A 72089-nucleotide genomic window follows, 5' to 3' on the forward strand; every position below is an offset into this window, starting at 1 on the left:
TGTGTTTTCCCCCAGGGATTATACACTGTTAATATGCATATTATAATATTAACAGTTATGCTAATCACAGTGGACTTCATGACCAGTTGTCACAAAAACTAAAGATTAATAAGCAACGTCACCAGCTTCTGGTTTTTAGTCTGTTCCCCCCTTTCAATCATATACTGTGAATATTTATATTATAATTTTCACAGTCATGATGTCAGAGGAGTTTATGACCCGTCGCCACGAAGATCAAACTTTTTGACCTCCCGGAGAAAGGAGCTCAGAAAATAGTTACCGCTCGAAAGTATTTCGTTATGGATGTTCTGTTAAATAGATCACTTTATTTTCCTTTTCTTTTTACTGTAACAATGATATCAATCGTTATATTGTAATTGATTGTCCTATTGTTACAGAAGAGGAATAGGAGATTTTTTGGCGCCATCTGTAATACAGCTTAGAAAACATTACAACGTACTTGATCAGATATTTTTTTCAGGGAGCATATTTTACGAAATTGCAGAATAAAAAATATAGCTTGCACACATTCTTTGTTACTTGAAATATTCGATAAACCCTACATTTCTGAATGTTATTTTCTAATTTCTATTCTTCTCATTTGCTGTTCCTATTCACCTTCTCCCTAAAGAATATATAGGACCAGTTCTGTATATTATAATAGTACCATCCTATATATTCTTAGGTGAGTATGTGATTTGTTAGCATAACAGTGTGCGACCTCTAAGCACTACGACAGAACCTTCCTGAACTCTATAGAATACAAATTCGAAAAATAATAATGCATACATTTTTTATGTAATCTGCAGTCACTTGTATTTAACTGTTTTTTACTTGTTCTCCTCATCTCAAATAATGTAGCGCGGGAGTGTTTGTTGTAGCACTTCTATTCTACTTTATCTGAAAGTAACTGATGCCCTCTTATATTATCAAGAATATGAGGCAACACTTTTACAAACTATAGCAGAAAAAATGAGGGTATGGCTATGCTTAACTGATATTTTATGAAATTGCATTTTTAATTGTAATCCCTTTCATATATACAGCGTCAGTTTCCGAAGAGAGTTTATTTGTATTTGCTAAATAAAAACTGTTTCAAACCTGCGCCACCACACCTCCCCATCAGAAAAGTAAACACCACATTATAAGTAAATAGTGCTCCTGGGAAGTATCCCACCAGCAAACTTGATTAAAGAAACACCTCAAGACACTGTCATTTTTCCGCCGTGATTTGTACACCGCACAGCAATTATATAAATGGCCCTTAAACCATATAAAAACTATTTTTACCTTCATAATCCCTGTCCAAGACCTTGTGACCACTGTACAGAGTTAATAGTGTCTATCACCTCCCCTCTACTACTTTCTCATCCCATACTCCTTTGCAAGTGCATCACAAAATCACTAACAACAGTGAACCCTTTCCACCCAATAAGGAGCAAACTTGTGCTTGAAACACTTTAGCCAATAAAATATCCATGTTATTCCGCAGAGGAGGAAGGAATGACTGTCAAAACTTCTACTTTTAATGCTTCATAGCCAATGAACATTAAGCTTCGTAAGGTCCCGCTTAGAACATGTTACCCAATGAAATGTCCCTAATACTCCGCGAAGAGGGAAGGAATCGCTGACAACACTTCTACTTTCAACAATTTACAGCCATTAAGCTTGGGAAAGTCCTCCTTGGAGCACGTCAGCTAATCAGATGTCCCTCCCTCTCCGCAGAGAGGAAGTGAATGGCTGGCAACACTTCTACTTTCAATAGGTTGCAACCAATCAACATAAAGCTCAGGAAAGTCCTCCTTACAACATGTAAGCAAATTAGATGTCCTTGCTATTCTCCTGAGCAGAAGTCAATTGCAGAAAACACTTCTACTTTCAATAGTTCGCAACCAATGAAAATTAAGCTTGTTGCACACATACAGAAAACGCCGCCCTACATATTAATACATTTCCTGTAAAAAAAAGTGACTCTATCAGTAACAAAAGTGAACACTGGCTAATAAATAAACCTTATTCCACATTATATTAAAGAAAAGCCACAATAACCCGCATTGTTATTTTCCCGATATCATTTACACAGCCTACTGCACCCCCCTCCAACATGACTGAAGCCCCGGTACTGTGGGGGCCCCAGCAAACCCCCGCTAATATTTTTATTCTAGTTTCCACTGACTTTTTCTACGACTAACGGTTCCTATGGAAAACATTTAAAACTCCACCACAGTAACTGTTTCGATTAGTAACATAGTGTGGTGAACTTCTAACATCTGTGCTCACTTAAGTGTTCCATGAACTGTTACTATGGTAACAGGCAGTAAGCCGTTTGGGGGTAGGGTTAAAAGGTACTAGCTGTACAGAAATCGTTATATTTACCCAGAATCCTCTACATGACAGAAAGGAAAGCAAAGTAAGACAGAACACTGTGTACCAGATTTAGAACCCCCTTGCGTCACTTAAGCGTCACTTTTCCCATCTTAAATAGGATGCAATAGTAATGCAAATGCAATGAACATGTAAGTCTACCCCTATGAACATTATGAGCAAAACAAGTACACAACTCATGCAATTCTTTATCGATCACAATTAGACAGTGTTGCTTCACGATTCACAATGCACTTCCATAAATACTTTGTGCCTATTTTAATGGGAGACGAGATTGTCGACATTACAAAACTTAGTGGCATATTTACAAAGATGGACTTAAAATTGTTGCTGCTTTAACGGCTGCAACCTACAACAAAAACGCTGAAAATGGACTTCAAAATCCTTTGTTATCTTGCCAAAATATTTTCTCAATATTGCTGTTTGCTATGCAACAGTGAGAGTCACCCCCCAGAGCTATAAAATAAATTGTTGGAGTGGGCTCCAAGGACCCCCAAATCAAAAATTGGAAGTGGAAGGGCCTCAAAGACCCCCCTCAAGCCCTGGGAACCACCCCCCCCCCAGGGCTTTGTTTATTGTGGGAGGGAGGCTGTGTGGCCCTCCGCCTGGAGCCCTCAAGGGCCGTGGGGACTGCCATGCACCTGGGCCGGCTCCTGTTGTGTCCCGGGTCGCCTACCCCCGGGAAACTGCTGTTTGCTATCGGAGGGTGGGAGTCTCGCGGCTCCCACGATCCCATAGCAAACTTGGTTTTCATTTTGAAAGACAGAGCAGTGAAATCTGTTCTCACTTTCAAAATGCAAACCAGATTGCTTTTCCACATGCATGTTGGCAGCTCCCCATATGGAAAAGCAATTCCGGCTCCCAAAGGACGCGTGGAGCCGGCAGGACCGTGGGGGTATTGTGGCTTCCCGCATGGTCCCCAACAATTTATATAAGTCCAAGGGGATGGGGTCCCTGGGGATATTAGAAATTACTCATGGGAGCTTTTTTTTACGGTACAATTAGAAGTCGCGCACCCAGCGCGGTGCTCAGTGCGACCCCCTGGTGTGCACATGCTGGATGCACAACTCATAATCTGGTGGGTGCACAACTCCTGTGCCTTTGGTGCACAACTTCTACGTGTTTGGGAGCCGGCACTGCTTTTCCACATGGGGAACTACTAACGTACAGCTCCCCATGTGGAAAAGCAATCTGATTTAGATTTTGAAAGAGAGAACACATTTCCTTGCTTTAGGAGGGTGGGGTGGACACCCCCGGACACAACAGGAGCCGGCCCTCCTGTGGTGGTCCCCCGGGCTTTGGAGACCTTGCAGCCCCCCCAATCATTTTCTTTGTAGCCCCGAGGGGTAATGGGGCTCTCGAGTGCTCCGTAAAGAGGGCAACGCAGTCCCACTCCCACAATACATAAAGCCCCGGGGTGTGGTGGTCCCCGCAGATTTGGGGACCTTGGACCCTTCCCCACACCATCTTTATCTTTTTAGCCCCAGTGGTTGATGATCCCCAGGACTGGGGGACCCCTCTGGGCTCCCCATAAAATGTAATAATTTTGCCTCCTTTATTTAACCCCCCGGGGGCTAATTATAAAAAAAGCTCAATTTTATTTTATTTATTTTATGGCACAGTCCGCGCACCCTACACGCACCTGCGGGGTTTTAAATTAAAAAAATTGTAGGCGCTGGGGGTCCTCTGGGACCCCCTAAGCAGGTCTAGAGGGTAAAATTATTTCTACCCTGCCCCCTTTCTCCGTTTTGCACACATATTCCACTAACTTCCTCAGCCTTGCTTCTACCGAGGCACAAAATGTCTGCCAACAGTTCCTAGATTTGAATGTTGACAACCACTTGACAGCCAATTAGCATTCAGCACATGATTGGAAGGGTGCGCTTATGTTATTATGACGATCCTCGCACACTCCGCGGACCCACCGTGCCCATAGATATATAAATGACTTTAACTGTAATTTTCTCAGGAACTACTGAACATAATGTCACCATTTAAGGAAAAGGTACAAGTCGGAACTGAGGACTACCTCTTTGCCAAATTTGGTGTCATTCCGTTCAGCCGTTCGGGCTCTAGCTGTGGCTGAAGGTCCTAAAGGAAATTGCATGGGGAAAAAATGTTTGGGAACCCCCTTTTTTCTCAGCCCCCACTTGATGATTCACCCTGAAACTTTAAGGATAGTAGCGGACCAGAGCTGCCCAAACGTTTGTAAAATTTTGCAAAGATTCAAAGTTATTGGAAATAGAATGTTGCAGATTTGTAATCCATAACAGTTCCTAACTATAACTACCTACTGGCAACCGCCAGTAGGTTTTATAAATTCACAGAAAAAACCATAGGTTTCAGACATGTTATAGTTAGGAATTAGTATTTAAAAAACCTTGGAAATTCACTGAAAAAAACATAGGTTTTAGGGTCTTTATAGTTAGTTGGATATTTCACTCATACAAAACCATTGAAATTCCCCCATTATAGTTAGTTGCACTAACTATAACTCATTCGCCCGCAATCCACTGCTGATCGATGTCACATATTACATCATTCATGACATGGTCAGTGACATAACAGATGTCATCACAGATGACATCACTGATGACATCTCAAATGACATCACTTATGACATCACTAATGACATCATCCAGTGAATGTGGTTTGGTTCGATATTTAAATAAGTATAATATATATATATATATATAGCAATCTGCCTTGAAGACTGAGTGCATGTATAAGTGTCTGAATGGAGGATTTAGTAGCAATGTGATTGACTGTCTAAGTGACGCATTTAAAGTGTCTCACTAAATATATATGGGTTAGTGATTAAACTTTTTGTATACCTGTATCACTTTATCTCTTGTTGTGTAAACTACTACATAAGTTGGTTACTAGCTATGTGCAAGTCTATATTAGTTATTAATTTATTAAGTGAGTATTTGTATGGGATAGTGAATGAATGTGTGTGTGGTTGGGTGGGAGGTGCGTGACTGTCCAAAGATGTATAAATAGTTGATTTAGTAGGTATATAAGGTTAAGACTGTATGTGGAAACAATTGTTTGGGTGAATTAATCTTTTTATGGGTGTGGTGATGAGTAAATATATTTCTCAATGATACATGTCTGAGAAACTAGAAATATAAAAAGCAGTGTATGTGACAGTGGTTGTATATAAATAACTATACATAAGACTCAGTGATTGTATGAGTGACTATATGGATAACTTTATACTTGTAATAGTGATTTTCTAACAATAAATAAAGTGGTGTTTGTGTAAGTATGTTGCTTAGTAAATATAAGTATGACCAACTGTTTGCATAAGTGAGTAGAATGACTGCATAAGTGAATAGGATGTGTGCTGGTGTGTAATGTTGATGTAGGTGTATAAGTATTTTTAATAGTGTTCTATTGATCTTTGTTAGCAAGTATGAGTGAATCTATAGGTAAGTATTTAGATGTGTGTGTAGATGTAGGAATCACTGAGTGGGTTTTAAGAAACTTGTATTGGTGTGTCAATGGTTTCAAATATGGTACTCCATATTTTATAATGAGTGTTGAAAGGTTATACTAGTGTATGATAAGATGTATCAGATGGTCACGTGGATGATGTCAATGTAAATGTAAATGTATAGGCATTTATATAGCGCACTACTTACCCGGAGGGTCCCAAGGCGCTTCGACCGCTGCGAAACCCTTCCTGGCTTCCCTGAGAGATGGTCCCTTAATGGGTATCTCCAGGGTGAGACCAGGCATCCCCGGCGGTCTGGTGGGGCCGTTAGTGAAGATGAGGCAAGCTAATGCCCAGAGTTGCCGAGTGTGATCGCTGATCAGAGTGGGCACCGAGGCGAGAGAATTATCGAGTCCGCTGACCCTGGTCCAGAAACCTGCCGCGCCGGGAATCGAACCCTGGTCCCGGGCCGTCCTCTGCTCTCGGGTCTGCCGCCTCTAATCAGTGATGTCATCAGTGATGTCACTGACCATGTCATGAAAGATGTAATATGTGACATCATCAGCAGTGGATTGTGGGCCAGCGAGTTATAGTTAGTACAATGAACTATAACAGGGGAATTTAATCCCCCAACTTAAAACGCGCCACCAGGTACCTCCAGTATGCGCCAGGGAGCTGCATTGCAGAGAGGTGTTCAGAGGCCACGGCCCTTTTTACAACACTCTGCAACACAGCTCCTTGGCGCTTAGTAGAGGTACCTGGTGGGCTAGTTGGCCTCCAGGCGACCTCTGGATTGAAGAGGAATTAATTTCCCAACTTAAAACATGCCACAGTCCTATGGGACAAGCCAATCAAAATCCTCATGATGTTGTTTTTTTTCTGCTGCACTCCATTGGTAGCCAGTCAGAAGTACTACATCAAAAGATAGCTACAAATTTGACGGTTAAGTTCACTAAGACATCTGAACAGAGTTTCACTAAAAACATGCTCCCCATATAAAGATCTAGCTTCCTGCAAAATGTGTAATTCCATTCAGCCATTTTTACTGTAATGTTGTCTAAAGTTCCTTTTGGAAACTGCAAAGGAAAAACACATTTTAGGGTCTCTCCTTCTTTTCAGACCCATCTGAGAGATCACCCCAAAACTTTCCAGGAAGAATTTGAGGTAGATCAACTTTTTATTTTGGGGGGAATTTTCTGAATGGTGGCAAAGTTATTAGCAAAACAAAAAATAATTGTTATATGAAAATAAAGCACTAACTATAACTAGCTAATAGTGACCGATTTGGTTTGGCATTTGCCTAATCCAGGCTTGTTTAGTTACTATCTGAAATGCCAACACAAAGCACCTTCTAAGATAACATGACCATATTACAATCCTGTTCAGTGCCTGTAGACAACACAAATAGTGCATGCACCAATATTTTGATGACATTGTGTCATTTACAATGCAAGCACAAACTCTATATTTCATAGGGCATGAACTCAAAACACCACAGCTCAAAAAACAGACAGCTGAGGAACTGCGAAAAAATGGGGTGGTCATCCATCTTCTGTATATCTCTTATATTTATCTGTCTACCCAATGGTTCACTCACATTCATCCATCAAGCATTCCATCCATCCTTATACAAGCCCAAGTATCCACTCATCCATCTGCCCATCCATCCATTCATTTGCCATTTACTGCCCACACTTGCAAGAACCATTGAGCCATCCTTTTGCTAAGCTTTCTATATATAGCAAGTCATACTTACATCAATGTATTCATCCATCTTATCAATCTATACATTTATCTCTGGCCACTTGTATGAATGACTTGATTCATTGACTATCTCTGTATTAAGTATGGGCGAAATTTGCGAATTCGTGGTCTGCGAATTCATGCGAAAGCGAATTCGCGGTTTGCATAATCCACAAATTAGCGGAGATTCTTTTTAAGTGTTCGCTGGGCTTTTTGCACGTTCCCGGGCCTCTTGCAGCGCACTGACTGCGAAGTTACCCATGCAGTCGTACATGGGCGCGGCCATCTTGTCCCCGTTGTGTATTTCCGTTTCCGGGTGCTATTTGCAAGCTTGCGTTGTGCGAGGGGCGCGATTACGTGTTCGCGTGCGTTTTTGCGTGCTCGAGGGGGATATATCACGCAAACTTACCTATGCGGTCCTCAATGGGCGCGGCCAACTTGCTTTTCATTCATTGCTATGGTTCTGGGCATGGTTTTTGAATCCTTCCCTAATCTTTGTAATCCTTTGTTTCTTTAACCTTTTTTTAATAGTTTTTTCTTATTATCTATCTCTCTATCCTACCTCCCTAGGACCGTGACAGCAGGGTGCAGGCCCGGTCAAGGGTATGGCCTCCGGGAGCGTAGCCAGAGATGGGATAAGTTGTGCCGGGCCATGCGTAGGAGTCGGGGGTCCGGCACACCTATGACCAAGTGATGCACCAGTGGGCCAACATCCTCGACCGGGAGCAGGACCTGCTCCACCTGCTAGGCGTGGAGATCCCTGGCCTTAGTGAGCAGCTATTTAATAACTACTTTGTTTTCTTCTGCTCTGTGTTATATTGCTAATATATGTTTTTCCCAAAGATCAAGAATGCTGCCGATTTGATTACATTGCAGGTAAATTAATGTTTAAATAGCTTCTGTGGGTGCTCGCCTGCTCAGTGGCGTTGCTACTATGCTTACTTGTTTGAAACTTTGTGCTCATTTTGCCTGAATATGTATGAGTGTAGTACTTTACAGAACTGCATAATGCTAGAGAGACTAGAGACTCAAGTCTAGTCCTTTCTTTGTACTCCTGCTGCCACTAAGAAGAAGAGATAGTGGTGGATTGATAGGTTGAGTATAGTATGACTTGCTATTAGTAGTAGGACATTTTTTAGTGGTCTGCAATCATGATGACCGACTGTGTCTGTCAGGTCACGTGATGCTGAGTGCTGGCAGTCGTAGTAGAACCTTTTTGTTGTTGATTTAGTTAGTTATTTACATAATTTTTCAAGTAGACAGTCTGTGAATCCAGCAATACTGTACTAGTATCCTCCTAGTTGACCACATCATATAAGTCAATACATGTAGTGTAATTGTTGCTAATTTGTTTCCCCGAGATAATTTTAGATTGTGGTCAAAGAAATCAAATACTTAAAAAAAACAATCATCCATGTTTGTGTTTATTTCATGATCATCAGCACCTCCCAGGGGCAAGAAGACAGCAACAACCCAGACTCTGGCGGAACAGAGTGGACAGGAACGGTCCTCTGCAGGCTCTTCTGCTGGCCCCAGTAAGATGTTCTGTTGTTAATATAATTATACTTCCCCAACTTTTACATCTCCTACTCATTCCAAACTGTTTCCTAATTATATTTTTTACAAAATAGTCTTTGATCTTCTTGTAGACTGTTTCTACATTCTTATCCTGCCTCTCTAACATCACTCTCTGTGCTACTACTATTTACTATTATTAGGAGTCGGTCTGTATAGGTAGCTAAGCTTGCCCAGTCGGCAAACGGTGTTAAATAAAACTCTGATCCAGCAATAGCTCTAGAGGCAATGAGTGCAGCCCTCTGGGTTGCCCTTGCTGTCTATTCCAGTCTTCTTAATATTAGTGCTATGACAATTTCCAACAACAAAATGTCAATGTCCACCAAGAATAAGCTAGTAGTTGGCTTTTTGATTTGATAGTAGCACATACCATACCGCTAGTGTTTCAGGGACTATTCTGCACATACAGAAGTATGGACAAGAGAAATAGGACATTGTTGATGATAGGTGCAGTTTGACTTTCCACATGCCTCAGTCAGAAGTAACTGTGCGGGACTCGGGACCCCTCACCTTGTTGGAACTTCAAGTCCCCCTGGTGGTGATGAGGAGTAGTTGGTTCTGTCTGTAATTATAAAAATGTTGCACGTTAAAGAGCAAGCATTCATCAGTTGGGCCAAAAAGAGTTGCATGTTAAGGCTAAGCATATAAGTTACCACCCTCTCTAAAACCGTGACGTCTTTTCAGTCCCAATTATTAAAAATTGTTTAACATTTTCTCTTCCTTTACAAGACGAAATAGGGGTTGGTGTATGGCATCTAAAAATATGACTTGTATTTTCTAGGTGTCACAATATCGGATGCATGGCCCTGCCGCAAGCATGGGGAAAAAACAAAAATCTGTTCCGCTCGCGAAATTTAATGTTTTTCAGTGGCAAATTCACAATCCGAGAATCTTGCGAAATTGCTGAAAATTTGCAAACTCTTGAGCATACCAGATTATTGGCCCATGCTTGCGCCAGGGCCATGCAGACGGTCAAGGCAGGTACCACTGAGTGAAGCAACCTGATGTAGCATACCTAGGCTCTTTGACACAGACAGACAAAGCATATCTAATTGTATGCAGCAAGCCACATAGCGCCAATTTTACATGAACTGCTGTACTCTGTAATCTGCATGGCATAACAACACTACACTGCCTCGACCACTCCATACCACGACTAGACAGACAAGTAGTTCTGCTGTAGTAGTTGTTGTAGACTGGTTTACCTGTTTGACACTCACAAATTGGCCATAGTTCTTCCCTAAACCGACGCTGATGATCCATCCATCCCAGTGAGTGATTGTAAAGAAAAAATAAATAATATTTAATCAATCATCATGGTATATTGGCAAACAGTAAGCCCAAGGACATTTTGCATATTGGAAAATGCAACGTAGTGGCCCCTGCAGTTGAAGTAAAATTTGAATTAAACAAGGTAAAAAAGCACAGTAGACTTGAATTACATTTTGTTTGTAAACGATTAAATAATAACAGAAGACATATGATTCATTTCATGCACAACAAACAAACAACAATTGCTTTCATCAGAGCCAGACAGCCATTGATGTCCACTGCATGCCTTCTTCTTCTCATTATTCATGACCTGTTCTACTTTTTGTCCGCATCTTCTTCTGAAAGTGCGGGACCACAGGGCAGCCTATACTGTCAATCAATTTCAGAAGTAACTGTCAGCAATTAGCAAGCATGTAGTCAGTAATTCCAGTCCCACTTTTGTAATCTGGTGGTTTGAAGTGCTGATTCATCTTGATCAGTGTTAACCTCTCTACATTTTTGGGTGATAGGTGGGTCCTTTTTGAAGTTACAATGGCACCAGCAGCACTGAAAACAGGTTCAGAAGACACGCTTGCGAGAGGGCAAGATAAATAATTTAGAGCAGGTTGGTGATCAGTCGCCAATGAGGCCTTTTCCGATACCAATACACAAATGGGTTCTGATTAACAAAGACCTCTGTTGGGTCATCCAGATAGGCCTGCACCATCGACTCAAGGTTCTCCAGGGTTGCTCCACTTTGCGTACCATCTGTGGCCTTTGCATCACTGGAACAAGCAAACCCTTTATGAGTAAGCCAATCAGCTTCTGACAATATTATGGCTGGGCCTGGTGCAGGTGAGAATGATGATACGGTTGCTGGTGTCATTAACGGCTGTGAGGGAAAGTGACTCCCTTCGGCCACAGATTCAGAAGTGGAACTTGACGCCCGATGGCCTGCTGATTCAGTTGTACTTCTGCCGGCTCCTTCAATTTTCTGCCGCTCTTTTTTGAACCGAGTGGCTGACACAGCTAGCCAATGTTTGGACTTTGAAAACATCTGCTTCATCAAAAGGAATGAATGCTTTGCTGGCCACTGCCTTTTTGTACCGTGGATCCAGAATAGTGGCACAAATGTCATGTTGTTCTGTATGTATGTTTTGAAGCATTTCATTGGCAACTAGGCAGCTTAATAACTCTGCCAACTGATATGCGTCTTGCTTTTCAGCATCATCTCGGAACGTTGAAGACACCGCCTTCAGTGGGTGCTCTAGCATGGGCAACAATGGGATAGCTTTGCCCAAAGAACAGTCCTCCCTTCTGACTTCAACCGTGAAGACCTCAAAAGGATGAAGCATGTCTGTCAGGCTTGCAACTAGCTTCCATTCCTCCAACTCTAGCCTCATGTCTTTCATAGTAGAACCCAGTTTAAAGACATACTCATTTATTACTCCCCACTGCTCAGACAGACTCTCAAGCAGGTAAAAGTTTGAGTTTCAACGTGTTGCCACCTCTTGGATGAGTCCTTTGACTGGCATTCTACGTTCATGTTGAATGTCCTCAGCTGCTTCCGGGCCTTAATTTCGCTTAAATGGGTGCAGATTCTTCGGCAGGTGGTCAGTAACTTGCTGACTGTGTTTTCTTTTTTCAAGAAATCTTGCACTACGATGTTAATACTGTGCACCAAACACGGCACTCTGAAGTAGTTACCATCTTGCATGGCCTTAACTATATTACTGCCATTATCCATGGAAACATAACCAACTATGCGATTTCTTGGATGCAGCCATTCATTGACATTCCTATCAAACTTCTCCAAAAGGTTAGGTGCAGTATGAGTTTCCTCCATGGCAAACATGGCTATTGTTGCATGTTTCCGAGTAGCTTGAAAAACTGTGTCTGTGTCAACACCTACTTTTAACTTGTCTTTAACCCCTTCAAAAGACACCCAGTGTGCAGTAATGCACATGTAATCAAGGTCTTGGCAACTGGTCCACATGTCTGTTGTCAGGTGGATAGTGTGAACAGCACTCTTCTGAATAGCTGCGCCAATCACCTCCAGCACATCTGGCTGTAGTGCTGGAACAGCAACCCTGGCAAAATAGGCCCGGCTAGGAACCTTCCATTTAGGACAGACTGTTGCCTCAAATTCTAGAACACCCACCCCTTCCACGAAAGAAAAAGGGAGACAGTCCAACGCTAGCATTTTAGCCAGCTTTGCGTTATATAGACGTACCGGTGGGTGGTTGCGTTCAAATGGCGCATCCGACCAAAACATTCTGCTAATGGTGGTCTGGACCGTTTTACGTGATGATGATGATGCAGACTTCTTCAAACCAGTTAGGCTCATTGATGTACTTTTTCGCATTGGTGTCTCTCCCAGACTCTTAGTGTGCCTCATACATAATGCAGGGGTAGAGTGTGTGGGCGCTGCCACTGCAGTGCTGCTGCCAGGGGTAGTGGGTGTACCAGAAAAGATGTCTGTCGCTTCTTCACTTACCTCCTGCATGATCAGGCCCTCGTCATCATCAGATGCAATATGAATGGATACATTTGGATTTGTTGTACTTTTGACTCCCTGGATCTTCCTTAGGTGCGCCTCCCAAATGAGAGTGTGGTGTTTTTGGAGATGACCTCTCTGGCCTCCGGTACTATAGTTGGTACCAAGCTTACCCTGACTAACTACAGTTCTACAAATCAAACAAACAACCATGTTTTTTTCCTTTTGGCTAACACTAAAGAAGTCCAAAACTGGGTTCTGGAAATGTCTGCTGGTGGTGGAGGTGCTACTTTCAGTTTCAATGCCAGATGAAGTGGAGGATGGGCGTGGCTGAATTTGACTCGGTTGTGCACTTACAGCAGCACTACTTGAGGTAATGGAGGTCAGGCTGGATGGAGGTCCCTGCCGGCCCTTCTGAAGAGAAAATATGGAAGCTGTTGGTCGTGTTGGTGTAGTAGTTAAATGCGTTGGTGGTGGTACCAGTGCCAGGTCACCCACATCCCGCTCAGCAGAAATTCGGGATAGGGTAAAAATGTCTGTCTGCTGCATGCCCGTTGGGGCTGGAGTGACGTCTGTGACGACTGTTCATCAGCAGCATACACCACTTCTTGCTCGTCCTCATCATCAGCCATAAGGGAAAGCCTTGCGGGAACCTTCCTTTTTGGCTTGGCTACCTTTGTCGGCTCATGGCATGCCTCCCTCTCAGACTGCATTGCTGGGTTCCAATCAAGATCAAGGTCAAAAGAAGGAAGGGGGCTTGAAGACTAACTTGTAGTGGACCTCCTTGACCTTTTTCTTGCTGGGGATCTGGAAGACAATGGATCATCCTCAGGAGGAGTGGCTTCCTCGGATGATACCTCCGCTTGAATCTCGATTTCCTGATGTGCCCCTACTTCTGGAGGAACAAGCATTGTGGGCAGTTGTGCCGCTCCATGCGCCTCTAGTTCCCCCTCTACTTGCGTCTCTCCTTGCGCCTCTCCTTGCGCATGTACCTGCGCCTCTCCTTGCACATGTACTTGCGCCTCTCCTTGTGCATGTACTTGCGCCTCTTCTTGCCCAGGTACTTGCGCTTGTACTAGTTGCACCTGTGGTTGTCGTTGCGGCTGTGGCTGTTGAACACTCGTCAGCTGAGTTACACCCTGCGTTGATTGGGTGCTACTTTCTTGAGATGAGCCAACATCACTGGTCGATAGTGATTGATCAACCAAAGTGGCTGCCTCTGCATCACTCATGGACTTGGACCTAACTTGGTGTGGTGGCACTGAGCCCAATGACGCGAAGGTGCTGCTCCCAGCTTGGTCCCCGACGGACCCCGCTGCTGCAGGCGTTTTTTTTTTCAGAAAAAAGTGTCTGTGGGCACACCAATCTCCTTGGTTAGTGGCACCACTTGCATCTTCTGCTCCTTCTTACTGTCAGTGGCAACTTTCTTTGTAGAGGAGCTAAGGCCACCTTTCTTTGGACCCATCTTCTTCAGATGTCAGAACAGCAGGCCGCAGTTATATTGTACAAAAATGAGGGGGGACATTCGGAAAAATACTAAAAATGTCAGACTTGGTGCAGCAGAATACTTCACGAAGTCTTAAATCCGGGCACTCTGTTTTTCGTTTTTGATGCAATATTCCACCTTTCTCACGTTTTCTTCCATTTTTTTCCAATAATATATTTGTAAGAAAAGTGTTTATATATGCTTAGTTCCGTATTTCCCCCAAATTTTCATGGTGATAAAATGGATAATTTGTAGCGCCCGGGTACATTAACTGAGCCTTAGCGAAATATTCATTACGTAGGTGAAATGTTGTGAAATGTGTCTAATGTGCAATTGTTTAATTTTCTTTCACAAGAATACAACATTTCATGACAATTTGCGGTCATATAGTTTTACTGAATTATTGCTATTCGTTACTGCTTCAAAAAGAAAATGTCTTAAAGGGAAAGCAAAATTGTGGCTAAGACACATGTACTTCTCAAACCTACTGTATCTCGTGTGACCATTTTATGCGCCTTATGCTTTTGCGTTCAGTTCTCACATGACAATTTCATTTCTCAAAGTGCAACTAATAGCCCGTAATTTTCATGAAAAGTGTGGATATTTTATGAAAGAAATCACCTTTTCGCGCTTCTCCAACCTTAACCTATATCAGGGATACGGAATAGAATAGAGATTTGTAAAGGTCGATGTTTTCATCACATACCCCTGTCCTGGTTCCTACATTATTAAGTCCCTTTTTATAGAAGCACGCATCTATCCGTGAAATATCAGTAAGTTGGGCAGAGGCAGACAGTCCTAACAAGGCTATTCACCACAAATACATGCTTCTCCTCGGTACTTGCCTGCCTTTTAATTAGTGTAGACAAAAGAAAGCCTAGTTAAGCCCAAGGGCATGATGTTGTCATTTTCTCAGTCCAAGTACACTTTAACACGAATTCAGCTATAAAACTCTGAACGGTATACTTCACGTTTCGTGTTCCTTTTAGTTTTTCCAGAGGAAAGGCTCAGTACAATATGCAATCGTCTTGCAGCTTGCAGTGAGGGGGCGGGATAGGAAAGTCGAGATACTCTTCTAGTATTCAGGACAATGCCTGTTTCACTTGAGAACTTTCATCACGTATAATAACTTTCTCATTATTCCTCTTTCTCAGCTTTGCTTATTTATCAACCTCCGGGCCCTGAGGTCAATTATTCTTTAGGTCTCTGAGTAGGCAGTGCCTTTTGCCAGTCATTAAATTCTCTAACTTTAACGTCCAGGAGAACATAGGGGCATATTATCACGACAGGCAATAAAATTATCGCTGCTTTAGCGGCAGAAAACTGCTGCTAAAACGGCGATAATGGGCTTGATAATATGCCCTATGGTATTCCAATTGAAGCTCAGGTTAGATGTCCTTCACATCTAACATGGGCTTCAATTGGAATTCCATAGAGCATATTATCAAGCCCATTATCGCCGTTTAAAGCGGCGATAATTTTATCGCCTGTCTTGATAATATGCCCCATAATTCTCACTTTAGCGATGAAGTTTGTGCATAAGTGTCCCGTTTGATCATAGACCTGGAAGCCACCCAACTCATGCAACTTGGCAAGGCACCTACCCTCCATGCAAGACACACGTTGAGTACTTTATTCTCCAATCATAGAAAATTGGTTGTTGATTTACTTTGTACTCTTGTGTGAAGTGACTGATAGTACGCTTTTGAGTTTGACAAGAGGCTGCTCTAAACTCGGGGGCATATTATCAAGACAGGCGATAAAATTATCAATAATGGGCTTGACAATATGCTCTATGGAACTCCAATTGAAGCCCATGTTAGATGTCCTTCTCATCTAACATGGGCTTAAATTTGAATTCCATAGAGCATATCATCACCCCATTATTGCCGTTTTAGCTGCAGTTTTCTGTCGCTACAGCAGGGATAATTTTATCGCCTGTCTTGATAATATGCCCCTCAGTCCTTCTGCTTTCTGCGACCTCTAAGTACTTCCAGACCTATTCTAAAGTCAAATATAAAAGAAGTGGAGAAGGCAGTTAAGGGATGGAACTCTTACAATCTATTTTGATCAATCCTTCTGACTGATTTAGATCAGCTCAGTGGTAAACCAAGTGAGCAAAGAGATATTTGAGAAGCTACTGCATACTTGGGATCTGATTTATGAACTGTACTTTGTAGTATGTTTTGTAGTACCACAAAGATTACTACAACGTGCTATTCACAAATTGCACTTTTATAATAACTCATACTTTGCAGAAAGTTTACTACTTTTTGGTGTTCACCCAGCGATTTTGTAGAAGCATACACTTTTGTAGAAATGTACATATATACGTATGTACATATGTACCTATTTTCCATTGGAAATCCGCAGCATTCTATTTGAAATAACTTTGGCGCTGGTTGATGAATGTTCGCAAAATTTTCAAAGCTGGTGGGGCGCTCCGGTCTGCTCCTATCCTGAAAGTTTCGGGGTGATTCATCAAGCGGGGGCGGAGAAAAAAGGGGGGTCTGAAAACGTGTTGTCCCCATGCAATTTTCCATAGGAACCTTTCAAAGCGGCTACAGCTCGAACTGCTGAACGGAATTACTCTAAACTTGGCAAAGAGGTAGTCCTTGGTTCAGACTTGTGCCTTTTGCTTAAATGGTGTAAATCCGTTCAGTAGTTGCTGAGAAAATGACACTTAAATGTACATATATATCTTTGGCCGCGCAGGATCCGCGCACCCTAAGGGCACCCTGTCGTGCACGAGCTGTATTTTAATTTCCTGTCAACACTCCAAATAAGGAAGTATTGGCAGCCATCTTGTTCCTCGGTAGAACCAAGGCACAAGAAACCTATAATACAAATGCGCAAAATGCGAAAAGGGGGAAGGGTAGAAACACCCTGATCCCCTAAGCCTGTTTAGGGGGTCCCACAATGACCCCCAAGGTCCCAAAAAATGAAAAAATAAACAAAATTGGCAAAATCCTCGCAGGATGCGCAGATCTTGCTGGTAAACAAAACAACAAACCACAGACTCAGCGCTTCTATGATAATTAGCCCCAGAGGGGGCCAAATCCCGGGGACATGTTCATGAAAATAAAGTATGGGGGCCCAATCCCCCCACACTGCTCCGGGGACTGCCCCAGGGCAAAATCATGTGTAATTGCAGGGGGCACGTGAACCCCGCAGCCCTGGGGACCGCCACCCGGGGGCTTAAAAGTATAATTTTGTGGTGCCTCTAAGGCCCAACCGGGCCCCGGGAACCGCCACCCCAGGGCACAACTTGATTGTTATTGCGGGGGTCACACACTTCCCCTCAGCCCCAGTTTCTGCCACACCCTAGGGCCTAAAAGTTTAATTATAGGGGGCCTCTAATGCCCCCCCGAACCCCGGGTACGACTACATTGAAATTGCGGGGGCGGTGTGCCCCCCACAGCCCCGGGGACTACCACCCCCCGGGGCTTATTTTTCATTTAAATAAAAAAAATCTGTGTGGGGGAGCTTGAACCCCCACATGCTCCGGTGACCGCCACCTTCCCGGGGCTCTAAATATGTAAATTGGGGGGTCTGTGATGGAACCCCCAGTTTGGGGACCACCACCCCGGGGCTTTAAAAAAGGTGGAAAGGGGGTAGAGCGCCCCCCTCCTGGAGCCCTTGATGGCCCTGGGGACCGCCACCCCCCAGGGCCAGCTCCTGCAATGTGCCAGGGTGCCCATCCCATGGACACTGCTCTTTGCATCCTGTCATGCTAGGTACCTCCAGTAAGTGCCACAGAGCTGCATTACAGAGTGTTGGAAAAAGGCGCGAGGCCTTTAAAAACATCTCTGCAATGCAGCCCCCTGCCGCATACTGGAGGTACCTGGTGGGCTAGTTGGCTTCCAGGGACCCACAGGATTGAGGAGGAATTAAGTCTCTAACTTAAAACGCGCCACAGGGCGTGTTTGCAGACATTTCACCTCAGGCTACGCTCCCTTCCTTCACCCCTGTGCAAACGCGCCCCGTTTGAGTGCGGATTAAACCCAGATCTTTTGACTGGGTGTGAGTGTTTGATTGATTCAGATGCTCCGTCCATCACCACCCCCTTTTGTACTGATTGAGATTTAAATGTGTCGTCCATGACCTGGAGCGGGCAGTTAGCAGGGAGTTGTGGTGGGGGGCATGTAATACGTACAAAACAGATTTGAACCAGTTTATGGTGTATCCCGATGCCCTTCCAAAAATCTCACAGATATTGAGGAGAACCAGTATAGAGCAGCTGGGGGAGGTTAAGTATAACAATACATCATCCACGTACAGGAAGATGGGGTCTTCCCATTCATCTGACCACCTGAGTCCCCTTATCATTGGCTCCATCTGATCCACGCCGCCAGTGGCTCAAGCACCAGGGCAAAGAGCAGCGGAGAGAGGGGACAGCCATGTCATGTCCCCCTTGCAAGTGGAAAATTATCAGAAATGTGCCCGTTGGCCATAACGTGTGCTATTGGTTTAGTGTACAGGAGGTGGATCCACACGCTAAACCTGGGGCCAATGCCCAGATGGTGAAGCTCTGCGAACAAGAAGGGCCACTCAACCATATCGAAAGCTATCCGTGCATCCAAGGATAGCACAACAGCTGGTCCCATGTAAGCGCCTCAGCTTCAGTGCCGTATTTCTGCCCTGCATAAACCCAGACTGGTCCGGATGTATCAGGGTCTTTAGATGCAGTGTTAGCCTAATCGCCAGTAATTTCGCGAGGATTTTAGCTTCCTCTTTTATCAGTGATATCGGGCGGTATGAGGTACATTCTACAGTAGGCTTCCCTGGTTTAGAAATTGCCACTATAGTAACTAATCGCTGATCGAGCAGTAATTCACCCATCTCCAGGCTATCGGAGCACATGCGAAGTAGGTGTGGGGCAATAGTGCTCGCTGTCTTCTTGTAAAGCTCAATAGGTGTACCATTGGGTCCCAACGCTGTGCCAGATTGTAATGAGCGGATTGCGACTTGTAGTTCATCCTTCGTGAGGTCCGCCTCCAGCTCGAGGGCCACCTCCGGGGTGAGTCTAAGCATTGCTATGTCTTCAATATAGGTCAATGCTTCCTTCATTGTCATCGTGGAAGTTGAGGTGTACACTTTGTAGAAGTGTTATGCTAGTGTGCAGACTATCACTCGTGGGTCCGTTGTTGCCTGCCCTTCCTCCATCTGAATCATTGCTATCTATTTATTACCCCTCTCCCTCTTATCGAGCCATGCCAGAAGCTTTCCGGCTTTGTCTCCAGTTTCATATATTTTATGTTTAGTGCCCGCGAGCCTCGATCTGGTCTCCTCTTTAAGGTATTCTCTATACTGTTGCTGTCTGATGTTCAGTGTCTGGGATGTAGCTAGTGTGGGGTTAGTAGAGTGGTGTGTCTCAGCCTCCTGCAACTCTAGTTCAATGTCATGCAGTTCTTGCTGTTTCTCCCGCTTGTGCCCTGCAATAGAAACTATGGCTTGCCCTCTAATGATGGCTTTGTAGGCCTCCCACAAGATAGTCGGTGAGTTAACTGACATTACATTTGAAGTAGTTTTTTGTCGCCTTAGTAACCGCTTTTTAAACTTTGAAACCTGTAAATAGCCGAGGTAGATGGGATAGATGCGCTTCTGAATTTTGTAGTGATATGAGAAAGTCAGTAGTACCGGGGAGTGGTCCGAAATGCCTCTAGGTCTTATTTTTATACCTTCTACGGTCTTAAGATTTTCTGCTGAGGCCAGACTGTTATGTGCCCCAGAATGGATGTTGTAGTGTTGTGTCATAGGGAGGTGCCGTGTCGTAGGGTGGTGCCATCTCCACACATTAGAAAGTCCAAGTGCCATCTGTTATCAGGAATGACCACAGTGCTGATTCTTTGAGCCCAGTACTGATCCTGAAAAGTAATTCTAAACATACTTACCAGTATTTTATATTTCCTTCCATTGGAATCCATTGTGTGGTTTTCACCAGAAAAGCTTCTAAGTGTCTATTTTCCCAAATAAAAATATTCCTTAAAAATTGCCTGTATCACTTGAACGCATTCTTTCGACTGTTTACAGGAGATGCACTCGTGCTGGAACCAGAATCCACCACTGAGTAAGAAAAAGTAACTTTAACACTACTTACCTGATAAGTGAATTTCCTCACGGAGGATAACATTGGTGATTCTATGTAAAAAAGTTTCTGTCATCTTTTAAAATACAATAAAATTCCTTAAAAATCACGACTGTAACCAAAATGCTTGTACTCAACTGTTTACGGGTGATGTCTCAGGACTGAATTTAGGATCCAGTCCTGTGGTTAGAAAAGTAATCCAAAAAGTAATTAATTAAATTTAACCAGAAATTCACATTGACCTCAATGTTGCATTGTGTATGAAATTGAGTTGCCCATTGCAACAAATGTAACTACTTGTACTTAAAAGTCTATTGCCTATTTGCGAAGTATTTAAACTAAAGTAATTCATTCTGAATAAGTATATTTTGTAATGTAATGTATAATGTAATTATAATATAATTTAAAAAATAAAATATCAAACAATAAATAGTATTTAAAAAAATGAGAAAATCAGTATAAAATAAAATAAAAATAACAATAAATACATTTAAACATTGTCATTTACAAAGCCTTTGAAATTCACTAAAAATAATAGGTTTCAGGCAGGTTATAATTAGGAATTAGCATTTAAAAAACCTTTTAAATTCACTGAAAAAAACATAGGTTTGAGGCCTGTTATAGTTAGGAATTAGCATTTAAAAAACTTTAGACATTCACTGAAAAAACCATAGGTTTCAGACATGTTATAATTGGTTGGACATTTCACTCATACAAAACCATTGAAATTCTCACGTTATAGTTAGTTGTACTAACTATAACTTGCGTGCCCGCAATGCACTGCTTATGATGTCACACATTACATTATTCATGACATGGTCAGTGACTTTACTGATGACATCACTGATGACATTTCAAATGACAACACTGATGACATCATCCATGTGACAATCAGATACACCTCATCATACACTAGTATAACCTTTTATCACTCACTGTAAAATACAGAGTACTATATTTGAATACATTGACACACCAATACAAGTTTCTAAAATCCCACTCAGTGATTACTAAATCTACACACACATCTAATCACTTACCTATAGATTCGGATCTATGACAAAATACCAAAACCAAAAAAATCGACCTACTAAATAATCGAGTCCTAAATATCGATGACAAATAAATCGACCTCCTATATTTAAATAACAAACAATATAAATATTGAGTTAACAATATCGTTAAACACTAATATCGATTAAAAAAAAATCATAAGCACACATTTCGAAATCAATCATATCGACAGTGTTATATAAATATTTCACATCTAAAAAATATCGTTAACATTAATATAGACATCAATATTATCGACAATACATAAATATCAACATCTATAAAATACAATTAAATCCGTCCTTTACAGACTATATTTGTAAATAATTAAATATACACTCATAAAAAATGTAACTAAACATAAGAAACAAAAATAAAATAAAACATTCACAATAAAAATAAATAACCATACTAAATAAACTAAAACATTTTAAATAAACACAATTAATTTATAAAACAATTATAAACAATATAATACCTTTTCAAAAATCACATACCTTAAATAAACAAAAACACAGCTAAATTTGTTGTTACAAATTCACACACAATTAACATAATTAACAAACTTAAAAAAATTCAAACTAACCAATAGGAACACATTTAAATATAACTAACCAATAAAAATCAACAACTAATTAAATACTCACTATATAAAGAACCAAACTGAAAACTCTCACACCTTCAAGGAAAGAAACAAGGAGAAACTCTGCCACATCTGCTACAACTTTAAGGACTAATGTGAAAACGAGACAACTACAAATATCAAAAAGTAAGTAAATAAAACTTTATAAATAAACTAACAATTTAATTGTAACCTGCCTTTTCATCATCAAAACATAAACATAACATAAATAAAAATGTATATTTCTATCTCTCTATATAGCCACAACAAACCCAACTGCAAAAAACAGATGAACATTTTCTACCTACAAAAATAACAAACTTAAAAAGTAAGTATACTATTCTAATGCCTTAAACACTAAGGGGCCAATTCCGATCCGGAAAAAAAATCCACCGTACGATTCGTATTCGTAGCCGAATCCTTACGAATAGGAAAATACCGTCCGACCTGCGTAGTTCGATTCATTTCCGTCGATTACCGTACAAAAATCATCGAGCCGTACGAATTAAAGTCGAAGACCTGTACGAATTAGCATCGGAAATCCTTCCATACCATTTGTAAACATGCCGTATAACCACACTAGTATGACCCGGTTTGGAAAGCCTGTACGCGAGTCGTACGGGCCAAGTAGTCGCGCATGCAAATTGATTCGTACGGAAATCATCTCATCACAACAAGCGGAATCGACACATACCAACCATGTACCCCTCGATGAAGCGTACACAACCCCCCCACAACGGTCCGTACAAGTCACCCGCACGCACAAATACCACACGCACACCCCCTCAAACGAACGCGAACCCACCACACCCCCAACGGTCTGTACAAGTCACCCGCACGCACAAGTCTGACATGCACACACCTCGATCAAGCGACTGCGAACCCCCCCACAACCCCAACGGCCCGTACAAGTCACCCGCATGCACAAATACCACACGCACACCCCCCTCAAGCGACCGCGAACTCCCTAACGGCCGGTACAAGTCACCCGCATGCACAAATACCCCCCGCACACCCCCCTCAAGCGAACACAAATCCCCCCATCCCCAACGGCCCGTACAAGTCACCCGCACGCACAAGTCCGACACGCACACACCCCGATCAAGCGACCGCGAACCCCCCCACAACCCCAACGGCCCATGCAAGTCTCCTGCACGCACAAATACCACACGCACACCCCCCTCAAGCGACCGCGAACCCCCCAACGGCCCGTACAAGTCATCCGCATGTACAAATACCACACGCACACCCCCCCTAGAGCGAACGCGAACCCCCCACACCTCCAATGGCCTGTATAAGTCACCCGCACGCACAAGTCCGACATGCACACACCCCAATCAAGCAAGCACGAACCCCCCACAACCCCAACGCCCGTATAAGTCACCCGCACGCACAAATACCACACGCACACCCCCCTCAAGCGACCGCGAACCCCCCACACCTCCAACGGCCCGTACAAGTCACCTGCACACACAAATACCACATGCACACCCCCCTCAAGCGACCGCAAACCCCCCACACCCCCAACGGCCCGTACAAGTCACCCGCACGCACAAATACCACACGCACACCCCCCTCAAGCGACCGCAAACCCCCCACACCCCCAGCGGCCCGTACAAGTCACCTGCACGCACAAATACCACAAGCACACCACCCCTCAAGCGAACGCGAACCCCACACACCCCCAATGGCCCGTACAAGTCACCCGCATGCACAAGTCCGACACGCACACACCCCGATCAACTGACCACGAACCCCCCACAACCACAACGGCCCGTACAAGTCACCCGCACGCACAAACACCACATGCACACCCCCTCAAGCAACCGCGAACCCCCCACACCCCCAACGTCCCGTACAAGTCACCCACATGCACAAATACCACACGCACACCCCCCCTCAAGCGAACGCGAACCCCCCACACTCCCAACGGCCCGTACAAGTCACCCGCACGCACAAGTCTGACACGCACACACCCCGATCAAGTAACCGCGAACCCCCCACAACCCCAACGGCCCATACAAGTCACCCGCATGCACAAATACCACACGCACACCCCCTCAAGTGACTGTGAAACCCCCACACCCCCAACGGCCCATACAAGTCACCCGCACGCACAAATACCACACGCACACCCCCCTCAAGCGAACGAGAACCCCCCACACCCCCAACGCCCTGTACAAGTCACCCGCACGCACAAGTCTGACACGCACACACCCCGATCAAGCGACCGCGAACACCCCCACAACCCCAACGGCCTGTACAAGTCACCCGCACGCACAAGTCCAACATGCACATGCCCCTCAAGCGACCGCGAACCCCCCACACCCCCAATGGCCTGTACAAGTCACCCACACACACAAGTCCGACACGCGCACACCCCCTCAAGCGACCGTGAACCCCCAACAGACCCAACTGCCCATAAAAGTAACCCGCTAGCACAAGTCTGACACGCACACCATGAGTTCCAGCAGTGCCCAACAATATGGGTGTGGGTGGCCATGAGTCCCAGCAGTGCCAAACTGTATGGGGGTAGTTGCAAGGGGGAGGCTGAAAGGGTGGAAGGTGTAGGGTAGGAGGCTGCTCTCATCCCATATGTCCCAGGTACACACACAAGCACCATGCTGAATGCACAGGGAGTGTGAAAGTACAGACAAGATAGTAGACCACAGCTATCAAATCTTTTCATGTTGTTGACACACGTTTTGGAGATGCATCATTTGGTGACACAGTAAGGCAGTGTAGCAAGCGAGCGAGGCCAAACTACCTGTCTCCATCCCTCTGTTGCCCTCCTCCCTCTGTCTGTCTCCCTCCCTCTGACAGTCTTCCTGTGTCTGTCAACCTCTGTCTCCGTCCCTCTGTCTCTGCCCCCCTATATCTCCATCCCCCTCACTCTCCCTCTGTCTGTCTCCCTACCTAGGTCTGGCTTCCACACCCTGTCACCCTCCTCCCTCTGTATTCCACCTTCAGCTTTCCTCTCACGGTCAACTCACCCCAGCTTCCTGGGCACACACACAGCCACACCCGAGCACTTCAAAGGTCTATTAAAGACCATAGACCAGAGTGTCTAGGGATGTTATTTAATTACCAGTAGCAATGTGCTAACTGCCTGCGACACACCCAGCATTTGCAGGTGACACAGTACTGTCTCAGGACACACAGTTTGTAAAGCTCTGTAGTAGACAATGGGCCCTGATGTAGGCAGAACAAGGCCCTCCTGTGAGCATTGCAAACACAAACACCAGGACAAGGTCAGAAATCCTGTGCAGGAACCCACAACCACGATCAAGGCAGCATGTCTCATGAGGGCACAGCCAAACCACAAAGGATGGAAGCTTGCAAATCACATTCTAACTACTAGCATGGCCTGTCACACACACCCCTTACAGAAACAAATCCCATGGGGACAGGCAATGGAGTGCTACACTGTCACAATGGTCATGTACCATAACTAAACACTCTCCCATATAAATACACATACAACTATAACATGCACAGTGCAGATGCTCAAGTCCATTGTGCCTCTCACAAAATGCACTTGCCCCATCATATGAATGTTGTGGATGCACTTAAGTACCAACATGGACATGGGTATTGCCAAGGTGATGCGTCTAGGACAAGTGCCACGTCCTAAAGCCATGATCTAGAAGTGGGTGTACAGGTCCAGGGCAGTTGGCATGGCTTGCCCATCACGGAACAGCAAACACTATCCAAAGTACAGGAATTTATCCTTAAAAATTCCACTCAGTCTCTTACATGAACATGCTGCATCTAAACTCTGTGCATGCTTGACGCAGGTATAAGGATTGACACTATATCCTGAATGTTGCGTGAAACAGAGCATTGCTGTATATGTGTTGTGCTGGCAAGACAAGACACAGCAATGGCTGTGTCACTCATTGTCAAGAGAATGCAAGAAGGAAAAAATTCATGAGTACATGTCAATTTGCTACCACTACATAGACAACTGAACAATGACAACAATGTCAAGCTTGTGGAACTGTGATGCTGATAATGGATAAAAAATCAATATGTTTCTTGATAGTGCATTAACTGTGTCTGTCTCACACACACAGGGCAACGTGTGGAAACCACCCCCAACCAGGTGGGAGAAGGATCCCAGTCCCAGGCTCAGCAGGACCCTGACCCCACCGACAGCGATGCCACTCAACGCACTGTGGATGACCCCAACCAACCTTGCCCCTCTGGATCCCAAACCCCTGCAGCAACTGTACCAGCTACATCTGTGCCAACCACCGGACCCATTCCCGCCACATCCCAGCAGACAGGTCAGAGCCCTGCCCATGATCCACCAGAGAGCCAGTCTGAAAATGAGGGACAGCCTTTGACGGGCACCCTTGAGGTGGCAGACAACATCCACCCTGCCAGCACTTGGGGGTCCCATTGATCGGATGTGCCCACAAGCTGAGGCCGTGCTCTTGTGGGTCAGGGTGGTGGGAGTGGCACAAGGCGGAGGCGAGATTCTGGCCAGTCAGCTGCAGGGCCCAGTGTGACTGAACTGAGTACCATCCTGGAGGCATACCGGTGGGACACCAGGGAGGTTAGCCAGGTAGTGGAGGCCTTCACCGAGCACAAACAACAGCAGGCTGAGCAACATGCCAGGCAACAATGACATTATGGATGGGTGGAGGCAACACTGGCTGAGATCTTGACGGTGCATCGGGACATGAGCCAATCACTATGTCAGATTGCTGGCAACATGCAGAACACTCCCTGTGTCACCAGGCCACAAACATCAAGGCAAAGTGCAACACCAGCCACAGGAAGGGAGGGAGGAAGAGGAACTGTCTTACGTAGCGTCCCATGCATCGTCCATGCCTGCACGAGAGGGTCCCCCAAGGAAGAAGGGTCGTCCACGGCTAAGACGTTGAGAGGCAGTGGGTCATGCACAACTCCCAAGACACCTGACCTGGCATATTGCCCTTGGGTCCAACAGCATCACCCATATGACTCTCCCACATGGACTTGCTGGTCACATTCTGCCCAATGATGCCAAGCACTGTGGGCTGGACTCTGTTGACTCAAACTGTAAGGCATCTCATCTCCAGCAGTGAACTTTGGATTCCCCCCTTCCTGTACAGCACCTACTCACGTTTCCTGCACAAGATCACCTAATAAATATAAATTACATCACACGCATTTGTGTAGTCATCCTGTACCCACTGTATAAAAAATATGTGTGTGCAAATGTATGAAATGCAAGAGTACGTAACAAACTGCAGCCATCCACACACTTGGATCTGAGTCTGGAATATCTTCTCTTCGTTCCACCACGGGCTTGCTCGTTGCATGGAGAGAGTTAGGTCTGACGGATTGTGATCAGGGGCAGCTCCGGGCAGGAAATACACTTCTGGTTTCACCGGAAACTAGGTTGGCGCTCTAGTTGGCCGAGCAGACGGGGCTACTTAAAATGGATCTTGCCACGAGGCGCAGCGGACGGGCGCAGCGGGGGCGCCGACGGCGCGCCGATGGTGCGCCAAAGGTAAGCCCGTCTGCGCCCATCAGCACCAGTCCATCGCCTCTCACCAGGGACGCTGCTCCCACCAACCTGTATGGACATATCTATGCTAGAGATGCCCTACTGAATGTGCACCAGCAAGTCCATCAGTGTAACTGTCTCCCCCTTCATCCGCTGTGCGACCCGTTTCTATACCCGTGTGGGGACTTTTCACTTGCTTAACCCTCCCCTATCAATGCTCTTCTCGAGCTTTCAGCCGTACAACATCTCAAGATCTTACAACTTAACGTCAGATCGCTCGTCAAACATCATGCCGAGGTTCATGACCTCATCTCAGAGGAAAATCCTGACATCTTCCTCATGACAGAAACCTGGCTACATGATGAGGCGACGGCTGAGCTCAACTTAGCTCTCCCACCAGAATACTCCATCTACACGAGTAACCGTAACACCAGGGGTGGCGGGATTGCGGCAGTTGTTAAATCCTGCTATCCGTGCAGGTGGAAGAATATAGTAATAGATGGCTGTGAAAGCGCGGACTTTCGCATCTCGATCAATCATCACTTCACCCTCTCCGGTCTCCTGATTTACAGGCCCCCTGGGAACGAGGCATCATTTCAGAAAGCCCTTCCAGAGACCATTAGCTCTCTTGCTTTGGGAGTGGCTAATTTTAATATTTTTGGTGATCTTAATTTGCATTTTGATTTAGTCCAGACTCCCACCATTGGCGGCTTGCTCGCCGACCTTGCAGCATTCCAGCTCCATCAGTTGTTTTCTAATCCTACTCACGTGGGCAGGCATATTTTAGATCCTATTTTCATAAACTTAACAATGGCAAGCGTCCAGCTGCCTACTCCGGTGGCATGGTCTGACCATTTTCCTGTGGAGCTATCCTTTCCAGTCTCGGACCCTCCATTCTCTAATACCGACAGAATCATCTTTAAACGCCCCTGGAGTAAGCTGAAACTGGCAGACTTCCATTGTCTCCTCACGGAATACCCTCTCAGCCCCTTCCGCGAAGTAGAGTCTGGCTATGACCTCTTCTGTGACTGGATTACTAGGGCCCTTGACGCCTTGATTCCAGTCACTCTGAGCAAATGCCGCACCTTAGAGCCTAGTCCTTGGTACGACGACGCCTTGTTATTTTTGAAAAAATCCTGTAAAAAGGCGGTAAGAAACTGGCGAAAAAATTATGACCCTGAGAAAAAAACATTATATCTAGCTTCAGTAAAAAACTTACCACAGAGCCATCTGCAGGGCCTGTGCGGCTTATTACTCCAGTGAGATCAAACGCAGTTCCAATCCGACTAAGCTGGTTTTTAAAATTCTTAAAGATCTAACCGCCAAAAGAGCCCAAGTGTCTGAGGTCTCGTCAGAGTCACATTGCGAAGACCTCGCCACCTTCTTTTTAGAAAAGGTCCGTACCATCTACCGTTCATTCCCGAACACTGGTCCATCAAATGTATGGCCGATGCCCAGCCCCCTTACCAACCCCGAACTTACCATTCTCCCCGAGGTGTCAGGAACTGAATTTGATAAACTAGCGGCTCAGGTAAAATCCGGCTCTCCTGCTGATCCGCTTAGGCCGGCACAGTTTAGAGACTCTGCCGCGCTGTGCTTGCCTCCTCTGCGGCAGCTTATTAATGCCAGATGGAAGCAAGCCTCCATCACCCGATTCTTAAGAAACCCACACTAGATCCTAGTAAGCCAGAGAACTACCGCCCAATCTCCCCTTTCCCCTGGGCGGCTAAAGTGGCCGAAGCCCATGCTAATAACATACTCACCAAATATCTTCAGACTAATAACATCCTGGATATTTCCCAGAATGGGTTTCGGGCAGGCCATAGTACAGAGACTGCCCTCCTTGCGATGACTGAACATCTGCGTGCCGTGCTCGACTCCGGTCAAACGGCGGCACTGGTTCTTCTTGATCTCAGTGCTGCGTTTGACACGGTTTCGCACACGGTTCTGCTTCGTCGCTTGGAAGAGGCAGGGATCACTGGTCTGGCCCTAGAGTGGTTTAGATCATTTCTAACTGGTCGATCATTTCGGGTAGCCACCCCTCCGTTTCAATCCCAAGTCCATCCTATTGAGCAGGGAGTGCCTCAGGGGTCCTCACTGAGCCCCACGCTATTCAATCTGTACGTGCAGCCGCTAGCTGCCGTCGCTAAGCAGTGGGGTATGGTTATGGTATCCTATGCCGACGACACGCAGCTGGCGGTGGCACTCTCCAGGGACTCAGTCTCTGAGGCCTCCAGGTTCAGGGAGGGGCTGGCCGCAGTGGCTGGATGGATGACAGCTAACTGCCTCCAGTTGAATGCCAGTACAACTGAGGTCTTGATCGTCGGTAAGAATGACGAGCTGTGGGGCGATCAATGGTGGCCTACGGTTCTGGGCAAGACTCCCATCCCGGTAACAGAGGTAAAAAATCTAGGAGTCTGGCTAGATCCCACCCTCAGCTTCTCAAGCCATACCAAAAAAGTGGCAGCCATATGCTTTGGCATTTTACGTGCAATCCGACCTATTCTGAAATTCTTCGATTCACCCACCAGGCAACTCATAATCCAGGCTTCCATTGGGTCTCGTCTGGATTACGCCAGCTCCCTCTTATTAGGGGCAAATCAGGCAGAAATCACCCGGATGCAGCGCATAAAGAATGCTGCTGCCAGAGCCTTGGTTGGCCTACCTAGGTTTTGCTCAGTGAAGGAAACCATCTGGAAGCTCCACTGGCTTCCAATGGCCCAAAGGATACAGTTCAAGACATTATGTCTATCCTTTAAAATTCTAAAACAGTCCACTCCCAAAATTCTGGAGAATCTGCTGACCCCCTATGTTCCTCTTCGGTCCCTGAGGTCCAAAGGTCAAGGTCTGGTCATGGTCCCACGCTTTAAACGCTTCAGAGCCGGAGGTCGCTCCTTCCGCTACTTGGCAGCGTAGCTCTGGAACTCTTTACCTGTCCACATCCGGGCTATTGATGACCTCCTTTTGTTCAGAAGGGTGCTTAAGACACACCTTCCTTTTTCCACCTAGGATCTAATATCTGCCTAATCTCTGCTCTGTACCTGCCACTGCTACCCTCCACTCTACCTGGTAGCCGGCTCATTGGCTGTCTTGGTGCCGGAACGCTCCTTTGCTGGGGCAGCTGCGCGCGGTATAAATTATTTTAACATAACATAACATGAGGACACACATAGGTAACAATATTCTAACAACTAGATACATGGATAGATATACACACCTGTGATGGTTAGTAAATGCTGGAGGGGGGTTTGGATCACAAAACTGCAATTACTGACAGGCACAGGAGAGTCACTTGGAGGTGTATAGATCAGGGTTATAAAGCTAGGTGGCCACGTTGGGAGTACCTACAACTGTGTCCTCAGGTATGTGAACTATCATCAGCATGCTGCTGTACTGTGGATGTGATAAATGGTGCACAGTCAACGGGTGGCAGGTCAGACTGTGGGCAATGGGCTGTAGCACTCTACACAAGCTCACCAGATTACGTGACCTCCCCCTTATGGAGCTACAAGTACACAACTGATGTGATGTGTGCAACGCCTACAGAACACCTAGCCACGTGTGACAATTATCTTTACCGGAACCGCCACATCACACCACACCCAAGAGACATGGTTATGGTGTGTGTACCCGGTGGCCACTTCACTGGCTGTGACTGAAATGTTGAATAGGTGTGCCAAGGTAGTGTACTGCCACGTTACTGTAAGGAAGGCGAGGTGTGCTGCTGTGGTGCTGACAAGGTAACACTGTCCACATTTTTGTGTAAGGAAGGTGTGTGTGTGCTGTACGAGGCACATGACCTGGTTGTACGTAGAGACACTGTCATGTGCCTCTGCATAGTCTTGCCAGTATGTGTTGCACACACAGGCAGAGAAGCTGTTATGGTGAATTTGAGGTATTGAGATACCAGGTGGATGATTGTCTGGTGTTCTCTCTGTGTAGGGTGGCTGGAGAATGCTCTACTAATGGCTGGAAGGAGGGGTAATCTGTAGGCGTGTGTGGTCCTGGATCAGGGTAGTATGCGCAGCATTGTGGCTGTGTATGCAGCAGCAGAAATGAGTGAAGACATTACGGCAGAAGGGGTGCGACAACTTGCAAAACAAGCACATACCACAAGGGCATTGTCAAGCCACAAACTTACATGTGTATGTGAATGCAAGAGTGTCTGCTTCACTCAGGGTCACTTCAAATTAAATGACACAGTAATCAGCAAAGATCACAGTCACAGGATCAGTCCCCTTAGGGACAAGTGGGGCACAGGACACACAGCATCAGCAAGTGTAGTCTACATGTACTGTGTCCAAAACAAAACAGCAGCTACACAGCCATCTACCTCACACACAATACAGCACTTAAGCCTCAACCAACACCATCCATGTTGTCACAGTACACGTAAACACCTATCATCAATGATCCTACAATAAGCCATATATCATACATGCACATTAGAAGGACATGTGCGTTGACATCAAGGAGATACAATATTCTTTTGGAATGACACGTCATGCACAACATGATGATTTACCTTGGGAGGCCATGGAGCATAATCAAACATACATGGTCAGTGCCATTGACCAGTAGACAACATAAGTCATTGAATGATGTCACCTGTAATGCAGCTGAAACATTCGCCACTAGACTGCCAGGGATTGCCCGTACCTTACTCCATCGGAGTGGTGTGATGCTCAAAGGGTTCCACCTCCAAATAGCCCCTTGGTCTGAGTACAAATGACCGACACAAAAGGGTGATCCGGCGAGGAAAGGAGGGGATGGGAACTGCAGAGAGGGAAACCTGAAACAGAGGCAAACAAGCATTAGGAGTACTATCTCATGTCACAGACACTACAAATACCTCATGTTATTCACTGTACCAGTCACACCTGTGAAGTGTAACAACTGTAGCCAATTAGAGATCACTGATCATGCTATCAGATAAGAGCAGATGCTGTAACACGGACACATGAAACCTAGGACAGTCTGTCACCTTTTTGAGTCTTGTGTAAAGGTCACAAGTCTGCTACTATACAATGAGATCTATGTAGACAAAAACTAATTCCCAGTGTATAATGATGTGTCCCCTACAAACACATGTAAACATATGGAAGTGCAACTTACGCAAAGTGTAATATCTGTATATGTTCATGTGAACCCGTAAGGGCCATGAAGGCAAACTTAACATCACCCACAACAGCTGTCAGCATCACATATGATGAGGAAGATAATTACCTAATTGCAATAAAGCCACTCTGTAGGCAGTATTTTGCTCTAGCAACTGTGCCTCACCATGCTAAACGTGACAAGCAGGTGGAATAATAGTCAACAGCAATCAATGAACCGTAACCTCTCAGCATACGCCATCAGTAGTCCTTTCTGGTATATAGCACCGTGATATCCCTAGGGATGAGTGTCGCGCTCTATAAATACCGCATATAAAAAATTTAAAAAAATGAGGAGCCAAGCCACATAAAGAACCCGACCGTCGCACAGAAATGCTGCATGGGAAAAGAGAATCATGTGAATGACCGCACTCCACTGGTGCCACAGAATATTTAACGAATATTTAACATGTGCATCAGCATACCATTGTGATGTCATCAGCCCAACATACATGGCATCATGTCAATGTAAACAGAACTTCTACTCACTGTGAAGGCTGGTGTAGCAGTATTCTCAACCTGCACTGAGGTAACGACACAACAGCGACATGACATACTGCAACAAGGGGCAATGCATCCATGCGAACAGAATCACAGGACTGTTGTCTTAACATGTGGAACAGACACTGGGCCACACCTACACAACATGGTTGCTATGAACCAAACTGGACTGGCCCACAAGATAGAGGTGATGATCTAGATACATTGTAATGCACACAGTGAGGCTGCAATCCCCCACAGAGTCTGTGGTTGTGACCTCCCACACAATGTCAACCATGGTATATGTAATGTTTCAGTGTCAATGTCAACTCACATTGATGCTTCCATTAGAGTCTAAAACTACAGATGACTGCCAGGTGGGGTGACTATCCTGTCATGGGAGTGGGCCTACATGTAATAGGAAACATGATGTTGTTACATGTATGCATGGTCAAAGAACATGCACAAGAACATGTACCACACAATTGAAAACATACCAATGCTAAACAGCCTCATATGAGTCCTTACCCAAATCGACTTTTCCACATGTCCATGCATGCTCCGTTGATTCGGCTGACGTTTCAATCATAATGAGCAATAGCAGGCTGACCAAGATGGCACCAGCGGACAACAGGCAGGGCGAGCTGGGGATGCGAGGCACACAAGTGGTCAAGTCCTGTTGAATGTCATTCTGACATAGTCATGTTGAATAGCCTGATGTTGTGTTACATTTGTACATTCCAAGTACACACATAGCACTTATGTGTGTTGCATTACATCTGCACCTGTGTGACACTGCACAACAAACATCAAAGTAACATTGCATACAGTCAGCTGCATACACAGCATGCTACCCATGCAACTCTATAGTTGAGATTTGGACAAAATTCACCTATGACTTACCATCATGAAAAGAAGTTGCGGATGAGGTGACTCCGGATATCATCTTCAACCTCCTCGTCAAGGCCTTCATCCTCAACGGGCGGATGTTCCAGCTCATCAGGATCTAGGATGAGTGACACAGCCTTCTCCACTGCCATGTTGTGTAGCATGCAGCACACCATGAAGATGTTACACACCTTGATTGGGGTGTATTGGAGTGTGCCGCCTGTCTTGTCCAGGCACCTGAACCTACTCTTCAGGAGTCAAAATGTTCGCTCGATCACCCGCCTGGTCTTCCCATGAGCATTGTTGTACCGCTGGTCTGCAGCTGTCCTGGGATTGCGTAGGGGAGTCATTAGCCACGGCATGTTTGGATGTCCTGCGTCCCTGCAAATTGACATCATGGAAATGAGTGTGTAATATAATGCAGTTCATGAAGTAATGACATACTGACATACATGGCTAACAGAGTATACCCACCACCTAGACATGCCCAATGGTTGTGCAGCTGCAGCATCATCTGTGGTACCCTGCTACGCCTCATGATGAATGCATTGTGGCACGATCCTGGAAAACGAGCACAAACATGTGAGATAAGCATGTTGGCAAAACCCACCACCAGGGCATTTATTGAGTGGTAATGTTTCCTGTTGCGGTACGCTTGCTCCAGAGCCTGTGGTGGCACCAGAGTGACATGTGTACCATCAATAGCACCAATTATATGTGGCATGCGTCCCAGGGCATTGAATTCCCCCTTGACATCTGTCAACTGTTCTGGAGTAGGGAATGTGATGAATTCATCAATGTGCAGCAACATTGCATCCAATACATCACTTAATACCCGGCTAAACATTGTTTGCGACATCCCTCCCACATCAGCTATGGTAAATTGGAATGTACCTGTGGCAAAGAAATGTAGTGCCGCCATCACCTTTACCTTGGGTGTCAGCGCAGTTGGATACCTGTGTCGTGGTTGCAGATGTGGTTCCAGTCTGTCCGTCAGGTCCTGAATCAACTGTCCCTGGTAACGCCGTATGCAATCACGTTCCCTCATGGCATCCAAGTCTGGCAATGGCCTTGGCAGAGGGGGTGCCCTGCAAAACATATTCAGGACAAAAATTGTGTACAACTGTCAGACAAAGAAAATTACAATGTACATGGCACAAGCAACGCTGCTCAACACATCAATACGTTCGTGATAACTTTATTTCGGTCAACGACCATAAAAGCACAAGCAAAGTATGTACATACAATAAAATACATAAATAATAAGAACCAGCAGTTAAAACATTATTCAACAATCAGTTATCCACGAAAAATGGGCATCAATAAAAATTAGTCACAATTAATCAAAGTGGACCTTCTGCGCCACATACCGTACAAAAAGCGGGAGACCGAGAACACAATTAGGGGGGATGTATCATATTTTAAAATTCTAACGGCTTGAGAACAATGTTTTAGTCCCAGATTTCTACATAGTGGTACCAGCCAGGCTCTCCGGATTACGCTATAAGCAGGGCAAAAAAAAAAAACATGGGCAATGTCTTCTTTGCCATTGTTGCAGACAGGGCAGATTCCCTCCTCTTGACCTGCCCATTTGCAGGTCAGTGTCCCAAGTGGGAGGCAGCCGTGCCTTAATTGTGTGTATAATTTTCTTGCAGGGTGAGGTTCTATTTGATCCAGAAATTCCTCCCTGCTGGGCACGAGTTTTACCTGCAAAAAGTCCAAAGACAACCTGCCCATACTTGGCGAACGGTGCAGCAGACTTAGGTTGTAGTGCCTCAGAGAGGCCAGCAGCACAGTTCTCCTCAGCACTGGACAACTCTCCGCCGGGGTCTCCCATATTTGGGGCATTCCTATTCGATAGGCAATAGTTTTAATATGGAGCAGCCAGGGTATTTTCTTGCTCTTCAACGCCCCCCAGACAGCAGCGAACTCAGCTCTATAATCCGCAAGCTCCAGTACTGTCCAGAGCCTTCTCCAATACAGGAGGGGTCGGGCAGCTAGTAGTTCAGAGATGGGCTCCACACCTAGGTCAAATCTCAAGGGTATGAACGGGGTGCTTTGGGGTAGTCCAATCAAATTCCTCATTAAGGCCCGTTCAACCCTGAGAAGGCTTGCTGTACTCGAATGTCCCCAAAGTTCTGCACCATAAGTTACAGCAGGTCTAACTTGAACACTGTAGATTTCAAGCGCTGGGGAGACTGGCCTAAATTGCTTTCTCTGCTGAAACTTACCTATGCCCCCTAAAATCTGTGAGAGATTTAGGGTAGATTTGGATACCTGAGGGCCCCAACCAAAGTCCTCAGTCAAAGTGACCCCCAGGTATACAAAAGTTCTCACCCTTTCGAGCGGGATGCCGTTTAATGTGGGGTTAGGGCGAATGCATTTCGGGGGACCGAAGATCATAAACTTTGTTTTCTCTAAATTGATCTTGAGTCCCCGCGAGGCGCAGAATGAAACAAAACCATCCAGAACCCGCTGGATGCCTATTGATGTTCGCGACAACAATAGGGTGTCGTCTGCGAACATCAGAGCAGGCACCCGACCTGACGCCAACCAAGGGACGTCGCTATCCCTGACTCTCTCAAGTTCCCCCACCAGGCCATTTATATAGAGACTAAAGAGCGTGGGAGCCAGAGCGCAGCCCTTGCGTACGCCTCTAGTTACAGGGAAACGTGCAGATAGTTCCCCGTTCTTTCTGCACCTCACCCGGGCATAGTTCCCTGCATGAAACAGCTTCAAGACCTCCAATAGATAGGGAGGAATGCCAAGATCTTTTAAGACCCTCCATAAACTCTCCCTCGGCACAAGGTCGAAAGAGGCCCGCAGGTCTACAAAGACAAGGTGGAGGCTGCCACCCTCGACACTTACGGTCTTCCAGAAAAGGACCTGCAGCCTAAAGAGTTGGTCCTTGGTCGAGATCCCTGATCTAAAGCCGGCCTGGAGGGTAGTCATTACTTCATACTCCTCCGCCCATCCCAGTATTCTATCCAGGAGTATCCGGCCCATCAGTTTCTGGGTAGTGTCCAAGAGACTGATTGGTCTATAATTTGACGTCTCCAAAGGGCACCCCTTCTTGAAAATGGGGACGATCTCGGCCCCGCCCAGGTGTCAGGTATCTTTGCCCCCAATAAGACCGCATTAAACAATACGGTTAGGTACGGAACCCAAATCTTTGGCTGAGAACGAAAAAGGTCACCCGGTACCCTATCCAGGCCTGGTGCTTTGTTAGGGCGTTGTCTTGTAATTGCAGTCTCCACCTCCTTTGCTGAAATACTCTAGCCACTTCTCGGGGCCATCCTCACCTCGATGTCCCCATGGTCTATCTAGTGTTCCATGCCCGAGGCCCCCCGCAGTCGACACTCGTGCGGGGGGTCTCGGGCAGGAAAACCCAGGAGGGACCTTCTAACTCCGGCATCCCAGACCCATCTAAATGGTCACTGTAGCTGGACACAGGGCTAGTATAGAGTGCAGAGAAATGCGCCTCCCACACTGAGGGGGGGATATTTGGTAGAAGGGTCCCCCCACCATCATTTGGACTGGAATTTACTAATGCCCAGAATAGTTTGGCATCTTTTGTAACAAGGGCACCTCTAAGTTCCTCCCACCTGGCTTCTTCCCACTCTCCTCCCCTCTCTAAGCGCCTTGAGACCCTCTGGGTATGTAGTGCGCTATATAAATTCTCTGACTTGACTTGACTTGACTTGACTCTTTTGCCCCTGGTCAGCTCCTTTTTATAAATCAGTCTAGCTGCCCTAATTTTCTCTCTATCTTTTGCCTTGATTGCCGCAAGGAGCTCCTTTTTTGAGTTCCTGCATGCATCATTAAACCAGGGGTGAGTTCTTGGAACATGCTTCTTAATTCTACTTCTGGGGTAGAACACATCCCCTAGTACCTCAACTAGCTGTTTATGCGTATCTATTGCCTGCTGCCAGCCAGGCGAGTTACCCATCTGCGCTATAAAGGGGATAGCGAGTTGGTAGATTTGACCAAGCTTCGAGGTTGAATCTACAAGGTGGGGCCACTTAACCCTCCTTCTGTTATTAGTCAGCGTGAGGGGAAGTGTCATCATGGCAGGTATGTGGTCAGGAGTGGTTAGTCCAAATGACCCTGGTTTGAAAGTTACTACCAGGGCATTGTGATCACTGTCCTGTCTTTGAATGACCCTAAATTCTTTCAGTTTATCCCAGTTTTTAGCATCCACCATTAGGTAGTCAATTATGGTTGTTTTGTTTGCCCCATTAAAGGTTGCCATTGCTGGGCGGTCAGGGTCCAATCTCCCATTGCACGCCCGCAAGGATGTCGCAAGGGAGAAACATTTTATTTGGAGCACAAGAGGTGTCCATGCCCTGACGGGGGCAATATTCGGGTCCGGGATATGCCATAGTGCATCTACCTTGTCTTGGTCACCCAGTTCTAGACTACCCAGAGGTTCAAATTGGCAGTTAAAATCCCCTCCGAGGAGTATTGAGATAGAGGGGTCTAGATCTTGAATGAACGAATTCAGGGCTCTAATTGTAGCGGATTCCTGGCCATTCCTAGATGGCCTCGAGTAGGTGTTTATTATTGCTACTAGCGGTTGGCTTGGGGGTTCTATTAAGACACACTGGATGTCCGGGGAATTTGTTTGAATCTTGGTTGCTTGGATTCCCAGGTGAGATCCTATCCAAATTGATACCCCGCCCGACGGGCGCCCTCTACCTGTGGATACTGCCAAGATATCAAACGTTGCAAAAGTCGCACTCGAGGTCTCTTCTAGTGCCCAGGTCTCTTGCATCAGGCAGATATCAAATGCTGCCATAAAGGTGGCCCACTCGGGAGTAAGCAGTTTGTTTTTTAGCCCGGCTATATTCCAGGAAACCAATTTTAGGCATCCTTCTTCTGAGCTTTCTGATCCTTCGACTTCCCTAATCCCCCTATTGCTAAACCTTTCCCTTACTATATTGACAGCTTTTGGAGCCTCCCTCAACGTTGGTGTCAGGATATTTTCCTCTAGTGCCCCTGAACTTCTATGTACTACATTTGTGGCTTCTGAGGGTGACATTCCTCCTTGACTAAGTCAATCTACATTTTCCAAAACACTGAACCTATTCCAATGTGGCTGTAATGGACCGTAGGAAGACATGCCCTCCCTAAATACCCCCCCATTTAAAGTTCTATGTGATGTAGGAAACCCCCCCTGTTATTGTGTGTGAATCTAGGGCGACATGGTTCCAAGCTAGGAGTGGGGTAGGAGTGGGGTAAAAATACGAGAGGTGCAGAGGACATATTTGCGTGTCTGAACTATAGTGCGGGGCATTACAAATGTACCCTACAGCAGAAGCATCCCTAAAATTCAGAATTATCACGTCACCAGCCACTGTTTTTGGGCTCCTCCCAATCCAACCCACTCTTCTGGCTGACAGGATTTCCCCTGAGACATTCCCCGGGAGGGGTCTATTTACACTAAGCCACTGGATGCACTTGTTTTTCAGCTCAGTCTCCCTTTCTCTTTTCCCCTCAGTTAACGGAGGAACTCCTGCAAGTGCCACCACATAGGATTGGGCTTTAGGGGGAAAGTTAATTGTTGGTGGCTGTCGAGAAAAGGTTCTTGATGTTTGGCTTTGTTTCGGTGGCGGACTAGTATTGTTAATTCCCTTATCTCCCTCTTTTGTCTTTGGCATATCCTTCGCTATGGCATTTGCCAAGTTTCCTGCTGCTTGGCAGACCTGTTTCTGAGTGTTGATCCTTGGCAGGTGTTGTGGTGGATCGTGCGTAGATTTTTGGGGAGTTGGTATAGCTACGACATTAGCGGTCTATACTAGGGTGTTTTTGCTTTCCACTACTCTAGTTCTTGGAACACTTTGGGATGGAGTATCAATAACATGGGGTGCAGATTTCTCACTTGTTTGGCTGGCCTAATTTTCCCTCCCCCTTTGTATTAGTGCAGCAATTAGTTTATCAAGTTTTGAAACCAGAGGCTTGAGTTGGGCAACAATAGTCCACTCCAAGGATGCTTGTAGATCGGCAACCATGTTTGTGACCCAGCATGGTATTCCTAGCGTTGGGCCAGTGGTACTGGTAGTTGGTGTCACAAGGTCATGGTTTGCCAATTTATTATTACCCAATTTATTTAGGATATTTCCTTTCTTTTTCCTCATGCATGGTTTACGTACTGCTGTCCTTTTCTCCGGGGAAGGGGAAGACAGGGTAATTGGATGCTCCTGCACGTCTATAGAAGTCTCAACGGGCTTCTGGCTGCAGGGCAAGTCTACATATGATGGCGCCAAAAATGAGCTAGTGTCCAAGACATCAGTCGTCGTAGCTGAGATGTCTCTTCCCGGATTTTGCATACCTAGTGTTGGGGTTATCGATAGCCTCCTCTCGGTGTTCTCAATAGCATTAACCACAACACCGATAGTCTGTTGCAGCATCTTATCGATAGCCGTCAAAGTTGGTAGGGGTTGTGGTTCGGCTGCCCTGCCAAGAGCTTGGTGTGAGATCGTGTTGCGGGGGTTATGGTTTTATTTCCCCGTTTGTTCATTTTGGATGAGGGATGTTTCGAGGTCAATAGCTGGTAGAATATATCTAACAGTCAGATGCCCCACCTCAGGGACTCTCACTAAGTTGCTAGTGCGCTATATACAGCTAAGAACTTTAATCCAAATGGAAACAGTACCTTTGTAACTTCAATAGATGAAAGGGGGAGGCCCAGCCCAGCCACCTTCAGCCTCTGACGGCCACAGACGGCCCGCCCTCTGCCCGGGCTCAGCCCGGCGCCGCCCGCGCGCGTCCCGCGGGGCGGTAGTCTTTTCTCCCTTTTCTGCGCCTCCGGGCGCGCTTGCCGGTGGGCGTGTCACCGCCGAGCCTCCTGGGGGCTGTAGTCTCCTGCCGCGTGGTGGACAAAGCGGCGCTCAGGGAGACAAAAGCGGGAAACCAGCGAGAGCCCCCAAATGTCCGCCTTTTCGCAAGAAGCCGCCGCTTGTCAGGAGTCTTCTCTCCCTTTTCTGTGCCTCCGGGCACGCTTGCCGGTGGGCGTGTCACCGCCAAGCCTCCTGGGGGCTGTAGTCTCCTGCCGCGTGGTGGACAAAGCGGCGCTCAGGGAGACAACAGCGGGAAACCAGTGAGAGCCCCCAAATGTCTGCCTTTTCGCAAGAAGCCCCCGCTTGTCTGGAGGCTTCTCTCCCTTTTCTGTGCCTCCGGGAGCGCTTGCCGGTGGGCATGTCACCGCCGAGCCTCCTGGGGGCTGTAGTCTCCTGCCGCGTGGTGGACAAAGCGGCGCTCAGGGAGACAACAGCGGGAAACCAGCGAGAGCCCCCAAATGTCCGCCTTTTCGCAAGAAGCCCCCGCTTGTCAGGAGGCTTCTCTCCCTTTTCTGCGCCTCTGGGCGCGCTTGCCAGTGGGCGTGTCACCGCCGAGCCTCCTAGGGGCTGTAGTCTCCTGCCGCGTGGTGGACAAAGCGGCGCTCAGGGAGACAACAGCGGGAAACCAGCGAGAGCCCCCAAATGTCTGCCTTTTCGCAAGCAATGAATTCATCAATGTGCAGCAACATTGCATCCAATACATCACTTAATACCCGGCTGAACATTGTTTGTGACATCCCTCCCACATCAGCTATGGTAAATTGGAATGTACCTGTGGCAAAGAAATGTACTGCCGCCATCACCTTTACCTTGGGTGTCAGCGCAGTTGGATACCTGTGTCGTGGTTGCAGATGTGGTTCCAGTCTGTCCGTCAGGTCCTGAATCAACTGTCCCGGGAAGCGGTAACGCTGTATGCAATCACGTTCCCTCATGGCATCCAAGTCTGGCAACGGCCTTGGCAGAGGGGTTGCCCTGCAAAACATATTCAGGAGAAAAATTGTGTACAACTGTCAGACAAAGAAAATTACAATGTACATGGCACAAGCAACACTGCTCAACACATCAATACAATTTTGAGTGTGGCGTGGGCTACACACACAAGGAACATGTGCCAGCTGACAGCCACTCCTCCATAAAATGTACAAGACCTGTGGTTTGTGGAATGGTTATGACATGCATACAAATGATCCGATGGGAAGGTCTGAGTGAGCAGGACAATGTATCACATCAGTCACACACGTCACGTGAATTGCAATCGGAGGTTGTCTGCACATCCAGACAGCTGACAGCAATGCACACACCCACATCACATGTGCCATCATTTGCACTGATCAGACCTATTCTCATTACAGTGTGACATTTCCAAAAGTAAAACATGGACATCATCAGACAGCAGAAATGTTTGATTCGTGACAAATTGTCTATGATGCCATCACACATATGAGCGGATCATTAGCACAAGTGGCATGGTGTGCGTACATGTGAAACCCTCTCATCACATCAAGGACACATCATCTATGCTCCTACAGCAGATATACTTAACAGTATGAACAAGTTACTTACCTTTTGTAACAAAATATCTGAAAGAAACAGTAGTCAGTATCAGATTCCTACCTTGGAATACATACCCCAGCAAGACCAATGCCTGTGGTGGGTCTCAAAACCAATAATCACACAAGAAAATCCAGGAGGACGGAACGGCCAAAGAAGACATCCCTCCGGACTTGGCTGCCCAGGCAGTAGTGTTTTCCAAACGTGTGCATCGAGGCCCACATAGCTGCCTGACAAATGTCCTGCAAGGGGACTCCCTGACCCAGGGCAGTAGTAGCCACCGTGGCCCGAGTGTTATGGGCCCCCGGCCCAACAGGAGGCTACGTCTTTGGCAAGGGGTACCATCCCTTCATACACCAGACAACCCACAGAGAGATGATCTGCTTGTGTACCAGCCTTTACTTTTCAGCACCCACGTGACAGACTAAAAGTTGTTCATCCAGCAGGAACTGGTGTGTGCGATCCAGATAGTATTAGAGCACACATTTTGGGTCCAGACGGTGTAGCTGCTCTATCTCCTTTGGGGGATGCATAGGCAGAAATAAGGTGGACAAGGTGAAAGAGTGCCCGATGTGGAAGTCCGTGTCAAACTAGTGCCGGAAATAGGGTGTTTTCCGCAACGCAAACTGAAAGGTTAGGAGGTTATGTAGAAAGAGCCTGGAGCTCACTCACTCTCCTGGCAGAGGGGATGGCAAAGAGAAAAGCAGTCTTCTGAGTAAGAAGGCGGATATGAAAATTGTGAAGTTGCTCAAAGGGAGCACACATCAGATATGTAAGAACCAGGTTGAAGTCCCACTGAGTCATCACATACGGAACATGATGAAACCTGTGTCTGATGCCTTTCAGAAAACGAGTCACAATAGGGGACTAGTACAAAGAAGGTTGATCAGGCAGCCTTAGTAAGGGTGAAAGGGCAGGAACGTAGCCCTTGATAGTGCCCAGAGCAGAGCCCTGCTGGGCATGAGGAAGAAGGAATAGATGAAATTCATGAAGAGGTGCAGAAAGAGGGTCCACAGCCTTTGGTGTGCACCATGCCACAAATCTGGTCCACCTGCAGGTGTATACCGACTTTGTGGAGGGACGCCTGGCAGCATGGATGATATTACAGACTTGAGGATGAAAGGCAAATGGCCTCTACTGTCGCTGCTCAATCTCCAAGCATGGAGGTGGAGAGTGTACAGGTACGGGTGGTGGACCGTCCTCTGCTGCTGCGACATAAGGTCCTCCAGAAGAGGCAGACGAACCGGGTGATCAACTGACATAATGAGGAACTCGGGATACCAGTGCCCACATGTACATCCGTGGTGCGCTGGTAAGGCCAAAGTGGAGCTGGGAAACTGTAAGTGCTTGTGGCCTAATGTGAACCGCAGGTAGGGCCGGCAGGAGAGGGATGCAAGTCCAACGCTACCATCCAGTCTCCTTGGTCCAGGGCAGGTAGGACCTGAGCCACTGTCAGCATTTTGAGCTTCTCCTTCCGGAGGAAGCCATTGACGTTCCATGTGTCAAAGATAGGGGGTAGGCCCCCATTGGCATTCTTGGGTAGCAGTAAGTAGTCGGAGTAGCAACCACACCCTATTTTGGGCCCAGGAACGGGCATGATGGCCCCCTTGGCCAAGAGGGCTGTAACTTCTGCATGCTGCAGTTGCAAATGATCCCCCGATACGTGTTTGATTTGCGGTGGCATGGCTTCAGTGGTTGCATCAAGGGTGAGGAAACAGCCGCTTGGGATGATTTTCAGCACCCACCTGTCAAATGTGACAGTGCGCCAGTGGTGGAGGTGTTGGCGAACCATGCCCCCCACTGGTGTCACATGGCCCTGAAAGTACAGAGTAGGAGGGTTTGTAGGCAGATGTTGCAGGGGAAGGTGTGGACTGACCTCCCTGTTGTCCCAGACCGCCGCCACAGCGGTTACCACCGCCGCCACCGCGTTGAATGTTAGTCAGCATTGCGTGGCTGCCAGCACATGTGTGTGTGCCACTTCCTTGGCCACGAAATGAGCAAAAGGTACCAGTTTGCTGGTGCAGGGGCAACAGGCCCATGGAACTGCCCGTAGCCCTAGAGTCCTTAATGTGCTCCAGCGGAGGGTCTGCCTTGTTGCCAAAAGGGCAACAAACATCAAACGGCATGTCCATGAGTGTACTCTGGACATCGGGTACAAATTGGGCAGACTTCAACCAGGCTTTGCAACAAATTGCCTGCGTGGTTGCCATCGCTCTGCCCAGTGAGTCGATGCGATCCAGCACACACCGGATCAAATACCATGCCGCAGCTTGGCCTTCCACAAGGGATTGGGCAAGTTTTGCCCGTACCTACAATGGGCAGCAGTTCCGCAACCGTGTCCCGCAAAGAGTGGGTGTAGCAGACAAAGAGGCATGAGATTTTGGAAGACCACATTTCCAGACTCAGGGATGATGATACCATCTTGCCGTACTGCTCATACCTCTTGGATACCCTGTCCGGCAGAGCCTATGGGAATGCGGTCTTTGAATTGGAGGCCTGGATGCCCAGGCTCTCTGCAGTGGGGTGGGAGGACAGGACACAAGGGTCGTCCGGGGACGGGTGTTGGCGTCTGCCCACGTGCCTATCTACAGCCAAACCTGCAGCGGGCCTGGACCTAGTGCCCAAAATAGCGTCAATCAATGCCTCATGAAACGGCTGCAGAGGCTCAGCCGAGCTTGACTGCACTTTAAGGACCTCAATGAGGAGGTTGGTCCTCACAGCCGAGACAGGGAGATGAAGGGGCAAGGCTTTGGACGCCCGCGTCAACACCACACTGTAGGTTGCCCCCTCCTCCGAAGCCACGATTGGATTTGGGACAATACCAGTGTCTGACGAGGTGTGCAGACCACTCGCATCTCCCAGTCCACCTGTCCATTCGTCTTGGGACTGACACTCACGTGTCAGTGGGTCTTCAGACCAATCCCAATACTCCTTATCACCCATTCCATGATTATCAGGGTTGTCAAAAGATGTGCCCGGTTCGTCGAATTTATACTCCCCATACGGCATCAAAAGCGGCGTTCAGCTGCGCCGTTCCCACGCCAGAGCCATATAGAGTGTGTATTGGGGATGGCACCACCCGAGGACAGCGCCGAGGGTGAAACCTGGGGGACTGTAGACGGTGAGGGCGTGAGGTCAACCAGCGAGGACCAGGATCAAGATTTTGATCCAGTGTGGCCCAGCGGCGCAGGGCCGAATGCGCCGGCGCCGTCTGAGCCAAAGCACCAGACGGCTTCGGGGCAGAAGCACCAGACCCGCTTGGGCCCCCAGACGTGTACTACGACGCCCGCGACTCTGACGGAGCCGCATGGGCGGTGTCACACAAATCCCCTGCCGCATTGCACGTGCATCGTGGGGATTTGGAAGAGCCATGACGTCTCTTTGACTTTTTGTGGTTTGCTGACAACTTTGCCCCGGAGGAGTGATGTCGACTCCCGGAGCTCTGATGGCTCAAACCCCACGCCCGGTCCCTCGACCTCTGTCCAGACCATGACCTCTTGCAGTGCAGGCTAACTGCTGGAGTCGGAGCCGCTTGCAGGACCACTCCCACCTAGCTTCCAAAGTCAGGGCCCGGCAGTCGGAGCAGCTCTTGTTGTCGTGGTTGACGTAGAGACAGTGGAGACAACGACAGTGAGGGTCAGTCACCGACATCAGTCGGTCGCAATCCTCACAGGCTTGACACCGGACATCCCTAGTGGCACCGTCCAGAGTCGAAGACTCAAGTAAAATCAGCAAAAGTGATTGTACAAAGTTTTGAATTTAAATACCTAAGGTGACACTTATACCGGAACTGCGCTGCTGGTGTGAAAAAATCGGACCTGACGTCAGCACGCGTAGGCGGCGTCTGAGTACTCAGACAACATCATAACGGCGCACACAACACCAGTGACACACGCGGAGCCACAGACGTTGCCTACCGACGCTCAAGGGTACTGCTAAGCACAAATTTGCAAATCCAGTCTGACACTTGGGGAGGAATATAATACTGACCTGTTTCTTTCATATGCACACAGCATGCACAATGTCGCACATGGCACACACATGACGTGGTCACACAGGGCCATGCTGTGCATCAATTTCACATCTGTGACGGTGGGCATGTTACTGTCATCCTGTGACAGTTCCATGTACTGAATGGTGTGCCATTTCAGTGTTGATGTGCATCACAATATGTTGAAGACGTTACTCAGGTGAAGTGTTGAATGTATGTGAAACACATGTGCACCATGATAATTGACATGTCTCAACAGCTCTTCACACATCAACTGAGCCACAAGATGACATTTCCTGTGCTTCATCACTGTCTGCGACACCTAGGGCCTGCTGATGGAAGGATGCCATGCTGATGTATACATCGACATAGTCAACATGAGTGTACACTACATACCTGCCATGTGATTACTGGGGTCACTCACCCAATGGTGACATGAATGAGGTCATGGACGCAGCCTACACAACCATTCACTTGAGCATGTCTGACGCACTGTACCCCAATGGTACGTGGGTGTGTAGGCCTCGTTTCCCCAATGCATTGTAGACATACGCGAGCAGAGCGTACCCCAATGGTACGTGTGTGTGTATGCCTCGTTTCCCCAATGCATTGTAGGCATACGCGAGCAGAGCGTACCCCAATGGTACATGCGTGTGTAGGCCTCGTTTCCCCATTGCATTGTAGACATACGCGAGCAGAGCGTACCCCAATGGAACGAGCGTGTGTACGGTTCGTTTCACCTTTTAATGAGTTGCATTTGCGACAGCAATCGCACTGTACTTGTGTGTTGATTCAAAAAAATACATACAGAATATCTAGAGGAACAGTGGTAGGATTAGAATGCAGCCAGGTTGTCATGGTTACAGAGATTTGAGAGCGTCCTACAGGTGGTCTGGAAAATTCAGTTGGGCGAAAGTATGCCATGTTGCAAAAGTTGTTGTCCAGCTCTGGCTTACTTTTCAAACCATGCATATGTTTGTCATGGCCTTATGTGTCATCGGATTGGATGGAACATAGGATACAAACTATTGTGGCCTATCACACACTACTCCTTGCACTCACAGACCCTCAGCAGCACAGATATAAGGCAGCATGTGGCTGAGGGAGGGCACTTGCCTGCACACAATTGGAGTGGTAAACACAGCTGCTGTCTCTGTATCCTCTGGACCCTGATTAGCTGAGCATAGAGAGGGCACCTGCATTCAGTGATGGTGAGAACAGGCCCTGCTGGATGCCCTCCTGCCTAACTACAGCAAGCTGTATGGGAGACCAGAGGATCAGGTGAGTGATGTGTGCATTGCCTTGGAGTGTGTACCTGTTGTGTGTGTGACACTACAGCCATGTGTATGTATATTTGAGAGATGCAATGTTGTTGAGAGTGAGTGCCGGTGTGCACAGTATTGTCTGATGAGGGTTATTTGTTGTAGTGGGGTGTGTGACAGCATGCCACGTGCTGCAGTGCACCCTGATGTGGCATATATTGCTCAGTGAGTGCCATGCTGAATGAGTGGTTTGCACCCCTTGTGTCATCTGTAGCCTTTCAATGGCATGTAGTGCATTTCTGTTTGCTCACAGGCCACAAACTCCTGGACAATGATGCAAGTGTGTTCAACATCCTATGCCCTGTTGTCCTAAAGAATTTTGTGCATATGTGTGTCTTTGGGACATGGACCAGGTGTACTGATGTTCTTTATCTTTACATTCGTGACAGGTATCTGCCTATGAGAAGGGTGACATCTGGCTGGACATCGCCAGGGCTGTCAGGAGAGAGGGGGGGCCTCACAGGAGGCTCAGAAACATCAAGAAGAGGTGGCAGGACATCCGGTGCTGGACCCGCCGCATCGCCAGAGTACAGCTGAAGCTGGAAGCTCCACGCCGGCATGGTGGCACCCGCCACCTCACCCCCCACATGCTCCGGGTCCTGGAAGTGGTGTTCCCAGACCTTCATAAGCAGTTGCAGTGGAGGCAGCAGCAAGAAGGGGGTAGGTACATGTCTGTTTGTTGTCATGTGAGTCTGTGGACCTACTCCGGCAGATTGTAGTAGGTCAGACATCCATGTTGACTGTCCTCCATGGACATACACAACTCATTACACAGTTGTTGTGGTTCATGGAGGGCATGTCATCTGGCATGTCTGATCTATGTCGGAGTGTGGCTGCCATTGAGTCAACACTGATGGCAGCTCTGTCCACCCAGCAGCATCTGGCCCCCCATCCTTCTGACCCATCCACCTCAGCCTCTCCCATACCTTCCCAACGTACATGCAGACGCCACAGGTCAGACACCCAAACGGGCACACCCACACACCAGGCAAAGCGCAAATCACCATGCACCCAATCTCAAGGGGATGTAGGCACACCCACAGGGAGAGGGGACAGACATCACACACGCATCCACAGACCCGCAACAACAGACTCACAACCCTCTACCTCCACCCCCAATGTGTCCCCGGGTTCAGGTGGTAGTTTTTCAGATCTGGCTAAAGTGTGCAGCCAAGTTTATCTTACAACTTTCTGCAATGCACCAGCCAGTGTGGATGAATCCACACCACCTGCACCCACTACACCTGTCCTTCCCTGTCCTGTCCCTGCGGTGCCAGAGGATTCCACAGATGATGCCCCCACTGTTTCCACTGCGGATTGAACTCCATGTGCAGGCAAGTTTAGGTGTGTCAACATCCATGAGAGCGCAAACTGTTTTTGTCACTTGTCTGGACTGGCCATTGGCCTTCTCTGAGCATGGACTCCTATTTGCATTTTAATTTTGGATCCAGATGAATAAAGCTATTTTTTTTCTGTACTTTAGTTTGTCTGATAACGGATTTGACTGCTGTGTGCCTGGGAGCTGGTGTGATGTTCAAATTTGGGTATAGTAACATGTGTCTATTTCCTGATGGAAATTAGGTTAACAATGGTATGTTTCTGCTTTTACTGCTGGGGGTCTTAGCCACACACACACTCTAATGCTGGGCACTGCTGGGGGTCTTAGCCACACACACACTCTAATGCTGGGCACTGGTGGGGGTCTTGGCCACACACACCCTATGCTGCTGGGCACTGCTGGGCACTGCTGGGGGTCTTAGCCACACACACACTCTGATGCTGGGCACTGCTGGGCACTGGTGAGGGTCTTAGCCACACACACTCTGATGCTGGGCACTGCTGGGCACTGGTGGGGGTCAAAGCCACACACACACACTCTGATGCTGGGCACTGCTGGGCACTGGTGGGGGTCTTAGCCACACACACTGTTATGCTGGGCACTTCTGGGCACTGCTGGGGGTCTTAGCCACACAGACACTCTGATGCTGGGCACTGGTGGGGATCTTAGCCACACACACTGTCATGCTGGGTACTGCTGGGCACTGCTGGGGGTCTTAGAAGCACACACACTCTAATGCTGGGCACTGGTGGGGGTCTTAGCCACACACAGACTCCGATGCTGGGCACTGCTGGGCACTGGTGGGGGTCTTAGCCACACACACACTCTGATTCTGGGCACTGCTGGGCACTGGTGAGGGTCTTAGCCACACACACAATCTGATGCTAGGCACTGCTGGGCACTGGTGGGGGTCTTAGCCACCCACACTGTTATGCTGGGCACTGCTGGGGGTCTTAGCCACACACACACTCTGATGCTGGGCACTGGTGAGGGTCTTAGCCACACACACTGTTATGCTGGGCACTGCTGGGGGTCTTAGCCACACACACACTCTAATGCTGGGCACTGGTGGGGGTCTTGGCCACACACACCCTATGCTGCTGGGTACTACTGGGCACTGCTGGGAGTCTTAGCCACACACACACTCTGATGATGGGCACTGCTGGGCACTGGTGGGGGTCTTAGCCACACACACACTCTGATGCTGGGCACTGCTGGGCACTGGTGGGGGTCTTAGCCACACACACACTCTGATGCTGGGCACTGCTGGGCACTGTTGGTGGTCTTAGCCACACACACTGTTATGCTGGGCACTGCTGGGCACTGCTGGGGGTCTTTGCCACACACACACTTTGATGCTGGGCACTGCTGGGCACTGGTGGGGGTCTTAGCCACACACACTGTCATGCTGGGCACTGCTGGGGGTCTTAGCCACACACACACGCTGATGCTGGGCACTGCTGGGGGTCTTAGCCACACACAAACTTTGATGCTGGGCACTGCTGTGCACTGGTGGGGGTCTTAGCCACACACACACTCTGATGATGGGCACTGGTGGGGGTCTTATCCACAAACAAACTCTGATGCTGGGCACTGCTGGGCACTGGTGGGGGTCTTAGCCACACACACACTCTGATGCTAGGCACTGCTGGGCACTGGTGGGGGTCTTAGCCACACACACTGTTATGCTGGGCACTGCTGGGCATTGCTGGGGGTCTTAGCCACACACACACTCTGATGCTGGGCACTGCTGGGCACTGGTGGGGGTCTTAGCCACACACACTCTTATGCTGGGCACTGATGGGGGTCTTAGCCACACACACACTCTAATGCTGGGCACTGGTGGGGGTCTTGGCCACACACACCCTATGCTGCTGGGTACTACTGGGCACTGCTGGGAGTCTTAGCCACACACACACTCTGATGCTGGGCACTGCTGGGCACTGGTGGGGGTCTTAGCCACACACACACTCTGTTGCTGGGCACTGCCGGGCACTTGTGGGGGTCTTAGACACACACACACTCTGATGCTGGACACTGCTGGGCACTGTTGGTGGCCTTAGCCACATACACTGTTATGCTGGGCACTGCTGGGGGTCTTTGCCACACACACACTCTGATGCTGGGCACTGCTGGGCACTGGTGGGGGTCTTAGCAACACACACTGTCATGCTGGGCATTGCTGGGGGTCTTAGCCACACACACACGCTGATGCTGGGCACTGCTGGGGGTCTTAGCCACACACACACTCTGATGCTGGGCACTGCTGTGCACTGGTGGGGGTCTTAGCCACACACACACTCTGATGATGGGCACTGGTGGGGGTCTTAGCCACACACACACACTCTGATGCTGGGCACTGCTGGGCTCTGGTGGGGGTCTTAGCCACACACACACTTTGATGCTAGGCACTGCTGGGCACTGGTGGGGGTCTTAGCCACACAACACTGTTATGCTGGGCACTGCTGGGCATTGCTGGGGGTCTTAGCCACACACACACTCTGATGCTGGGCACTGGTGGGGGTCTTAGCCACACACACTCTTATGCTGGGCACTTCTGGGGGTCTTAGCCACACACACACTGTAATGCTGGGCACTGGTGGGGGTCTTGGCCACACACAGCCTATGCTGCTGGGCACTGCTGGGCACTGCTGGGGGCCTTAGCCACACACACACTCTGATACTGGGGACTGCTGGGCACTGGTGGGGGTCTTAGCCACACACACACTCTAATGCTGGGGACTGCTGGGGGTCTTAGCCACACACACGCTCTAATGCTGGGCACTGGTGGGGGTCTTAGCCACACACACACTCTATTGCTGGGCACTGCTGGGTATGTTTTCTAAACATCACTTACACTTGCACTGACACTGCAGACTTATGTCCCACACGACTGACTATTACACTGGTGATATGCGGTAGTGTACCGTACCCCGAGATCGATGATGTTGGTGCGGCACGTCTGACTATTACACTGGTGATATACGCTAGCGTACCGTACCCCGAAATGGATGACGTAGGTACGGCACGTCTGACTATTACACTGTTGATATGCGGTAGCGTACTGCACCCCGAAATCGATGACGTAGGTGCGGCACGTCTGACTATTACACTGGTGATATGCGGTACCGTGCCGAACCCTGAGATCGATGACGTAGGTGCGGCACGTCTGACTATTACTCTGGTAGTATGCGGTAGCGTACCGTACCCCGAGATCGATGATGTTTGTGCGGCACGTCTAACTATTACACTGGTGATATGCGGTAGCGTGCCGCACCCCGAGATCGATGACGTAGGTGCGGAACGTCTGACTATTTCACTGGTGTTATGCAGTAGCGAGTGTCGCTACGTACCCCGACATTACAGGCGTTTGATGTGGATGTGCGTGTGTGGCACCACGTACAGGTATGTTTGAATTCGGTGTACTCACCGTCTGCGCCGTCGTCGGTTTCTATGTACGAAATGGTGGGCATACAGGACTGGTATGACATGGACGATGGGGTTCCGGTCTTGTTTGTCACGTACCGGGGTGCGAGTCAGGCCGGACTCTGTATTTATGGCAGTTTTTGACTCTCGTAGCAAAAGAGCCGTACGGAGTGTCTTCAACACGGATCGTACTTTCTGGTACGGATGACGCGGTGTATTACGTTCGGACGTAGCGTGAAGCGCCAGCCGAATGCCATTCGTATGGACTTTCGATTTGTATGGAGCTTTTTACGAGTCGTACGGAGTGATGCTTTGGATTAGGATCGTACTTGCAGATTCGTACGGAGACGTGTACGGGTACGATTTGTACGGGGAAAAACGCTTCGTACGGAAATTCGAAGCGCTTTTTTCTGGATCGGAATCGAGCCCTAAATAAAAGACAAGTAAATAGCTAAAATGTTCCAACTTTAAAAGAACTTTTAATATTTTCTAAAAATGTTAACACATTTTTTTAAACATAAATAAAATAAATCCAGTCTTTACAAAATGCTAACAGTTTCTAAAAATACAATTCAACAAATAAAATACAGATTACTTTCTTTCCACAGCCAACTGAAGAATTAAAGCAGAAAAATATTACAAGAACATCAAAATTGAAGTGCAAAGAAACAACACTTGGTAAGTATATAATAAAAACACATGTACTACTAATAATGCTTAATGTTTAAACATTTCTAAAGTTATCTTAATGAAACAACTTTTCCATGTTTTTGAATATTTTTATTAAATGCTTAGTAAATAAAATTAATATGCTAGTCATAAAACATAGAATCCTACAAAATGCTACCACCAAAAAAGACATTTAAACATGAACTAAAATGTAATTCATTTTATTTCCACAGATCACTAACATACACATCCGCATCAACCAAAGAAAACCAAAACTACATTCAAAATCTACAAAACTATAAGTGGTAAGTATATATTAAAAATACATATATTATTACTAATACCTAAAATATAAAAACATTTGCTTATAATCTTTTCAACATTTATTCTAGAAATAACAAATCCACAATGACTGAAGATGCAAAATTTATCACATCTCAAAAAGGTAAATTTCTGTTATGCTATATGAGGTATATTTATACCCAAGAGAAACAAAAAGACCTTAAAGTAAATTGGAAATGTACAAAGTATTACTCCAATAAATGTTATGGTCGTGCAACAACTAGGGAAACAAGTGTGATAAATACAAACATTGCTGCCGCCATCTCTCGCGTGCACCCTAGCCACGCCCCTTTGAGGCCACGCCCCCCTCGCCCAGCTTAAAAGACGCTGATAACTAGCGTCGATTGTCAAACCCTACTCCTGAGGCGGAAGCTGGGAGCGCTAGGGACTTTTTAAAATTTGAGAGTCACTGATTGGAAAAATTGTATTTTATCCCTCACCTCACTCGCCTCTCACTCTGGAGGCAAAAGCCCACACTCTATGATCCTGCTCAGCCGATCTGAACGCTGACGCGGACTCAGAAGAAAAACAAATATTGCTGCCGCCATCTCTCGCGTGCACCCTAGCCACGCCCCTTTGTGGCCACGCCCCCCTCGCCCAGCTTAAAAGACGCTGAAAACTAGCATCCATTGTCAAACCCTACTCCTGAGGCGGAAGCCGGGAGCGCTAGGGACTTTTTAAAATTTGAGAGTCACTGATTAAATTGTATTTTATCCCTCACCTCTCTCGCCGCTCACTCTGGAGGCAGAAGCCCACACTCTGTGATCCTGCTCAGCCGATCTGAACGCTGACGCGGACTCAGAGGAAAAACAAACATTGCTGCCGCCATCTCTCGCGTGTACCCTAGCCACGCCCCTTTGAGGCCATGCCCCCTTTTGCACCCTCCTATCTACTATTTACCATGTGCATCTATCAGAAGCGCAGCGGACGAGAGCAGCGGGAGCGTCGTTTGCGCGCCGAAGGCACGCCTGAGGCAAGCCCGTCTGCGCCCGTCCGCGTCCGGCCGGGGACAGGGGCCACTCACCCTGGTCCCCCCCACAGGGTGCAATACAATTCTTCTACCCTTCGTACATTAAATCCCCCTATGACCGACAGCTGTCACCATCAATACCGTCCCCTGAACCTGCCCACCTGCTGTCAGTACTGCAATACCAACTTGACAACGGCTCGACTCAAGCAGATGCAGCAAAACTTCACCTTATTGCTCCTAAATTGCAGATCTCTGCCAAAACATAATGCTGAAATCTCACTTCTATTATATGAGCGATCCCCTGATGCTCTCTTCTTAACGGAGACCTGGCTAACCCCAGACTGCGACCCAGATATAATTCAAGCCCTGCCACCAGGCTACCAAATCGAACGTATGGACCGCGCACATGGAAAAGTAGGCGGCCTTGCCATCATTTATAAATCTATTTATCAATGCTACTGTACCTCCGACTCAATTCCAGACTGCAAAAGTATATTTTATTGCCTTAAGCTTACTCCTAACGACAGTTTAACAGGGGCACTTATATATCGCCCGCCAGGCCCACTTAATCAGTTTCCCTCCTCCCTACCTTCGCTTGCGTCAGAATCTGCCATGTCCTCCTCTAATTTCACGCTGTTGGGTGACTTCAACATCCATTTTGATGTCAGTACCGACTGCACCGCCAATGAGCTAATCTCTAGTCTAGCCGCGATCCAATTACAACAACTAATTGGGTCGCCCACCCACGACAAAGGTCACTTGCTCGACCCAGTTTTTACCAACTGCCCCACTCTAACAGTCCGCTCCATTACTCCTCTACCTTGGACAGACCACTACCTAACTTCCCTTAACTGGTCCACAGGGAAAGCCACACCGCCGCTCCCCCAGACCTCACGGAAGATGAGAAATTGGTCGAAACTTTCCCTAGAGTCGTTGGCTAGCCTTCTTTCTAGTTCCAAACCTGTCCTCTCCAAAAACCCTGAACAGGACAGCAGAATCTTCAACAAATGGCTAGAGAACTCTATTGACACCATCCTCCCCATAAGAAAAACAAAGCTAAAAAGAGCCCGAGAAACCGCCCCCTGGTACTCGGAAAAGCTCAGGGAACTGAAAAGACAGTGCAGAAAAACTGAAAGAAAATGGCGCCTGGGATACGCCGCCATCGACACAGAAAGATATAGAGAAAACATCAGAGCCTACAAAACAGAAATAAACTCTGCCCAAACTAACTACTACACTGAGAAAATCATGCCAGCCCGCTCCAAACCTAAAGAAATATACCAGGTAGTCAAAACCCTCTCCAATATCCCCCCACCAACAACCACAACACATGATCCCATCTCCCGCTGCAATGAATTGGCTAAATTCTTTTACCAAAAAATAAACAAAATATACTCATCATTTGCTGCCCCCAACCCAGAGGAGGTTACACCACAACCCGCAAACGCTATAGAACACCACGCGCAAGTCCATCTGAATTAATTTCCATTATTAGACCTGGAAGCACTAAAATCTCTTGCATCTCAGGTAAAATCTGGCTCCCCCCTTGACCCAGTGCCCTCTAAAGTGATGAACATGGCCTACCAGACCATCCTTCCCACCCTTTTGGACATTCTCAACTGCTCTATATCAACAGGAGTGGTCCCCCCTGTATGGAAACAAGCAATGGTGAGAGCATTGTTAAAAAAAACCAACCTCAACCCCTCAGACCCTAATAACTATCGCCCAATCTCCCTGCTACCATGGGCAAGTAAAATTTTGGAGAAGTACATGAACCTCCAACTTACCAAATACCTTGACGAGGACCGTCTATTGGACGCAACACAAACTGGGTTTCGCCCCAAACACGGCACAGAAACGGCGCTAGCCGTCACGGAAGAAGCCAGAAGGATCTTGGATCGAGGGGGATCAGTGGCAGTGGTCCTCCTTGATCTAAGCGCAGCGTTCGACACAGTATGTCATAAAACTCTGTTGTCCCGACTGCTCGATCTTGGCCTCTCAGGAACCGCCCTCGACTGGCTGAGCTCTTTTCTCAGCAAAAGAACCTTCCAGGTCTTTGACTGCGACTCGTATTCTGAAAGCCAACCCCTGAACTGGGGCGTGCCCCAGGGCTCCTCACTAAGCCCCACGCTGTTTAATGTGTACATGAGGCCGCTGGCTGAGGTCGTCCAAAAATACGGTATCAAAATCATATCGTATGCGGACGACACTCAGCTGGTGGTCTCCCTGGCACAAAAAAACAGGGAGCTCCCTCAATCCAACCTAGCAGCCTGCATGGAGGATGTCAGCAGTTGGATGACAATGTCATCCTCAAAACTCAATGGCGATAAGACCGAGATAATGATCCTTGCCCCCCCCTTCCATCACCCACGACCTGCTATGGCCCGCAAGTTTAGGCCCACCGCCAACTCTGAAGGAAGACATTAAAAGCCTAGGAGTATGGCTAGATAAGAAGCTCACCTTCAGCACTCAGGCAACAAAAACAGCGGCAACCTGCTCCGGGATCATCCGAATGATGAAAAAAATCCTACCGATACTACCCTTTGAAGCCAAGCAGATGGTTATACAGGGCCTCGTCCAATCCAGGCTAGACTTCAATAACGCTCTATATCTAGGAGCCCCTGAGTATGTGCTGGAGAAACTGCAACGAACACAGAACTGTGCTGCCCGCACTCTTCTCCAGATCCCGCGCAGACAGTCGGTCAAGGCAGGGATCAGATCTCTGCATTGGCTTCCGGTCAGACAGAGAATAAAATTCAAAACACTCTGCCTATCACACCAAGCATTCCACAGAGCGAGCCCCGATATCAATCATTCACTTCTCTCCCCTTACTGTCCCGGCAAAACCCTTCGCTCCACTAATGCATTTCTCGCTGCAGTTCCATGAATCAAAAGGGCTAGAGCAGGAGGCAGGTCTTTTTCACTCAACGCTGCCAAGCTCTGGAACTCCCTGCCACTTTCATTAGGATCTAACCCTACCCTTCCGCTCTTCCGCAAAGAACTGAAAACATTCTTATTTAAAAATTAATCTTCTCCTTATCCTCCCATCTCCTTCCCCCACCCTCTGAACTCTTTTTTCTTCACTAGCGCTTGGACGCCTTCGGGCAGCAGTCGCGCTTTATAAAACTCCTTCACTTCACTTCACTTCACTTCACAACCATCCACCTAATCTATCAGAAATAGAAGTTAGATCTACTATTGAAAATATTAAAGAATTAAGTAGCACCTCTGAACTACCAACAAGTGTAATACTTAAAGAAGTACTTCCTAAAGTACCTAGAGAAGCTAGAGTTCAACTACCAACTATATCTTCTATAAAAAGAACTATAACTAGAACTAAAAAATCTACTAGACCAACAATACCAACAGCTGAAACTTTTGAAGAAATAATAATTCCCCCTGACCTTACCATAACTCATAATGACAAACCTTTTATCTTTTATGAAAACAACAATAAAGATAAAAGAATTATTATGTTTTCTAGAATAAACAATATAAACAAATTAAAACAAAGCCAAACATGGCTGATGGATGGCACTTTTAGTATATGTTCCAAGCCATTCTACCAATTATATACAATACATGGACAATACCATAATACCTGCCATGTATCTATTGTTTGTTACCAAACAAACAAACTTAAACATACACAGAAATCTTGACCAAAATAAAAGAAGAAACATCAGACTTCTTTCCCCTAAAAATAATAATTGACTTTAAACAAGCCATGATAAATACCATACTTAAATTATTCCCTCACACATCCATACAGGGATGTTACTTCCACTTCAATCAATGTCTATGGAGACATTTACAAAAATCAACATTAAGGGGGTCATTATGATGACGGGCGGACTTTGTCCGCCCACCATCATACCGGGACCCGGGACCGCCCGCCATAAGGGCGGGGGTTCCGATCAGGGCATTAGGATGCGCCCGCCACACAGGCGGGCGCATCCTGTAGATGTACCATTGCGGCGGGCGGAGCAGAAATCTCCGCCCTCAGCAATAGTAAAAGTGCAAGTTGTGCTTTTCTAAGCGCGACATGACAGGCACCGCGCGGTACCCCCCATGTGCACCACCCAAGCCACGGACTTCAAGGGGGCCCACAAGGTGCCCCCGCAGGGAGTCTCCGCATGCCTTTCTGTGGCAGCAATGAGCATCAGCAAAAGCCCATTGTAATATGGCGGGCGGTGTCTATCAGACACCGCCTCCATATTAATCATTTTCCGCCTCGGCCGCTAGGCGACTGGGGCGGAAAACAGGCAGGCGGTGTTTCACACCACCACGGTCCTCTTCGCCATCCTAATATGGCAGGGGGGAATTGGGCAATAGATGTCGGGTGGATTTCCTCCGCCAGGCTGGCGGTGGCCACCGCCAGTCTGGCGGAGGAAATCCGCCTGACATCGTAATGGACCCCTACATTTTGAATATGCAACCAACATGACATTCGCATACCAAATAAAACACCTAATAGCCCTAGCATACGTGCCAGCCACAGATGTAGATGAGCACTACAACATGCTAATAGAAAGTCCATTCTACACCAAAAATTTACAAAAACTAGCTCCCCTTTTAGACTATTTCGAGGACACCTGGATGGTGAGACTACACAGATCAGGCCATAGACAACAGCCACACCTAATTATTTTACTATTCCCACTCCAATCTACATTTAATAGGGGTAAGTGCTGGATTGTGAACCTACTTAATTTACTATTCGCACTCCAGTCTACATTTAATTGAGGTAGGTGGTGGACACTGAACCTAATTAATTTACTATTCCCGCTCCAATCTACATTTAATAGGGGTAAGTGCTGAATTGTAAACCTAATTAATTTACTATTCCCACTCCAGTCTACATTTAATAGGGGTAAGTTCTGGATTGTAAACCTAATTAATTTACTATTCCAACTCCAGTCTATATTTAATTGAGGTAGGTGCTGGACACTGAACCTAATTAATTTACTATTCCCACTCCAGTCTACATTTAATTGGTGTAAGTGCTGGATTGTAAACCTAATTAATTTACTATTCCCACTCCAATCTACATTTAATATGGGTAAGTGCTGGATTATAAACCTAATTAATTTACTATTCCCAATCCAGTTTATATTTAATTGAGGTAGGTGGTGGACACTGAACCTAATTAATGTACTATTCCCACTCCATTCTACATTTATTAGGGCTAAGTGCTGGATTGTAAACCTAATTAATTTACTATTCCCATTCCAGTCTACATTTAATTGAGGTAGGTGCTGGACACTGAACCTAATTAATTTACTATTCCCACTCCAATCTACATTTAATAGGGGTAAGTGATGGATTGTAAACCTAATTAATTTACTATTCCCACTCCAGTCTACATTTAATTGAGGTAGGTGGTGGACACTGGACCTAATTAATTTACTATTCCCACTCCAATCTACATTTAATAGGGGTAAGTGGTGAATTGTAAACCTAATTACTTTACTATTCCCACTCCAGTCTACATTTAATTGAGTAGGTGCTGGACACTGAACCTAATTAATTTACTATTCCCACTCCAGTCTACATTTAATTGGTGTAAGTGCTGGATTGTAAACCTAAATAATTTACTATTCCCACTCCAATCTACATTTAATATGGGTAAGTGCTTGATTGTAAACCTAATTAATTTACTATTCCCACTCCAATCTACATTTAATATGGGTAAGTGCTTGATTGTAAACCTAATTAATTTACTATTCCCACTCCAATCTACATTTAATACGGGTAAGTGCTGGATTGTAACCCTAAATAATTTACTATTCCCACTCCAATCAACATTTAATAGGGGTAAGTGCTGGATTGTAAACATAAAAAATGTACTATTCCCACTCCAATCTACATTTAATTGAGGTAGGTGGTGGACACTGAACCTAATTAATTTACTATTCCTACTCCAATCTACATTTAATAGTGGTAAGTGCTGGATTGTAAACCTAATTAATTTACTATTCCCACTCCAGTCTACATTTAATTGAGTTAGGTACTGGGCACTGAACCTAATTAATTTACATATTCTCACTCCAATATACATAAACTTGATATTCACACTCAAATATAAAACATAATACTAAATTCTTAAATTATAAAAATCTAATTTGCTATTCCAATAAAAAAATACATTATTTACATTACTTTTTTCTTAAAAAACAAACACTTAACCACTATGAACTCAACAACCCACTATACAAATATTCTAATATTTATATAAATATATTTTCGAATTTCATATTTATTTAAAATTACACTTAAAAATTAACTTGCTATTTTTAAAACAATCCCCACCTTCATCCCCTATAAACCAACATCCCACTCCTAAAAATAATAAATAATTTATAATTCCTAAATTTTACATTCATATTTCAATTAAATTAATAAAACAAATATATATTTTTAAAACACTCCCCACCCTTATCCCCTATAAACCCAACATCACGCTCCTAAATTTGAAAAATATTTTCTAAATTCTAATTTTTAATTTTCTTAATTCTAATAATTTTATTTTAAATATTTATATATTTAAAAAACACGCCACACCCTTACCCCTATAAACCCAACATCCCGCTCCTAAATGTTTAAAATCATTTCTTAATTCTAAATATTAATTTCCTATTTCAATAAAAAAAAAATTAATTATGTATTTTTGAAACACTCCCCACCCTTATGCCTCATAAACCCAACATCCCGCTCCTAAAATTTTAAAATTAATTTTAAAACACTCCCCACCCTTATCCCCTATGAACCCAACATCCCACTCCTAAAATTTTTAAAATAATTTCTAAATTCTAAATTTTAATTTCCTATTTCAAGTAATATTTTTTTTAATTATATATTTTTCAAACACTACCCACACTTATCCCCTATAAACCCAACATCCCGCCCCTAAATTTTAAAAAATAATTTCTAAATTCTAAATTTTAATTTCCTATTTCAAATAATTTTTTTAAAATAATATATATTTTTAAAACACTCCCCACCCTTATCCCCTTTAAACCCTACATCCCACTCCTACATCTTTTTAATTAATTTCTAAATTCTAAATTTTTATTTCCTATTTCAAATATTTTTTTAAAATAACATACATTTTTAAAACACTCCCCACCATTATCCCCCATAAACCCAACATCCCGCTCCAAAAACATTTTTGAAATTTAAAATTACTTAAATATTTCTTTAGAAAAAATGACATACCAAATAAATTATTACAATTAACAAAACATAATACAACAATATTTTTACTTTTCGATTTTTTGTATATCGACATTACCTACATTGATATTACATACACTAATATTCATCATCATCATCATCAAACCACTTTATTCGGTTAAGTTAAAACCATAAAAGTACAGACACAAGGATACAAACATATAAGTGCAAAAATACAAAATACAGTGTCAACAGTGTAATATAATCCGGCGATAACAGTCTATGTGCAAAAGGCGCAATACAGTACTGGTCAAGTAAAGTGCATTCCAGGACAAAAGTGACAGTGCATCCAAGAAATTTGAACTTCTTAAAAAAAGTAATCAAAAACCGATATTTCATACATCGATATTAATTAAATCGATATTTATTACCTGCGATATTTCAGTATCGATATTATTGAATGTCGACATCATTGACTCGATATTTTGACTGTGCACCGCGGAATTCATCTTCTCCTGCTGTGCATGCAAATGCCTTGGAATCTCCATCTGACACACCTCGATACATGGTAACAGGTTAAAAGAGTGAAAACATAATGTAAAAGGACACTAAGAAAAGAGGCGAACTAAGACAATACGTCAAGAAGATAAGACTATAAGGAGATGGGACAGCTGATAGTTATTGTATTCTAAAATGTACATAAACAACAGAGCTGAGTAGGGGAAATAATTCGAAGGAATTATCTGCATTGGAACAGTTTGATAAATGTTCCTGAGGCCGCTGCTGTGGATGTTTTAAGACATGGAAGTTGGGCCGCTGGCCCGTTCTGTTCATCCGCGATGAGGCTCAGGGGATTAACAGAATGAACCATGTTTGCACAAATTGCAAATATATGTTAGCTACAGAAAAGGACGTTTTGAAATCATCTCCAGAAGACGTAGTTTAATGATATTTGCTTTGAAGAATGTTAAAAGTAGGAGGGATATTTCTACACATATATTAAATTGTTTGTCAGATCTCTAAACAATAAGACAGATTAATAACTTTAAAAGTACAAGTGGAAAAGTTTGTTTTTTAATACGTAAACTGATGTCCTCTCAGGCAGCCCTATTTTTATGACACAATACATAAATAAACAGAATAAAACACGTACACTAAACATTAACAGGCACATGCATCACAGCTTTTTGCGATCGCAAACGGTGCGAATCGCAAAAATCGTCCATTTGCGATCGCAAAGTCAGCTTTTAGGATGCATCAAGGGTGAAGGCCCTCGCAATTTAAGAATTCGCAAATATTTGCGAGTTCTCAAATTGTGATTGCATTTAAGGAATCGCATTTTGCGATTCCTTAAATGCAATGCATGAAAGTTTTAAAAATAGCGATTTCGCAATTAGGGGGAGCAAATTACCATGAGGTTGAACCTCATGGTAATTTGCGAAAACTTTGAAAAATGTACTTTTGTGCATTTTTCAAAGTTTCATGTTGTGCACAACATATGTGCACAGATTAATTTCAGGGGTGCAACAGGGTCTCCTTTGGACACCCCTGCACCCTTGAAATCGCATTCTCAATTTGCGGCTCGCTAATTGCGAATCGCAAATTGAGAATGCCTTCCCATTCATTCCTATGGGCCTCTAGGCACATGAGAATGAATAGCGAGGTATTCCTTAATTGCGACTCGCAATTTGCGAGTCGCAATTAAGGAATGTTTAGAAATCGCAAATTTTTCAGCGATTTCTTCATGCATAGGCTTTTTTGCAATTTCTTAATTGGGATTCTTTAAAAATTGCAATTAGGAAATCGCAAAAGCCAACAATGATGCATGTGCCTGTAAATGAATGAATGAAACCATACATTTACTTGCAAAAAGCTGGATAAAGACTTCTATTAAATGTTTTGTTTCAATCCAGTGCAATAAACAATATTCACCTATTTGACTAGGATTTCTCCATACATTGGTTGATTTTCTTTCATTTGAAAAGGTTAAGGGGCACATGCATCAAAGCTTTTTGCTAGTGCAAACGGTACGATTCGCAAAAATCGTCTGTTTGCGTCTGCAAAAACGCCTTTTGCGATGCATTAAAGTGTTGGGCACTTGCAATTTAAGGAATCACAATTTATTGCGATTTCATGAATTGCAATTTCATTTAAGGAATCTCAATTTGCGATTCCCTAAATGCAATGCAAAAAAAAAATAGTGATTTTGCTATTAAGAAAAGCAAATTACCATCAACTTTTAAGTTGATGGTAAATTGCGAAAACTTTGAAAAATGCACACAAGTGCATTTTTCAAAGTCACATGTCACACATATGTGTGCGCAACATGGGTATACATAACAATTTCGGGGGTGCAACAGGGTGTCCTTTTTGCACCCTTGCACCCTTGAAATTGCATACGCAATTTGCGAGTACCAATGGAGTACTCTCAAATTGCGCATTCAATTTCTATATATGAATGAATGGGAATCAATTCCTTAATTGCGACTCACAATTTGCGAGTCGCAATTAAGGAATTTTAAGGATTGACTTTTTTTTTGCAAATCCTTCATGCGTTGCATTTTGCGATTTCTAAATAGCAAATTGGTAAAATTCCCTATTAGGAAATCGCAAAATGCGGTATTGATGAATGTGCCCCTAAGTGAATAAAACAGAGCTTGAAAAGAATACCCTATTTCTTTCTTGAAATCCATTTGTTTGTCTTACATCTGGTTAGCGGGTGGACTAGTGTGTGACTTGAGAACTGTACAGATATGTATATTTCAAAAGACTCCATAGGATTTTTTTCTGCTCCAGCGCACAGGAAACTGCCCCGTGTCACTACAAGAAACGTTGCTTTCATTGACTTCTGTCTCTCTCTCTTCTGTAAGTGCTGTCTCTGTAGGGTTCTCTGCCCTTTGAAACCCACTGTAAGCAAGCAATCAAATGTTGTTCTTCCACTTGGAAGACTGCAGCTTATGCTACCAGCTAATTAGTGAGATCCCTGGGTGTCATGGCATAATGGTTTATGCAACACGTTTTAAAATCGAAATGTGTAAAATAAGCTGGCTTTGAAAGGCGAGATTCAGTGAAGTAAAAAGAGTTACTGTAAGTGAAAGTGACAAACGATTCCAACATGATGCGCTTGTCACCGTCTCTTGTGAACTCGAGTATGCATCATGCATACCTGACCCACTTATTGAGCATAGGATTTTACATCAATATGTTGGCAAGAGTAAAAACCGGTGCACTTACACAGACCATGAGCTTCAGCGTGGCCGAAGCCATCAATGTAAACTGAAATGTCTCACAAGAGAATACCGACTGAAGAATATTCAGTAGTATGCAGTTAACTAAAGGCTATTCAAGTACCACTCCCAGTGACAAAGAGACGCATGTTGTCAGGGTGATTACCCAAAAACAAAAAAGCCTGCTTTACCAAACCCCTCACATGCGCGACATTAATTATTTAGCATACACTGACTATTCTAAATCATCTTTTTGCAAATACACTTTGAATGTATTCCTTTTTTTTCTGGGAAGCCAGAAACAGAAGCTGCGCAGTCCAGCAGAGAATGGGAATTAAAAGTTACACATGGGTGGCGTCTAGCTGGCTGTTTGTTGTAAAGTCTGTTGTTGACCTGAAAATAAAATGTGTTTTTTTTGTTAATCACTAATCAAAAATGACTCTGTTTTTAGGTCGAGCTCGACCTGTATTCAATGCGAAGCATTGGTTGCTGTCTGCTCGGTAACTATTGTCAGCCGTTTCTGAGAATGAAGACACGAGTCAGACGCGCGCTTTTCCAGTCTCAGTTTTGACCGCGGGAGCGCGCCTCTGAGACGCGCTTGCGCAGACGCTCAGACAGACTCTGCTTTCGCTTGGCTTGCATGCAAACACGGCGCGCACACACACACACACACAGCCAGCCCCCACCCCCTGCACACACACACACACACAGGTGCGCGCACACATACACACGCTGCCGCCCCCCACCCCCCCTGCACACACACACACATACAGAAACGCACACACACAGACACGCACGCATACACCCGCCGCAGCCCCCTACCCCCCCTGCACACACACACACACCCTTACAACTAAGCCCCCCTCACCGCATCGCCACTACTCCTGACTTCGGCAGCCACCGCGGGGCTCTCCCTCAGGCATGAGAGCCCCGCCCGCGTCACCAATGCTGCTCTCTGGCACTCCGTGGATGCGGGCTTCACACAGAAGGCGGAAGTCCCGCCCCACGACCGGCTTCACGCTTCCGAAGTTCCGGTTGCTAGGATTTGTTTTTGGATTTCTTCTAACGGGGTTTGGACTTGATGTCTCGTCTTCCAAATGGTACTTTTTCTGTCATGGTTTCACTCTACTGCTCACGAAGTTGCTTTGTCGCACTCCAACACCCTCTCCCTGATGGGCTCCGGCTGCCCTTCGTGGTCTGTGGGTTAACAGCCCGCAGTCGATTCATCGGGTGTGGCTCTCTTTAAACAACTACAAGATAGAGCTACCCTGCAATCGTGCCTCTCCGCCAGTCTTCGGACTCAGGCCTAATCAAGGTGCCTGTTTTCACTCAGCTGTCCGTGAGCCCCAGCTCTGCTCAACACGCAGGAAAATAAATTACATGCATCCCCAGACACATGTAAATAAAAAAAGTAGACATTTCTAATTTGCAGCTGCTGCCTTCAAACTCCGTCGCTGAGCTTGAGAAGGGCCCGCAGCTGGGTCGTCACGTGTGGCTCTTTAATAAACCGCGAGAGAGTGACCGCAGCAGCCGCGCCTCCCCATGTGTCTTTGGACTCATGCCTAATGAAGACACCTGTTTTCACTCCGCTGTCATTCAGCCCACAGCGCGGCTTGTTTCCTCTTGTAACGTATCGTTTGCTACCTCTTGTATTTTGTTTGCTCTTGATACATGCACATTTGCCACTATTGCCTTATGTAACGTAACGTTTGCTTTTGTAACATGCTGACTTGTAATTTTTCCTCATGTTTCACTACTATTGTGAAGCGCTCTGACACCTTCGGGTAAAGTCCGCGCTATAAAAAATCTGCATAAAATAAATAAATAAATTAATTAAATAATACCCCTCCCATTGTTCCTTAACAGACTGGATGTCCCTACTGCGAGTGTGCCCACTGGTCATCCCCTGCACGGGACAGGAGTACTGCCCCAAGGCCCCGCACTGCTCCTGTTCCGGCACAGGAGCTTGAGGTGGAGTCTGTCAGACCCGCCCCACTATAGCGGTGGCTCCATCCAGATGTGCACGGCAGTAGTCCACAGCTGCAGGCCTGTGCCCTGCCTCTGGTGCCTCCTGGGGGGTGAGGCTCTGATGGGGCTGGGGCGCACTAGCAGAGGAAATATCGCGAGGCTACTTCCTGGGGGCGATGTTGCGGCTGACGATTAGGGGCCTGGGTAAAGCAAAGCCGAAAGGGCGGAAGGGCACTCCTCTGCTTAGGTTTGTTTCAGATTACAGCCCATGTTTTGATGCTTCTGAGCCTCCCACATACATTGCCAGTAAGGTGACGAGAGACCTGGAAAGATGGACAGGAAGCTCAGTGTGCAAGTGCACCTACTGCTGGGAGCTGCGGCAGACTCATCCAGTGGCCCCTCATTCCAAGGTATAAAACAAGGAAAGAGGGCCGCGGAGCTGGGAAGCGCCTCTCTGAGAACACTTTGTAATGCAGGCGTCTAAATCCAAAACAATGGGACGCAAGCAGGCTGACGACTGAAAATGTTACAAAGTATGCTGAGCTGCTTTAAGGCCACAAGGCTGAGCTCCCAGACAGTCCTTTCTCTCTAGCCTCTTAAAAAATCACCCTACCTGATAAACATATACTTTCAAATTCCTTACCTCAAAATTCCCCAATGAAGTAAAGTCTCTCGTTTTAATTTTTTTTTTTTTTACACAACACAAACTTTCCACCACCTTTCTTATAAAGTGGTCGTATTATAATAGCACACCATCTGACCAGACCCATTACAAATCGTACTAATTATTAATTTTCTGACCATCATTAACAAACAGACTGATAGACTGCCCCCTTAAATTAGAAAGGTGGCTTACTAAAGCACTGTCCTTGCTTGCTACCAACAATCATTGCCATAGCCAGTAGGACTCGCATTAGGAAAGTGTAAGCTATTGGCTTTGTGAATAACAATGCTATTAATTTATATATTTTCAAAGCCAACACATATTTAAAAACATTTGTCATTTACAATACCAATAGCTCACACTTTCCTAATGAGAGACCTATTGCATTGCAAATGCTTGTTTAATATCTGTCTGTGGGTTGGTAATAGGATTATGAATCTGTTGTATATAGAAGTCTTTGAGCCAGGTGTATTATCAGGTTACTTTATTCAGGTTGGGTTGCAGGTCAAGTCATTAAGATGTAAATATGAGAAACCCCACCAGGCGTGACCTCCCTGTCACTCAGCCTGCCTGGTGCCAACTGCCAGTTGAGACACAGAACAAGCCCCCAACATTGCATGATGTCACCAAGCACACCAAGCATACTAGTGGTGACATCATGTGAGTCACAGGGGAAATCCCATGCAGAGAAATGGGCGTGGTGGAGTTTTCACAAAAAGGTTTCCTGTCTCCCGGGGGGTTAGGCAGGGATGTGTCCTGGCCCCTACCCTCTTTTGTCTCTACGTGAACAATGTCATCTCACACCTAGTCAACGTTAGGGACAATGACGCCCCGGTTTTGGCAGGCAGGAGGGTGCCGGCAATTATGTTTGCTGACGACACCCTCCTCCTCTCCAAATCCCCCATGGGAATTCAGCAAATCCTAGATGGATTTGGTCTTTTCTGCAGGCAGTATGGCCTTGAGATCAACACAGGGAAGACCATATTCATGATCTTCAACCCCTCTCCCACAACCAGACCTAACCCTTCCCTAAATTCCACGGAATTGGAGAGGGTTAAAACATTTCAGTACCTGGGCGTAACCCTACACGAAAACCTATCCTGGGGTCCACAGATCTCAAGTTCGCGAATAAGGCTTTCTCAACTCTCTGGGGCTATCTTAAGGGCTACGAACACCTCAACCTACAAACCCATAGCTCCTGCAGTTGAGATGTACAAAACACAAGCGAAATCAGCTGCACTCTATGGTAGTGAACTATGGGGACATCAAGCTGCAAATGAGTTGGTGCGTGTTGAAAACAACTTTTTGAGGCGTCTGTTGGCCCTCCCAACTGCAACACCCCTGTTTCCCCTACGCCTAGATTGGGGTCTACCATCTATTAGGGAGGACCTTGAATCCAAACCTTTAAGATTTTGGCACAGACTTTGGTCAACAAACAAGCTCAGGCACTACAGGCAAGATCTTGTGCATGTTATGAATTTAAATCACAGTGATAAGATCCCTTGGCTATCCTTTGTCAAAAGAGAACTGTTCCGGCTCGGTTTTAACGAGCTGTGGGAGGCCCCGGAAACAGGATGTATTAAGGTCCCCCGGAAAAGACTTGTGGTAGCTTACAAGGAACAAAATCTTGTCTCTCATGTGACTGCACCCTGCATCGGCACCCTAACACAACGTTTTACTGAATCCAAAAATTCTTATAAGTTTGAAACTTTTATGGATTTTATTTACCCAATTATGGCAAGGAAGCTATTTTTACAATGGCGGTTTGGCACCCTTCCTATCAAATCCTTTACCAGCAAATGGACTAATGGAGGGGACAAAATATGCCCTGGCTGCAACTCGTGCGATGAAGAGGAAATTCACGTTCTGTTTTTTTGCCCTTCCTACAAGTCACCTAGGAAATATTGGCTTGTGCACTTATGTAGGAATTTGGCAATAAGGAACTGTGTAACATCTTTCAGAATACTGAAAACTGATTCCTCCCCCCACATTGTCTTCGCGGTTGCAAAATATCTTTTAGCCATGTGGCGCATTAGGTCCAAGATGATCAAGGCAAAACCACCCTAGGATGTATGCCTACACCCCTGTGACATTGCAATATCTGGCTCCCGCTAACAACGTCCCCTATCATACTTAGTCTAATCCATTTTCAATGATATGGAATGTTGTTGCTTTTTTTCTTTTTATGTACTCCATATTCCTGATTTTAAATGTCATGAATGTTGTCACTTGCCCACTGTTGCACTTTATATGTTTGAATTTTAAATGTATGTATGTCTTTTATGCATCTTTTATGGCCTAAATGGCCGAAATAAAGAATTTTTGGATTGGATTGGATTGGAAAGTGTAAGCTATTGGCTTTGTGAATAACAATGCTATTAATTTATATATTTTCAAAGCCAACACATATTTAAAAACATTTGTCATTTACAATACCAATAGCTCACACTTTCCTAATGAGAGACCTATTGCATTGCAAATGCTTGTTTAATATCTGTCTGTGGGTCACTCAGCCTGCCTGGTGCCAACTGCCAGTTGAGACACAGGCCAAGCCCCCAACATTGCATGATGTCACCAAGCACACCAAGCATACTAGTGGTGACATCATGTGAGTCACAGGGGAAATCCCATGCAGAGAAAAGAGACATAGATTAAATATAACACATCTCCTTTCTTTAGGGAAATAAGACAAAATGAAATTAGAATAAATAAAATGAACTTCAGTGTGCACATCAATATCAAAGTACACTATATATTTTAAAGATAAAGCATTTAGATTACATTCTCACTACATTACATTCTCAGGTAATTAGTAACAAGTCCCATCCCCTTCCCTACGGAAACACAATCAAACACAAACCAAATTTTATGACAAATAATGCCCCATGTAATAGGGTACTCGTCACTTGGAGAACTTTCTGCTCCGTCACCACACATCTATTCTCAAAAATAGGAACAGTCTTTGCTCCATAACAGGGCACATATCACCCCGTGAACCTAAATATTGGAGCACTCTTTGCTCCGCAACAGGGCACATATAACTCCGTGAACCAATAGTGAGACACATGTGATCCCACAGTCAAAGATGAAACAAAGTACACCTCCGTCACCACACATCTAATCACAAAAATAGGAACACTCTTTGCTCCGTAACAGGGTACACATCACCCTGTGAACCAAAAATTAAAGCATGTAGCTTCCATCTCACAACCAAGCATGTAACAGGGTATTGCCCTGTGAACTCAAATTTCAACATTACCACCAAAACAAACTGCACGTGGCTTTCAGCACCCCAAAAACACCACCCCACAAATACACAATAATACGGCACTCACGACTCACTCGCCACTCACCACACGTAAAACACACTGCACAGAGCATTCACCACCCCAAAAACACACTACCATCGCCGCTCACCACCCTAAGATAAATTGCACAAGGCACACACCACCACAAAATAAACTGTAATAAGACACAAATAACTACTGATTCACTACTGACCAACACTGAACCAACACAGACAACAAGACAAACATTACAATGACCAGCAAAAATAATGCAAGAGAAAGTCTAGTGCTCCGGTGAGCGGTCTCTCACCCGAGGTTACCAAAGAAGTAGGAATCGCTGTTTTCATCATGCCAGTAGCAGTATTATCCCAGGGAACAGTAAATATGAAAGTGTCTTTTCTCAGTAAACCCCTTGTAATGTCCAATCGATATTTAAGCACAAGCCAGACGAAAACGAACATCCTCCAATGTTCGTGACATCTACCAAAAACTGCTTTTTTAAGGGTTACTGTCTGCCAGTTACTTCTGCTGCAACATTACGATCATGTCCCAAAAGCCTTGTACTTCACCCGAAGGATCGTTTCCATGGTGATGATCCAAACAACGACTCCATGCATTAATCCAATGTATTGCGACGTCAGTGCTAAGATGGTGGCACTCATACCACGTCGCACCGGGTGGCTCTCAGCACGCCGCTGCTTTAAAACATGAGGATGCTGCATAGCTAACCTCCCAAGACATCACAAAGGGCAGAGATCGGAAGGTAGGATTCATGCATTTCTTGTGCACTTCTTTTAAAAATATAGACGACTGTTAAGCATTATGCAGTTAAAATAAAAGTCGTTTCAGTAAACAATCAATACCGACGTATAACTCATCACTTGCTCACCGCATGTTCTCGTAAATTAAATGTGCGCAGCTTCTGAAACAAAGGCACTATAGAACAGATTACTTAGGCTGGATGCTGGACTCTCCGCATCTCTTCACATAGCCGCTAAGTGCTACTAACGGTGCCTTGTTCAAATTAAACTCTCCCCCAGACGCTCCATCTTAACATGCGATTACAGTCTTTAACACCAGTCAAAAAAGCTGCACGAGCGCTAATTACTGACAGCTTGCTGAATTCACTTACTTGGAGGAAAAACGATGTAGCAA

Source organism: Lissotriton vulgaris, chromosome 3_1 (genome assembly GCF_964263255.1).
Source record: "Lissotriton vulgaris chromosome 3_1, aLisVul1.2, whole genome shotgun sequence".
Taxonomy (NCBI): Eukaryota; Metazoa; Chordata; class Amphibia; order Caudata; family Salamandridae; genus Lissotriton; species Lissotriton vulgaris.